Source organism: Bos indicus x Bos taurus, chromosome 28 (assembly GCF_003369695.1).
Source record: "Bos indicus x Bos taurus breed Angus x Brahman F1 hybrid chromosome 28, Bos_hybrid_MaternalHap_v2.0, whole genome shotgun sequence".
NCBI lineage: Eukaryota > Metazoa > Chordata > Mammalia > Artiodactyla > Bovidae > Bos > Bos indicus x Bos taurus.
The window spans coordinates 358,914-419,861 of NC_040103.1; the positions used below are offsets into that span (position 1 = coordinate 358,914).

At 37.6% G+C, this 60,948-nt stretch overlaps 1 protein-coding gene and 2 pseudogenes across 1 annotated transcript; 2 read left to right on the forward strand and 1 right to left on the reverse strand.

Moving 5' to 3' along the window:
• Window positions 1–9,856: 9,856 nt before the first annotated feature.
• Window positions 9,857–10,795, reverse strand: LOC113885371 (olfactory receptor 5AS1). The gene has a single exon (XM_027530679.1). It carries the CDS (start codon window positions 10,793–10,795, stop codon window positions 9,857–9,859), a length of 939 nt encoding a protein of 312 aa, XP_027386480.1.
• Window positions 10,796–39,425: 28,630 nt separating this feature from the next.
• On the forward strand, window positions 39,426–40,337 carry LOC113885303 (annotated as a pseudogene).
• A 10,310-nt stretch (window positions 40,338–50,647) lies between these two features.
• Window positions 50,648–51,593, forward strand: LOC113885159 (annotated as a pseudogene).
• The last annotated feature ends 9,355 nt before the right edge of the window (window positions 51,594–60,948 follow it).

Genomic DNA, 60,948 nt, shown 5'->3' on the forward strand with positions numbered 1-60,948 from the left:
AAAACCAAAATTTTCATTCTATTAGTACAGAGGTTCATCACTCACAAACTGAGATTATAAACTTGATCCTGTTTATATTTTAGATCAATTAATTTGGGAATCAAAGTCTACTATATCCAGGAAAAAGAAAAAAATAATTTGTTGGAAAATATAAATAACTTTTTATTTATATTTTATATTTTATTTTTATATTTATATTTATTTATATATTATTTTCCTGTTAAAATATCTAGATTGTAAAATACAGAATTGGTGTATTATAATTTGGTACTAGGTGATCAGTCTTGTCCAACTGTTTGTGACCTCATGGACCATAACCACTAAGCTCCTCTGTCTATGGAATTATCCCAATAAAGAATACTGGAAAGGATTGCATTTCCTCCTCCAGGGGATCTTCCAGACCCAGGGATCAAACCCCTGTGTCTTGTATCTCCTGCATTTGCAGGAGAATTCTTTCACTAGTGTGCCACATGGGAAACCCAAAAGCATGTTTATGTCTTTTTTAATGGGAATCCCCCCTCTCCCCCACCCTGAGGCTTTTTAGTGTAATGGGGACATCATGTCACCGGTGTGTTAGGATGAAGATTGAAACAGACTGGAACCTGAGATCTGGGACTCTTTGTTACAGTGCTTGCACCTGGACAAATGTCTCCTTGAGCTGCAAAATACAAAGAAACTGTGAAGGACTCAGAGATAACTGTGCACATGCACAGTTGGGGCCGATTATGGACAACAAGATACAAAAAGACCAACCCTATCCCTCTCCACCCAAAAAATTAAATAAGACCAAAAACCCAAATGCCACTTCTAAAGAGCTGGGAGCAAAATTATGTTGTTGAGAGCAAAACCAGGGTACTTTGCATGCCCCCTGCATTTAATACCACCGAAAGGGTGGGGGAAACCATATAAATCACCCCTCCAGCCTGACTTTTGGGAGCCCCCTCTACTCTCATCCCATAAAAGGAACAGCTTGCCCCCCTTTGAGGAGCAAGCAAGGGAACCTATAATGGTTTTCACTCCACGCCACCCCGCTGCATCAGGGTCACAATAAAGCCATGCCAGAATTTCTTGCCTAGCCTCATCAATTTCTATTGATTAAGAAGGGTCAAAATTCTGACCAGTAAGAAGATGGTTTGAGTTCCAATATAACTCTTCCTTTGACCTGTTGCATATTCCTTGTAATAATATAAAGAAACAAATCAAACATGTGTGTATAAATTTCCCTTCATTATTTGGAGAAAGGGAGGGAAAAACGAAGTTCTGTGCCAGTTTAATTAGCATATGTCACTTGGAGGATGTAGTAGTGACCTGAAGCATGATACTGATAGACAAGCCTCAATGCCAGGACACAGGAAAACCAGGCGAGAATCCAACAGGTTAAACAGCAAGAGTTCTAACAACAGCTTTATCAATGGAACCCATAATAGAAAACACTAGATAGGGAAAAGTGTTACATAGCACTAAAGTATGATTTTCTCTCATGCTGTTAGAATTACAACTAGAACACAGGGTCATTCTGTCACTAAATTTGAGATTTCTGATACCAACCAGTATCATTTATCTGATAAAATTAGAGTCTGCTTTTGAACAATAATAATGGTAAGTATTCCCTTAGGAAAAAGAACTACTGGAAACAACATTTTTGTGACTGAAAGACATACTTAAATGCAATTCTTCCAAATCTCAGAAAGGTATCCTGAAAAGTCAAGATTCCCCAGAGAAAAGTATTTGTTTAAAAAGTATGAAATTCCTTCACTGTAGTTTACTTTTTACTTGTAACTCCAAACGGACATTAGAAAAAACACAATCAACAATGATCAAGGTCACAATAAAAAATATAATGGTGAGAGAAATCACTAAGTTAAAAGCATTTATCAGGATAATAGAAAAGTGATCCCAGCCAAGTATCTATCAAAACAGTCAAAACAATTTCAAAATGATGGTATAACCATGCTGTAAACCAAAACTGAACTATCTTACTATGTTCTCTCATGAAACTTTGCTTCCCAAATACAATTATGTTTTTATAATATTTACAACTGAAATTGTACAGTATTATGTGTAAACATTGCATTTCACTTTTATTTTGTTCATGTTGCTACAGTATATTGTATACAGGTACATACAGAATTCATTGCATGCTATATGAACTATTTGTTATTTATACATTCACAGCTATGCAAATTTATAAGTATAAAAATATGTATTTCCATGTTTAGCCACTCAGTTGAATCTGACTCTTTGGTGACCCCATGGACTGTAGTCCACCAGGGTCCTCTGTCCTTGGGATTTTTCAGGCAAGGACACTGGTGAGGGTTGCAGTATTTCCTTCTCCAGGGAGTCTTCCCGATTCAGAGGTTGAACCTTCATCTCATGTGTCTCCTGCACTGCAGGCAAACTCTTTACCTATTGAGCCATGGAGAAGCCAGTATAGAAATATACTTATAGCTTAAAATAATATAAACTATAATTTTATGATTAAAGTTGTTTATAAAACATCACTCCCCACACACACACATAGAAACTTAAATAGCAGTCATTAATAAAAATTTAAAAATAAATACTATCAACAACCACCACCTTGACATAATGAAAGACTCAAAACTACATAGATCATACTGTCTAATTTTAATAAGACATATTGGGAATTTCCATGGTCCAGTGGCAGTCTTACTGCCAGGACTCCAGGTTGGATCCCTAGTCAGGGAACTAAGATCCTGTAAGCAGCACAATGTGGTCAAATAAAATAAAATAATAAAAAACAATACATATTTATTTGTAGACAACTTTATCCAGGCACAGTGGATTTGGAGTGGGAAGAAGCAGCAGCTTATGGCAAAAGCATTCCTGTGTTCTGGAGATCAAGTGTCTGTGTGCATCACCAGCTTTTGTTACAGACAGGATGCAATGATAAACTCAATAAAAGTAGAAAATAATTCTTTAAATATTATTATTAGAACCATAAAACAAATGTAGAATAAAAGTTCTTATTAATAAAACTATTGCTAATAAGACTAGGAAGAAATGCTTTTTCTAGTACTATAGCCAAGTAAATTAAAATTCTGAGATATAATATTCCACTTTCCATAGAATATCTCAAATTTACTGCAACTGTGAAAATGGCTTTCAGTTACCATGTGTGAAAATGAAAATGTTAAAATGTTAATCTTCAGTTGTGTCTGACTCTGCGAGTCGATGAACTGTAGCCTGCCAGGCTCCTCTGTCCATGAAATTCTCCAGGCAAGTACTGGAGTGGGTTATCATGCCCTCTCCATGAGATCTTCCCAATCCAGGAATTGAACCCAGGACTCCTACATTGTGGGCAGATTCTTTACCATTTGAACTACCTGGGAAGCCCCATATCAAATACCATAACCATACACAGACACATGAAAATATTGAACATACGTATTAAATAAATAGTTCCCATTCTCCAAAAAATGAGAAGAAATCATTTAAAAGATAAATAAAACACAGACTAGGATATTGTTATCTGGCTGTTTGAGAAAAATACTGAAATCATACAGCTGGTAACAGATTTTTACTGTGAAGTAACAGGAAATGTCAAAATTTTAAATAAAATTATTGCCACTTCCTAAAAATACTCACAGTTAAGCCCAGAGTAAGCAGAAGATCTAGAAAAGACCAAGTTTTCATGATCTTAAAGGACTTATTATTGAAAGTAAAGCTTTATTATATTTGCTTATTTTTATTTGGGGGCCACAGTTAGTATTAATAGCTCCTTGTGTAGAAGTGAATCTCAGATGTCCACAGGCTGAATCATTAGCATCTTTTCTATTCTCTTGAGACTGAAACTAATCAAAACTGCAAGTCGTCTAAATGGCTCTTCAGTAGGTGCCTCTGCTCTCACTTTTTATGTAAAATGTATTTATTTTTTAGATAAAGCAATTTAAAAAATGTGTTCTCTAAATCTTAAACATCTTGGGATAAAGTGTAACACAGAGGTGCAATTGCATCTAAATGCCATTGCAGAAACTAAAGATGTGTATTTCAATGACATAGACACTACTCAGATAAGTGTTCAAATATTCTAATGGTGAAACAGCTGCAGTTGTCCTCTTTCCTGTAAAATGGAACCATTCAAGCATACTTAACTTACCTCATTGTTTCATTATGAAATTGACCCAGTGACTCAATGGTAAATAATCCACCTGCAATCCAAGAGACACGGATTTGAGCCCTGGGTCAAGAAGATCCCCTGGAGTAGGAAATGGCAACCCACTCCAGTATTCCTGCCTGGGAAATCCCGAGGACAGAGGAGCCTGATGGGCTGTAGTCTATGAGGTTGCAAAGAGTCAGACATGACTGAGTGACTAAACAACAGTGCACAATATCATACTCCAAAATTTTAACAATAATTCACATTAAAGTTTTTTGAGAGATTACACATACACACACATGAAATTAATTCAATTGTATGCTCTCTTTTTGACTTATTAATATAATCAGTTCAGTTCAGTCGCTCAGTCATGTCTGATTCTTTGCAACCCCATGGACTGCAGCATGCCAGGTCTCCTTATCCATCACCTACTCTTGCAGTTTACTCAAACTCATGTCCATCGAGTCGGAGATGCCATCCAACCATCTCATCCTCTGTCGTCATCTTCTCCTCCTGCCTCCAATTTTTCCCAGCATCAGGGTCTTTTCAAGTCAGTCAGTTCTTCGCATCAGGTAGCCAACATATTGGAGTTTCAGCTTCAGCATCAGTCCTTCCAATGAATATCCAGGACTGATTTCCATTATGATGGACTGGTTGTATCTCCTAACTGTCCAAAGGACTCTCAAGAGTCTTCTCCAACACCACATTTCAAAAGCATCAATTCTTTGGTGCTCAGCTTTCTTTATAGTCCTACTCTCACATCCATACATGACTACTGGAAAAACCATATCTTTGACTAGATGGACTTTTGTTAGCAAAGTAATGTCTCTGCTTTTTAATATGCTGTCTAGGTTGATCATAGCTTTTCTTCCAAGAAGTAAATGTCTTTTAACTTCATGGCTGCCATCATCATCTGCAGTGCCCCCAAAAATAGTCTCAAACTGTTTCCATTGTTTCCCCACCTATTTGCCGTGAAGTGATGGGACCGGATCCCATGATCTTAGTTTTCTGAATGTTGAGTTTGTTTTAAGCCCTTCCAATATAGGTAGATGTAAGGGTTCAGCCCCTGGGTTGGAGAGATCCCCTGGACAAGGGCAGGGCAACACACTCTAGTATTCTTGCCTGGAGAATCCCATGAATAGAAGAGCTTGGTAGGCTGCAGTCCATAGGGTCTCAGAGAATAAGATATGACTGAAGTAACTTAGCATGCATGTATGTAAGATATGATAAAACCATGTTGGTTTGTTTGTTTGCTTTTTACCACACTAGTGACTAATTTTCTATAAAAATACAATGAAGCATAAGCATATATAGTTAGGACTAATAGTGATCTTTCAGTTAAAAGGACTACATGTACTCTCTATCATGCTTAACAATGTTTGCAGTCACTAAAACAAAATATGGATTCTCAGTGTTATTTATGAATCTCCATTCTTATCAAGGTGGCAAATGTTACCTCATGTTTTTAAATATATATATATATATTACTTACTTCTGAGAAAAAAAAAATTAGTTACAGATAAATTGTTTGAATGACAAACTACCCAACAATTGCACTCACTTCACATTCTAACAACGTAATGTTCAAAATTCTTCAAGCTAGGCTTTAGCAGGATGTGAATCAAGAACATTCAGATGTACATGCTGGGTTTAGAAAAGGCAGAAGTTCAGAGATCAAATTGCCAACACTAATTGGATCATAGAAAAAGCAAGATAATTCCAGAAAAACATCTACTTCCACTTCTTTGAATACACTAACGCCTTTGACTGTGTGGATCACAACAAACTGTGGAAAATTCTTCAAGAGATGCAAATACCAGTCCATCTTACCTGTCTCCTGAGAAACCTATGTGCAGGTCAAGAAGCAACAGGACCTTATATGGAACAATATTCTGGTTCAAAATTGGGAAAAGAGTATGTCAAGGCTGTATATTGTTGCCCTATTTATTTAACTTATATTCAGAGTACATCATGTGAAATACTATACTGGATAAATCACAAGCTAGAGTTAAGATTGCTGAGAAAAATACCAACAACCTATGAGATATGCCGGTGATATGACTCTAAAGGCAGAAAACAAAGAGGAACTGAAAAACCTCTTGATGAGGGTAAAAGAGGAGACTGAAAAAAGCTGGTTTAAAACTCAAAATGCAAAAAATTAAGATCATGGTATCCAGTCCCATCATTTCATGGCAATTAGAAGGAGAAAAAGTGGATACAGTGACACGTCATTTTATTTTCTTGGTCTCCAAAATCACTGCAGATGATGACTGTAGCCATGAAGTTAAAAGATGCTTGCTGCTTTGAAGGAAAACTATGACAAATCTAGACAGTGTATTAAAAAGCAGAGACATCACTTTGTCTACAAAAATCTATATAATCAAAACTATGTTTTTTTCAGTAGTCATGTACGGATGTAACAGTAGTCCATAAAGAAGACTGAGCACCAAATAACTGATACTTTGGAATCATGGTGCTAGAGAAGGCTCTTGAGAGTCCCCTGGACTGCAAGGAGATCAAACTGGTCAATCCTAAAGGAAATCAGCCCTGAATATTCATTGGAAGGACTGATGTTGAAGATGAAACTCCAATACTTTGGCCACCTGATGTGAAAAGCCAACTCATGGGAAAGACCCTGATGCTTGGAAAGATTGAACAAAATAAGGAAAGGGGGTGACAAATGAGTTGGTTGGTTAGCATCACCAACTTGATGGACATGAGTTTGAGCAAACTCTGGGAGACAGTGACGGATAGGGAAGTCTGGTGTGCCTCAGTCTTAAAGAGCTGGACTTGACTTATTGACTGAAAGCCAACAAATTCCTTTGAAGATATCTACTTTGTCCTTTAAATATAATTTTTTGCCTTATGTCACTAGAAAAATTGGTATTTTTCAACTCATGCCATAAAACAAATTAGCACCCAATCTCCAAGACTCAGTATAAGGGCAATCAAGATTAGAATTAGAACATAGATTTTAATTCTGACCTGAACTGAAGATAGTCATCAAAATGCAGATATTTTCTATAGGGGGAACCTGAATTTATTATTTTAAATTTACCTTCTTATGACTGAAATGAAATATATAAGTATTCTCATTCTCTGACCATAGATAGGCAAAAAAGTAAATCTAATTGAATATAATCATTGCAAATATTCTACTTTATTCTGAAATGTGGCTTTTCATTATGTGTGTGTGTGTGTATATATATATATATATATATATATATATATAATTTTATATGTTCATTAAAATTATATCATGATTTTCTGTGTGTGTATTATCAACCCAAATACTATGAGCTAGGGAAATACTTCAGACCAAAATAAAATAATATCTGAGTTTTTCTTACCAAATTATTATTCTGACTTAAGTTCAGGTAGTGACCTTGTTATTATGGGTTTCTCTTGTGTTATGGACAGATAAATACAGCTGAGAAAGATTTTTAGTTCTCATCTAGGTATAATTTGCCTCCAGTGGGACATTGGCAAGGTTTGGATACATTTTTGGTTAACCTAAATAGGGGGGATGCTACTAGTATCAAGTGAGTAGAGACCAGGTAGGCTGCTAAAACCCTAAACTGTAGAGGGTAAACCTCTCCTCCTCCTCTTCTTCTACCAACAAAGGAGTATTGGCCCAAACTGTCAATAATGCTGCTTTTAGAAACTGTGCTAATTAAACTTATACAATTTTATAGTTTACATAGAGATTGTAGTTTACTTATTTTAGTCTAATTTATTTTTGTAAATGAAAAATGTCTTAAATTTAACAGGTCCCTATTAAGGAAGCTGACATGCTTCTTTATGCAACCTTATGTTCATGAACACAACAGATAGATGATTAGAAGAAATCAGCTCATTCCATGAAAATCTCATTAACTTTTTGCAGCAGGAGGAAACACAAACGGTAAAGGAATGATGAACAATAACCCCTACTTTTCAGAAACAATTTAAGAATAAGATCGAATGAAAGACATTGTACTCTGTACTCCAATAAAGTTTTCATTGAGGGCAAATATTTCAACAGGATGAAGAGACACTGAGTTGAATCTTAGGTTCCAATTTTGTTTTTTTAACCTCTCCCAGCATCTCAGAATCTCCAGAATGCTTCATGGATATTGTTAAAATTCATAGTTTCTTCTAGGAAATCAAACCCAGCCACTATCTTAAAATCATATAATAATGGTAAAATAATGAACAAGTGTATGCTGTTACATTGTAACAGGCAACAAGAGCTTTCCATATATTCTAGGAGATTTTTACATATTCGATCATTTAACTCTCAAATTATCCATATACTGGGAAGATTACATATATTAGTTCATTTATACTTCAAAACAACCCATTTCATTGGTAATATTGTATTGTCTTTATTTTCAGGGTTGTAATCCTGTAACAAACACAGCCATTTATAGCTCTACAATTACTACCAAATGCACAGTATGATGTATTCTTATCTACACAGTGTATTCCTTCAACTCTGCTGAGATAAAATAAAAAGGAAATTAGGACTCAAGGATTAAAAGCAACCACAGAAAATGTCTGATAATTTAATCATCAAACCTGATCCCAGAGAAAGAAGGATTCATACGTCAATTGATTTACATGGCCAATTTACAGAATACAGTGATCAAAGCAATTGTTGACCTCTTCCTGAAGATAGAGTCAGTAACTTATGTGTTAATAATTAGTAATATATATAGTTAATAGTCTTTATGATCTTCACAAACTTGTTTGGTTTTCCCAGATATCCACAGTGAATGAAAGAGCCTATTATGGTAATCAATCTAGCCCAACCAGTCCATCTTAAAGGAGATCAGTCCTGGGTGTTCATTGGAAGGATTGATGCTGAAGCTGAAACTCCAATGCTTTGGCCACCTCATGAGAAGAGTTGACTCATTGGAAAAGACCCTGATGTTGGGAGGGATTGTGGGTGGGAGGAGAAGGGGATGACAGAGGATGAGATGGCTGGATGGCACGGGTTTGTGTGGACTCTAGGAGTTGGTGATGGACAGGGAGGCCTGGTGTGCTGCAGTTCATGGGGTCACAGAGTCAGACACTACTGACCAACTGAATTGAACTGAAAGAGAAAATACATGCTATAATTTCACTCTCTCCTAATATAAATGTGACTATCACTATATGTGCTTCTATCTGATTTTCTGAGAGCCACTGTAATCCCCATTATCCATCATGAGTAATGTAAAGTTTCTCTGATGGTAAATGTTCTTTAAGTGCAGAATCTAGGCTTATTTTCCCAAACACAGAAAACTGGATTTACTCACTCATCTATCCATTCATTCATCCTATCCATTCATCCATTTATTCACTGAATATATATAGTGAGGACGTGCCCTACACCAAGCTGCATAGGTGTTGGAAAAATCAACCAAGATACATATCCCCAGCTGCCAAGGACTTTCTCATATGGATAGGTTGACAAACAAGTCAACAAATACCTTCAATATTAGATGACAAAGAATATAAAAATCAATGTACAAAGAGAAACTATTATTTATTTTAATTCAGAAACATTTCACAGAGCAGAATTTTGACAAATCTGTTTTTGTAAGAGATGATAAAAACATTTCACAGAATAGAGGATGAAAAGTTATTTTTTTATTTCTGAAAGGTGGGGAAATGTTTAAAATATTTGACATATAGGATGATGTACAGCTGATTATCAGATTGGAGGGATAGGCTATGCCTTAAATATTCTTAAATGACTTCAATTCCTATTCACTTGAAAGTCCCGTTTCTGTCCAATAGCTTTCTGAGGGCATATTTTACATCTTTGTTTCTGAAGCTGTAGATTATTGGATTAAACATGGGAAAGACAACCGTATAAAACACTGCAACTACTTTGTCAGTGTCTGGGGAGTAGCTGGTAGTGGGACGCAAGTACATAAACAGGAGTGTTCCATAGAATAAGGTGATTGCCAAGAGATGAGAGGCACAGGTAGAGAACGTTTTGCTTCTTCCACCTGAGGACTTGATGCTCAAAACAGTGAGGAGGATACAGAAGTATGAGATAAATATGACCACAAAAGTGCTGGTCTGGATGAAGCCACACAAAGCAAAGAGCAGAAGCTCATTAATGTAGGTGTCTGTACAAGACAAAGCCAGGAGAGGCGGGATGTCACAGAAAAAATGGTTGACGATATTGGAGCCACAAAATGGCAGCCTGAATGTGAGGCAGACATGGACCATTGAAGTCACACCCCCACTGAAGTATGCCAACACAATGCAGCAGACACAGACTCTCCGAGACACAAGAGCAGAATAGAGCAGTGGATTGCAGATGGCTGCATAGCGATCATAGGCCATTGCTGCCAAGATAAGGCATTCAGCATCAGCAAAACAACCAAAGAAAAACATCTGTAGTACACAACCAGAGAGGGAAATACTTTTCTTGGATGCTAAGAAATTTACCAGCATTTTAGGAATGATTGCTGTTGAGTAGCTAATGTCTAAGAAAGACAAGTTGCTGAGAAAATAATACATGGGGGTTTGAAGGCTTGAATTGATATTAATTAGGATTATTAAACCTACATTTCCCACCATAGTTAGTGTATAGACTATGAGAAATACCAAGAATAGTGTAACTCTGAGAGGTAGATAATCTGTGAATCCAACAAGTAGGAACTCAATTGGCATGGTACAATTATTCTCCAACATCTTCTTGGTTTTCTTGTCTTTCTCATCTGAAATAAATGGTATCAGGATACATGAATTGATTTGAATAATTGATGCTGCTGCTGCTGCTAAGTTGCTTCAGTCGTTTCCGACTCTGGGTGACCCCATAGATGGCAGCCCACCAGGCTCCCCCGTCCCTGGGATTCTCCAGCCAAGAACACTGGAGTGGGTTGCCATTTCCTTCTCCAATGCATGAAAGTGAGAAGTGAAAGGGAAGTCGCTCAGTCGTGTCCGACTCTTTGCGACCCCGTGGACTGCAGCCTACCAGGCTCCTCCGTCCATGGGATTTTCCAGGCAAGAGTGCTGGAGTGGGGTGCCATTGTCTTCTCCAAATGATTGATGAATCAAGTATATATTTATTCTTCCTTCTAATGAGGCAAAGATAAGGATAGAATAACCATTAAGGCATTTTCTGTGATGTATTTGGTTTGTTTTCATTTGCGACTTTATTTAAAAAGCAATTAAAATCTTCATTGAGAGAATAGCATTGAAACATGTATAATATCATGTATGAAACGAGCCGCCAGTCCAGGTTCGATGCACGGTACTGGATGCTTGGGGCTGGTGCACTGGGACGACCCAGAGGGAGGGTAGGGGAGGGAGGAGGGAGGAGGGTTCAGAATGGGAAACGCGGGTGTACCTGTGGTGGATTCATTTTGATATTTGGAAAAACTAATACAATATTGTAAAGTTTTAAAAATAAAATAAAATTTAAAAAAAAATCTTCATTGATACTAGAGACTGTTATTCAGCTATGATGCTCCAAGAGGCAGCGATTCTTTAAAGACTGTTCACATTAAGAGATAGTACTAAATCCTTTAAAGATGAAAAAGAATGAATTTGGCTGAGTTGATAAATCCTGGTAGAACTAGAAGAGCTGGCAAAGTCCTTATAGGCAAACCCCTATTTTTCAAATCCTAAAATCATATTCTTCCATGTATAGGAAAGTATAGTTGAGAAAAAGTCTAGGGAGAATGCTACCACAGATAAACTGGATGAGTCTACAGAATATCTATGATCTTGGGAGGTAGTTTAAAATAACAGATAAGAGCATAACAGCTATGCAAGAGATGACTGGGTTCAAATCTTAGCTTTGCTACATATAGAATATATACTAATTGGTTATGTGAGCTTAATAAAGTTATTTAACCACTCTGTGATGATTAGAGGAAAAACAAGTAGATATTTGTGTGTGTGTGTGCATGCGCGTGTTTTTGGAGAAGGCAATGGCAACCCACTCCAGTACTCTTGCCTGGAAAATCCCATGGACGGAGGAGCCTGGTAGGCTGCAGTCCATGGGGTCGCTAAGAGTCGGACACGACTGAGCGACTTCCCTTTCAGTCTTCACTTTCATGCATTGGAGAAGGAAATGGCAACCCACTCCAGTGTTCTTGGCTGGAGAATCCCAGGGACGGGGGAGCCTGGTGGGCTGCCATCTATGGGGTCGCCCAGAGTCGGACACGACTGAAGTGACTTAGCAGCAAACTGAGACTGTATTGGGAAAATGTATTATATAGTCAGAAGGAGAGAGTGCCCAAGTGAAGAAAACTTAGGATGAATGTCAATGAAAAAATACAGTGAGATGGAGTATCCTGCAGGCAATTAAAGATATGTAATGTTGGAAGTGGCTTAAGTCAGTAACTCTGCAGTAAGTAATAAGAGAAACAAATAATGAGGATCTATTCTCTGTGCTGTGTGGGAATCCTGTAATTCTCCCTGGTCCAACAATATGGCCTGAAATCTTCTAGAGAATCCGGTCTTCACTGGGAATTAAATCTTTAAAAGGAAAAAATTGATTGGAAAAAGATGAATCCAAACTCTTAAATGAGAAAGCAATTAATGTGTCTATGTTGCACAAGTGTAATTTCTATGCTTACATAATATTCAGATTCTTATTCTTAACTCTGTCTTCCTTTCTGTAAAGAATCAATTCAATAACCATGAAAAGGACTTTCTTTAATTTTCTTGTGTGTGTGTGTGTGTGTGTGTGTGTATGTGTATGTGTGTGTGTCTATCTGTGAGACACTCCAACAGCCTGGGTCCTGTTTTATTTGATATCACTGGAACAAAAGAGGCCCCAAAAATGAAGAAAGTGAGAAAGTAAGTGTCTGGAGACCTGGAATGTAATCCTGGTTCTACTACCTTAAATTATTTCATCTTTATTTATGTCATCATATCCTCATTTATAAAATCAGACCTACTGTATTTATTTTTATGCTTGTCATATAAGGGAAAATATATATATTCAAGAACTTCATAATAGCTTACTAAACTTTTATATTTGTTTGCATGTTATTAGTAGGAATTGTTGAATCAGGAAAGTTTATTAAAACTGGAAACAAAAAATGAACAGACATGCAGCATGAAAAATGTTATAAACTCTCACCAAACATAAATGGAGTATAACTTCCACTACCAATAAGACAACCAAGGCAAATTATAGCTTGTTTTCTTGAACAGTTTTAACTTGGGTGTTCTATGAACTGGAGCCCTGATATATTCACTGTGATACCTAGTTACGTGTGTTAAAGATGATACTGATGGTGGTTAAAGCAACAAACAAAGCTAAAATTACCAATACATTTTTCAATCACTTGACATGCATCATTTTGTTGAAACCTCCTATTATTCTATAGATAGATATTTTTCTAACTTTATAAGTGATAAAACTGAAGCATAGAAATGTAATTAAATTTTCAGAGTATACATTGATAGAATCCTGTTCTCATTTCTTAACTGAAGTACTATGATGGGTCTGATGTTGAAATATTTTGTACTGCTGTAGGAATTTTATGATATATCATTTGAATATAGAATGTCAGTGTGGGAAAGAACCTCAGCCATCATCTCAGGTTCTTGTTCTTCAGATGCCATGACTACAAGATCATTCAACATGGGGCATGTCCACTAGTGACTTGAATGATTATATCATATCCAAAAACAGGTTATGAGATCAAAGTCTGATTTTTCTTCCTTGAGTTTCCATTAAAATTGAAAAACTATCTAGAGGGTTTCTGTAGTCAGTTGTCGAATGGGAGGTGAAGCATCCCACAACAATTCCACTTCTTTTGAAGAGTTCATCTCATACTACTTTGAACTTAGATCTTGATTAACCTAACATAAGCTGAGCCCCACTGATCCCAAAGGAAATCTTATGTGACAAAGCTACTTCTAAAAACTACCCATGGATGGATTTTCAATTTGTTCTTCTGCTTAAAGTATTAAGTATAAAGTTTGCCCTCTCTCCTTTTCAAATTATGCTGTACTGTACTAATTAAACATACACAGGATATGGCATCAGGCAAAATTTAGTTTAACCTCAGATGTGACATTGAGTGTTCTATAAGTCATTGAACTTCTCTATGCCTAAACTTCTTAATTTCATTTAAATAGCATGATATATACATGCGTGCTAAGTTACTTCAGTTGTGTTGGACTCTGTGCAACCCTATGGACTATATAGCCCACCAGGCTCCTCGTGCATGGGATTCTCCAGGCAAGACTACTGGAATGCATTGCCATTTCCTCCTCCAGGGGATCTTCCTGACTCAGGGATTGAGCTCAAGTATCTTATACCATAAAATTGAAATCAGGATTAAATTGGATAATTTATGACACTTTACAGGGCTTATTATATTATAGATGCATGAAACAATAAATACATTATCTTTCATTAATAATAATACTATTGTGATTATTTAATCATTCAATATCTGACTTCAAAATCATAAGTTCCTTCAGTTGATAATTATAAGGACAAGCATAAAATAGTTATATTGTATGTTAATATGTGTATATTCTCATAGAAACTGAGGTTTGGCTTACTGATAAAATTTAGCTTACTAAATTTAGCTATGGAGTAAGGAATGGAAACCCACTCCAATATTCTTGTCTGGAAAATTCCATGGACAGCAAAGCCTGGCAGGTTACAGCCCATGGGGTCAGAGTATTGGACATGACTGAGCTACACACCTAATTTAGCACAGTTAATTAGATTATTGGATTTCACAAGATTTCCAAAATAGCCACACTCAGATTCCTCATCAATGAAATAAGGACCACAGTGAATCAGTCAATGGCTTTCAGAAAATGCCACGGGGAAGGTCAGGTCAGATTTATACTCCACCATCCCCCCATTCACTCCTTTAGCCCACATACCTACACAAACTGAGAAAACCCTGCAGAGTCAGAGAAGATACATTTTATCTAAGGCAACAGTATCTTTGCTACATCCACACCACACACTTTGTTAATGCTTTAGGGAATCTGTCACCTACCTTGGCACCTTCTGGAAGTTTGAATTGTAGTATTTATTTTGTGCAAAAGGCTGATACCAGACTTTGCACATAGATGTTACAAGGGATAAATATATTCTTGATGAGACAAGTAGGATATCCCAAGATGGTTCCCAACCCCAAGTGGATTTTAGATTGGCAATGACATTTTTTCTAGTGGTGTGGCTGGAATGATTCCCAAAGAGAAAAATGGAGAGTGATAATATAATTGACTATTATGTAGCCAATTACAATGTAATCCTTAACTGACAAATCTAAGATTAAACAACAACAAAAACCCTTTCAGTTCTGCCAGGTGATAAAGAACAAACAGACAAAAAAATCCTATAAATCCTATGATTTCTACCAGATATTAAAAGGTACTTTACAGCCTTTAGTTATATGAGACGATCTAAAAGTACAAGTTCAATGCTATTGAGAGCAGTCCCAGGTACCCCCATTTTAGTTTGCTTCTTCCAATTTTCCTAGTGACTAGAAGGAAATATGTCTTGTATGATAAGTTGTAAGAGCTTACAACTCAGGCAACCTGGATTTGAAAGTGAGATTTGCCATTTCACAGCTGTGAGACTTTGAGTCACTTCTTAAATGTTATTGTTATTAATTATAAAATAATAAATACTAATTGTCCACCTCATCAAATTCTTATGAAAATTGGGATAATGCATGTAAAGAGTTAGTCCTTGCTTCATCAGACTGCACACTATCTTTTGTAATTGTAGCAGTATTTATAACAGTATTTCTCCATAATTTAAAAAGCAGTTCTAGATTTTAACTTTCTTTAAAGTACTAACAGGGCTCCCCCCATGGCTCAGTGGTAAACAATCCACCAGCCAATGCAGGAGAGGCAGGTTCTATCCCTGGGTTTGGCAGATCCCCTGGAGAAGGAAACGGCAACCTACTCTGGTATTCTCGCCTGGAGAATCCCATGGACAGAAGATCCTGGGAAGCTACAGTCCATGGGTTTGCAGAGTCAGACATGACCAAGCACGCATGCACAAGAGAAACAGGAAAAATATAAACACCTGAGCTTTAGCTTCTAGGGAGCTGGAAGAGAAATGTTTCCTCATCTTCTGTGCTCAGTCAAGGCTCCTAAAAAGGTTCTGTGACACCACTCAATCCTGTGGAGTGACCATTGCTACCTTAAAAGAAATGGTCTCCCGCATACAGCAGTCTCTAAAGTGAGTAAGCCAAGAGTCACAGAGTGAGGTAGCAACATTTTTATGAGTATGTCATATAGTAAACACTGAGCTATACCAGAGAGACCATCTACACACAATGTAAGTGAACTTCCCCTTGTTTACCTGTCAAATCAAATAGATCTCTTACCAGTAATGCAGTCAAAAGTGTTTATTTATGGAAGCTCTATTTATTAATTACATTCTCTTATCATGTTTTATATATATAGGGAATCCCTCTTCTGGGGTGAAGTGAAAGTCACTCAGTTGTGTCCAACTCTTTGCAACCCTGTGGACTACATACAGTTCATGGAATTCTCCAGGCCAGAATACTGGAGTGGGTAGCTTTCCCTTCTCCAGGGAATCTTTCCAACCTAGGGATCAAACCCAGGTCTCCTTCGTTGCAGGCAGATTCTTTACCAACTGAGCTATCAGGAAAGCTTGTGGCTCAGCTGGTAAATAATTTGCCCACAATGCGGGGAACTGGATTTGATACGTGGGTTGGGAATATCCCCTGGAAAGGGAAAGGCTACCCACTTCAGTATTCTGGCCTGGAGAATTCCACAGACTGTATAGTCCATGGGGTCGCAAAGAGTCAGACACGACTGAGCAACCTTCACTTTCATTCTGGGATAATAATACCGCAGCAATACATTCTTTGCTGTAACCACTATAGCGTAAGAAACCGACTATCAGGAGGCTAAGTATTTTGTGGATTTTGATCTTTTATTATTATTATTATTTAGCTTTCTTGTTTTTATATTTGAATTAATTAATGTTTAATTTAAGGTAATTGCTTTACAGAATTGTGTTGTTTTCTGTCAAACATCAACAATAATCAGTCATAGCGACACTCATGTCCCCTCCTTCTTTAACCTTTATCCATCTCCCTCCCCTTCCCACCCCTCTAGATGGTTATAGAGCCCCCTCTCTGAGCTCCCTGAGTCATACATCAAATTCCCATTGGCTATCTATTTTACATATGGTATTGTAAGTTTTCATGTTACTTACCCCTTAGTTAGTCACAGAGAGATCCTCACACTGTCCTGGGAAAGTAAGAGAAATTCTCCTGAAAATTATTTGAACTTTTAGAATTTGCTCAGGTCCAGCTGCTCTTATGTAAATTCCATGAAATAGTTAAAAGTTTTTGATGGATTGCCTGATTTATCATGAAAGAGACTTTATACCTCTATGTTCATAATAGAGACTTTGAAGTCGCTCAGTCATGTCTGACTATTTGTGACCCCACGGACTGTAGTCTATCAGGCTCCTCCGACCACGGGATTTTCCAGGCAATAGTACTGGAGTGGGTTGCCATTTCCTTCTCCAGGGTATCTTCCCAACCCAGGGATCGAATCCAGATCTCCCTCATTGTAGACAGACGCTTTGCCATCTAAGCCATCAGGGAAGTCCTTAATAGAGACTTTAGGACCCATGATAACCTGATGTCTGATGTTGCATCAGACAACATCTGGTGAGGTCCTCTATCTCAGCTAGAACCAAGTAACAGGAAAATGCTTATCTCACAAAGTTAGAAAGGTAAGTTTCTGAAACAAACAAAAAAACCTCTCTATTTAAAGTATCTACATTCTTCTGCTATTACCTGCTGGGGACCAGCCTTGGCTGATCCAGGGTATTCGAAGGAGAGATGGCATAGGCGACCTATTTATTTAAATATTTATCAAAGATATAAAGAGTAATTCAACTTCAGCTTCTTCAGCATTACTGGTTGGGCCATAGACTTGGATTACTGTGATATTTAATGGTTTGCCTTGGAAATGAACAGAGATCATTTTGTCATTTCTGTGATTGCATCCAATTACTGCATTTCAGACTCCTTTGACCATGATGGCCACTCCATTTCTTCTAAGGGATTCCTGCCTACAGTAGTAGATATAATGGTCATTTAAGTTAAATTCACCCATTCCAGTCCATTTTAGTTCACTGATTCCTAGAATGTTGATGCTCACTCTTGCCATCTCCTGTTTGACTACTTCTAATTTGCCTTGATTCATGGACCTAATATTCCTTGTTCCTATGCAGTATTTCTCTTTACAGCATCGGACCTTGCTTCTATCACCAGTCACATCCACAACTGGTATTGTTTTTGCTTTGGCTCCATCCCTTCATTCTTTCTGGAGTTATTAACAAAATGGCCCTCTAAAGAAAATACTTGGGAAAACTAATTTAATTACCCATAAGAAGGTAGTAACAATTATAATTTACAAAAGCCCATTTCGATAAAAATTTATGACATATAGAAACATGTGTCCTTAGAAGATACATAAAAGTTTTAAACATCTTATCTTTAAGCTGCTACTGCATGTGGCCTTTATTGTGTGTGCTTAGTCTCTCAGTCGTGTCCAACTCTTTGCAACTCTTTGGACTGTAGCCTGCCAGGCTCCTCTGTATTTTTCAGGCAAGAATACTAGAGTAGGTTGCCATTTGGCTCCACAAGGAGATCTTCCTGACCTAGGGACCAAACCTGTGTCTCCTGCATTACAGATGGATTCTTTAGCTGCTGAGTCATGAACTACAATTCCTAAAACCTTCTATTTGCCCGTGGTCTTGATATATTACTCTCTTCAATGGGTATAGTGAATTTAAGTAATAAGAACTAAAATTGTAATAAATGTATTCAAATTTCTCTTTAGACACCTTAGTCTCTCTTTGGAAGAGGATCATGCTAAATACGATTGTCAAGGAAAACTCACTCTTAAATAATGAAAAAAAAGTACTTTTCAGACTAAAATGGGGAATAAGTCACTGCATAATTACCATTCTTAATAAGTTTTTATATATGTGTGTATATATATACACATATATATAACAATTCTATAAATACTACAGATCACCATGCATAATAATGTCATAATACTTATTATTATATAAAATGTATATTATATATAAATTTGCCTATTTTGACATTATGGTGAGTTTGTATCTAGCTATAAGACCCATTATAAGAGCGTACCACTCAAATGGTAAGTCTGCTGAAACCACTTTCCTGTTCATGTCGGATGGCTTTCTCTTTTTTTCACTAGTGTGAAAAAGGAGTTGAATATTTGACAGATTGCCTTGACTGTCATAAATTATTGCTTCATTTTTATGCACTAAGCTTAGTGAATCCCACTTAATGATTTTTTTCTGAAACCTAGTATGTCTTCAACAGTAAAAATAGAAATAATACAATTAATAAATATGAAAGTATGAAAAGGTGTTAGTCACTCAGACATGTCCAACTCTATGACCACAGGGACTATAGCCCAAGAGGCTCCTCTGTCCATAGAATTCTCCAGGCAGGAGTAATGGGGTGGGTAGAGTTCCCTTCTCCAGGAGATCTTCCCGACCCAGGGATTGGACCTGGGTCTCCTGCATTACAGGCAGATTCTTTACTTTCTGAACCACCAGGGAAGCTAAGCAACAACCAACAAATGTACAAAATTCTTAAATAGATATTTTATTAAAGCAAATAAACAGAAATCAAATAATCATATAAGAGATGCTCATCACCATTAGCCATTATTAAATGCAAATTAAAACCAAGATAAGATTATGCTAAACATAATTTATGTTTTTATGTATTTTAATGCCTAGAAATAAAATAAAATAAATCACAAAGTAATAACTAAACATTGTTATGTTATATAAATATATAACCATTGAAGAGTGATAGCTTTCCATGCATCAGCATGATTTTCTAAAATATGCTTTTTTCAAATTTCCTTTAATCTTTATACAGGTGTAAATGTATTCCTGCTTCCTATAGTTAAGTCTAATATTCTCTTCCATTGTATTTTATGAGTTTGTGTGTGTGTGTATGAGTGTGTGTGTGTGTGTGTGTGTGTGTGTGTGTGAGGGGTAATAGAGAAAAATTGTTCTGATACATTGTAACCACTGCTGATAATCCTCACAATTAATCTGAGGACACCCTTGATTGGGAAGTCTATACAGTAACTACTTAGAATTTCAGGTTGTTCCAAGTGATGGCAGTTAATGATAGAAATAAGGAGTCTCATCCAGTCACATGGCAGGACATCTAGAAATATTTCCATCCTCTCTTCCTGCTTGGAGTGATCTTGCAACTAAAGTTGAGATGAGGGCCTATTCCCGGAAACTCTGCATGCTGTTTCCAGCTTGTACATCAAAAAAAGGAATTAGTGATTGATTTCCCTGATGACCAGCTCCCTTTCTGTCATCTGGGAAGGTAAGAGGCCGACCTGGCTACTGTTTGATTGTGTAGAAAAGATTCATGCTGAAGATGGCATAATTGCCCCCAACATCCCTGGATTTCCTACTTCTGAATTTTTTCCTACTTCAGAAAAATTAAGTTAACTTCAATTTGAAACATTGTATAATTGCATCCTTTTTAAGAAAATCTTTATTTCATATCACAAGTAATATATAATCATAAACTTCTGATTTTACATTGTGTATATTTCTTAATGATCAAAAATACCATGAGAGGCAGAGAATTTTGAGGAGTGGTATGAGCAGATATGATTTTTATTATTGTAATAAGGTCTTTGAGTGGCAGGGAGAATTGTTTAGTTCAATTAGGAGGTAACCTGAGGAAGGAGTGGATCCCAAGGGCAAATATTCCCTATTTAATTAACTCTACATGTTAAAACAATAGAACATTTATTAGATGCCAATTAACCTGTTTTAAATAAATCTGAATTATCTAACTATGAGGGGAAAACTCTCATTTTCTCTGTCTTTTCACTCTATAAAGGTAAGCATTATATTTGATATCAATTTAAACAGGTAAGCATGAACCATTTTTGTCCAATTGCAAATTATTTATATATATATATATCTGTATATAATTAGCATCAGAAAGACAACACTTATTTTGGAAAATTTAAGAAAGAAATTGTTGCATGTAATTGTTGTTTGACTTCAAGCCCTGATTCACACAGCTTTTTACTTTTCTGATTCTCCTCATTATATTATCAAATGAGAAATTACAAAGTATTTTGTAACACAATGGTCCAATATACCAGATTACTAACATCTTCGTCATCATCATTATCATCTTAACTGTGAGTATTTATAAATGGATTACTATGTGTTATACCTCTTTCAAACAGTTTGTATGTATTCAAGCTCTTAAATTTCTAATTGTATATTACTAAGGAGTAAGATAAGATAATGGACTTTATTACAATGAGTCTGCATCCTACTAACCCCAAGGGAATCATTTGCTTGTTAAAATTAAGTTCTATGGTTAATTAATCTGAAAGTATTAAAAATATATTGGCATGTTTTCTTTTTGTCTTTGGAGAATTCTCCTTAAAATAAAAAGGTTTCTGTACTTATTTCATCGGTTTTAGATTTTATTTCCTGTCTTCAATTTGATTTTATAAACTTGATGTCAATAGTAATAAATTAATTATGACATACCACCTACACTTAATATCATAACCCCCACAGCAAAGGAAATCATTATTTTAGTGGAAATATATTTAAAAAACTGAATAATTTGAGTAAAAGAAAGTTGCTACATATGGCTGAATTAGCTAATTTTTTTTCTTTCTGATTAGTATAATAGAAGGACCCATTAGTTTCTAGAAGTCACAGAAACCAGAACATGCGTGGCATAATTTGAGGGAAATTTTTGGTGAGATAGAGTTCATAAGTGTGGTCCCTAGTGACCCAGATGGCACAGAGTCTGCCTGCAGTGCAGGAGAGCCGGGTTCAATCCCTGGGTCAGGAAGATCCCTGTGAATGCAAATGGCAACCCACTCCAGTATTCTTGCCTACAAAACCCCTTGGACAGAGGAGCCTGGCAGGTTTTGGTCCATGGGATGGCAAAATATTCAGACACGACTGAACAACTAACACTTAGAGTTTTGAAGATACATCCAGTTTGATAGAATTTGAAAAATTATAATATTTCTTACTTTGTAAATAATGGCTTTACACTGATAATTCCGCTTAACAGTCATAAAATGTGGTTCCATTTGGCAAGTAAAAATTGAGGCAAAGCAAGATTTCACTACAGTCTTGCTATCAAGTTCTGTTGTTCTTTCTTTTTCTGGCAATATTTTTAGTATGCATTTCAAATGCATTACTCTGCTTGAACAGTAGGAATAATTGAGAGAGCAGAACAATAAAAATTGTGAGAATACCTTACATAAAGAGCAGATACGATAAAAAGAATAAAGCAGATGACAGTTTCTGAAGGCAATGGTTAGCTCATCAAATGTAGGTGGATGATACAAGTTAGTTGAAATAGAAAGCGTGATTCATTCCACAAGACAGTTTTAATCATTGTCCCAGTGCTATTATCTACATTGAATTAAACAGGTGAATAAAACATGGTTAAAGTGTAAGGATGAGGTAGTAAAAAAAAAAAAATATTCATGGTTGTCTAGACTTATACCGATGAAACCATTTCTTAGTAACATCTCCTATCAGCCACTTGTTTCTGACCATTTTTAACCACACAGTTATAGCATTTTTATCGGAGAAGGCAATGGCACCCCACTCCAGTACTCTTGCCTGGAAAATCCCATGGGTGGAGGAGCCTGGTAGGCTGTAGTCCATGGGGTCGCTAAGAGTCGAAAACAACTGAGCGACTTCCCTTTCACTTTTCACTTTCATGCATTGGAGAAGGAAATGGCAACCCACTTCGGTGTTCTTGCCTGGAGAATCCCAGGAATGGGGGAGCCTGATGGGCTTCCATCAATGGAGTCTCACAGAGTCGGACACGACTGAAGCGACTTAGCAGCAGCAGCAGCAGCATAACATTTTTATATTTCTTAAAATAGCATTTTCTTTGGGAGAATTGTATAATAATGAGGGAAGGTTCAAATACCTTCAGTTCCTTAGTATGTATATAGTCTGGAATAGTGTAGATGGTAAAAGAAATTTCTACTTAACTTTCCTTTTCTAAGTTACAGTATTCCTCAGGATTCTCAAGTCTTATATGGACTATTGCTTTTGCCTCATGTATCTCTATATTTTTGTAGCTGAAACTTGACCACTGTCCTCACATATTATCCTTTTAGAATATGGATATAAGTGTGTTTCCTTTGCAGGGATTTACAGGCTTTCAAATTAATTAACACATAGTATGAAAGTTACACACAACATACTGAAAATGATGAAGTATTTTGCTACTGTGAAAAAGTGAGTAGAAAGTATAATTTCGAGCATAGACTCTTGAGAGTCCCTGGGACAGCAAGGATGTCAAACTAGTCAATTCTAGAGGAATTAACTCTGAATATTCATTGGAAGGACTGATGTTGAAGCTGAAGCTCCAATACTTTGACCATCTGATGCAAAGATACAACTCATTGGAAAAGACCCTGATGCTGGAAAAGACTGAGAGCAAGATGAGAAGGGGGCAACAGAGGATGAGATGCGTGGATGGCATCACTGATTCAATGGATATGAGTTTGAGCAAACTCAGGGAGATAATGAAGAACAGGGAAGCCTGGTTTGCTGCAGTTTATGGGTTGCAAAGAGATGGACTTAGCCATTGAATAACAGCAACTCTCCTCCACACACACCACTGAAGGCATGGTTGAACTCTAGCAGGAGAGAGGGGGAGAGAAGGTCTGAATCTGGGTTAGGAACAGTTGCTTACACCTTGGGGACTATTCTAAAAAAAATAACAGTCAAATTGATTCACTTTTAATTTATTCAAGCAGTTAGTGTATCAAGTTTTGTGGAAGAGATATGCTAAGTCTTGTACAAAAAAAGTCTGCAATATCCAAATAAATTTATAATCTAATTATAGCAATAAGAAAAGTATAACATAAAGATGGGAAATCTCAGCTCAATACATTCTCATGCCTGAACTAACAGACATACACATAACGGGAAAAAAAAAAAAAAGAATGAATGTATTAAATGGTTAGCAGAACAATAGCAATTATAGGGGAAGGGGGTAATTTAGAAAGGTTTCAGAGGTGAGTTGGGCTGATGTCTCTTAAAATTAGTGTGTGAGGGGTGAATATTCTTGTTAGAATTGCTTACTTGAACACAAGTTATAGATGAACATGCCTCTTACCTCTAGAGTTCCTGAAAAGGAAGATAGTTTAGTTCCTTTTCTTCTGACTGAAAATTCTGAATATAAATTATGACTGCTGTTTTTATAGACCCTACATTGAAATGCATCATTTTAAATATTATTACATAATATTTATCATTCCATAATACTGATTGGTCAACATATCAATTTTGTTTTCAGATAAAATGGCCTAAATATTCAAGTGTCCAAAGAACAAACAGCAGGTAAACCATCACTTTCAAAATTAACTACATGTCAATGTTTGGCAGAAATCAACAAAATTCTGTAAAGCTATTATAGTTCAATTAAAAAATAAACAACTTTTAAAAATTAACTGTAGTTACCCTTAAAAATATCTTAGATGGCTTACAAATAGTTTAATTGTGCAACCAAATTACTTTCACATTAATAATGATTAAAAACAGAATTGAGAGGTGAGGAGCAAAACAGATCAGCCAGAATAAGCAAATGACTGATAGAACTGAATACAAATTCATATTTTACATTTTGTATTGTTTGATTGAAGACACATACTTACATTATAAACACATGAGCTTTGATATAAAAAATGATAACTCATGATAGATAAAAGATACTGAAGAGATTTATTTTCTTAAAAATATATTTAATATTAATGAAAAATATATTTCACTACACTTTCACAGGTCTATCAGTAATAGGTTTTGTTTTTATAGGGAACTGGGAAAATAAGAGGACATAGCATCCTATTTATACATAAGGAAACACAAGTCAAAAGGTGAAATAATGGTATTTCTGATTTAATCATTCCCACAGATGAAATATGAAGAGATGGAAGCAGAAGACAACATATCTACAGTTATACAACTTGTACTCCTGGGGTTTTCTGACCTTCCAAACCTTCAAGGGCTTGTTCTCCATCATTTACATCATTATCTTGGATAATGGATAATGGATAAACATCATTTTGGATAACTGGAAGTAGTCTCATAATAATACTAACCAGGCTTGACCCAACTCTGCAGAAACCCATTTATTTCTTCCTGGCAAATTTTTCCTCCTTGGAAATCTGTTATGTGTCTGTCACTCTCCCTAGGATTCTGGTGAACCTTTGGACTCAGGACAAAAGAATATCTATCCTGGACTGTGCCACCCAAATGTGCTTCTTCCTTTTCCTTGGAACCACTGAGTGTCTCCTCCTGGTGGTGATGGCCTATGACCACTGTGTGGCCATCTGTGACCCTCTGCACTATCCCCTGGTAAGGACCCCAAAGTCGTGCCTCCAGCTGGCATGTGCCAGATCTTCTCTCTGCATTTCTGTCATTCGAATGAGAGTAACCACTTCTGTGACATTCCCCCCATTCTGAAGCTGGCCTGAGGAGACACTTTTGCACATGAGCTGTCAGTAGTTCTGCTGGTTGCTGCAGTGCCTTTTATATTAATACTTGCCTCTTACAGTAAAATCGTCTGCACTATTTTGAGGTTGCCAACAGCCAGAAGAGCCAAAGCCTTCCCCACGTGCTCTTCTCACCTGTTGATTGTGCTTTTATTTATTGTATCTGCTACCATTACCTACTTAAGGCCCAAATCCAGTTATTCTGCAGGAACTGACAGACTCTTCTCTCTGTTATACACCATAGTGACTCCAATGTTCAATCCCATGATATACAACCTTCAGAACAAGGATGTGATTGCAGCACTGATAAAATTATTACTGAAAAAAGTAGTGTGATGAGTTTATTTTAAAGTGCTTTAAATACTGGCCACAGGGTTATCAGAGAAATTTTTAAAGATCTCTACATTTCCCAGTTTAGAAGTTAACCACTTCTTTTTATACTATATTTTTCAGTTCAGTTCAGTTGCTCAGTTATGTCTGACTCTGAGACCCCATGGACTGCAGCATTCCAGGTCTCCCTGTCCATCACCAACTCCTGGATTTTGCTCAAACTCATGCCCATAGAGTCAATGATGCCATCCAATCATCTCATCCTCTGTTGTCCCGTTCTCCTCCCATATTCAACCTTTCCCAGCACCAGGGTCTTTTCAAATGAGTCCATTCTTCCCATCAGGTGGCCAAAGTATTGGAGTTTAAGCTTTGGCATCAGTCCTTCCAATGAATACTCAGGACTGATCTCCTTTAGGATGGACTGGTTGGATCTCCTTGCAGTCCAAGGGACTCTCAGGAGCATTCTCCAGCACCACACAGATCAGCCTTAATTATTCCTGTATCCCCTCCCTCCCCACCCTCTCCAGTTCCTCCAGGCCATCACCTGAGGCTGGGCTCCCTGTGCTGCACAGCAACTTCCCACTAGCTATCCTTCTCACACCTGATTGTGTATGTATGTTGATGCTACTTTCTCCATTCATCTCACTCTCTCCCTCCCCCACTGTGTAAATCCATTCCCTACATCTGTCTCCACTCCCTTCCTGAAAATAGATTATTAATCAGTATCATTTTTCTGGATTCCATATATATGTATTACTTAGTAAAAAGGTTTTACAAAATCCTGGAACACTGCTGTCCCAGGAGTTAGATAATTGATTTTTAATCAAATTTACCAAATTTTACCAAATTTAGAGCAAGTCATTCACCTACTATTTTCTCCCTTCATTTTTAAAGAACACAATTAAAATGAGTATGAAACTTACTTGAAAGCTAGCCATACCATCCCACCAGAAGTGTTGCTGTGTGAAATAAATAAATGTACTTTATTACACAGGCTTGGATATTATTTTAAAGAAGAAAATAAGCATTCATGTTTCACAGTGTTTGGTGGTGGTAGATAGTACCTTTTTCGTGGCTTTTCGGCTGGTGCTCTTTTGTGGTAGGAAATGTTTCTCAGAAATGCAAGTTTTGATATTTTAATGTGTGTGTTATGACTGAGCACTTTGATGTTTAAACAATGCTTTCTTCTGCTGTGTATGTATTCAACACAACTTCATCTGCTGTAAGAACTTCTGTGAATATAATCAGCTGTAATTACAGATACATCTCATTGGTACTTTGCAAGAATTTAATATCCTCATGGTGTCAATGTGAGAGCAGTTAAAGAGGTCTTATTTTAAAGAAAATAATTGCATGCTTCTGTAGGTGCAGATTTCATAATTCAATATCCTATAGCTAGATATTTGACAGCAGTTTTGCACAAATATCTACTATGTAAAAAAGGTATTTCATATTGTCATCCAGTTTGTTGCTATTCCTATATGATTTTAACATTAAAAAGCATTGTTGAACATGCAGGCTTTGCATATTTTATTTACAATTTGGCTTACAAAGAATATGACCCCATCATCATTATTTGAAATAATGGTGAAAACAAAGGGGAAAACTATTTCCACAGCTTATGATTCAGTTCAATTCGTTCAGTCACTCAGTCTTATCTGACTCTTTATGATCTTATGGACTGCAGCACGCCAGACTTCTCTGTCCATCACCAACTCCCAGAGCTTACTCAAACTCATGTCCATCAAGTCAGTGATGCCATCCAGCCTTCTCATTCTCTGTCGTCCCCTTCTCCTCTTGCCTTAAGTCTTTCCCAGCATGAGGGTCTTTTCAAATGAATCAGCTGGGGACACATACAGATTGAAAGTGAAGGGCTGGAAAAAAAAGATATTCAAATGAATCAGCTATTAGCATGAGGTGGCCAAAGTATTGGAGTTTCAGCTTCAGCATCAGTCCTTCCAATGAATATTCAGGACTGATTTCCTTTAGAATTCACTGGTTTCCTCTCCTTGCAGTCCAAGGAACTTTCAAGAGTCTTCTCCAACACCACAGTTCAAAAGCATCAATTCTTTGAGGCTCAGCTTTCTTTATAGTCCAACTCTCAAATCCATACATGACCACTGGGAAAACCATAGCTTTTACTAGACGGACTTTTGTCAGAAAAGTCATGTCTCTGTTTTTTAATATACTGTCTAGGTTGGTCATAGCTTTTCTTCCAAGGAGCAAGCATCTTTTAATTTCATGGCTGCAGTCACCATCTGAAGTGATTTTGGAGCCCCTCAAAATAAAGTCTGTCACTGTTTCCATTGTTTCCACATCTATCTGCCATGAAGTGATGGGATAGGATGCCATGATCTGTTTTCTGAATGTTAAGCTTTAAGCCAACTTTTTCACTCTCCTCTTTTATTTTCATCAAGAGGCCCTTCAGTTCTTCTTTGCTTTCTGCCATAAGAGTGGTGTCATCTGCGTATCTGTGGTTATTGATATTTCTCCTGGCAATCTTGATTCCAGCTTGTGTTTCATCCAGCCCAGCATTTCTCATGATGTACTCTGCATATAAGTTAAATAATCAGGGTAACAGTATAGCCTTGACATACTCCTTTCCCAATTTGGAACCAGTCTGTTGTTTCATGCCCAGTTCTAACTGTTGCTTTTTGTCCTGCATACAGATTTCTCAGGAGGCAGGTAAGGTGGTCTGGTATTCCCATCTCTTTAAGAATGTTCCACAATGTTTGTTGATCTACACAGTCAAAGGCTTTGGTGTAGTCAGTAAAGCACAAGTTGATTTTTTCTGGAACCCTCTTGCTTTTTCAATGATCCAATGGATGTTGCCAATTTGATCTCTGGTTCCTCTTCCTTTTCTAAATCCAGTTTGAACATCTGGAAGCTTATGGCTCATGTACTGCTGAAGCCTGGCTTGGAGACTTTTGAAGATTACTTTGCTAGCATGTGAGATGAGTGCAATTGTGCTGTAGTTTGAACAATCTTTGGCATTGTCTTTCTTTGGGACTGGAATGAAAACTGACCTTTTTCAGTCCTGTGGCCACTGCTGAGTTTTCCAAATTTGCTGGCATATTGAGTGCAGCACTTGCACAGCATCATCTTTTAGGATTTGAAATAGCTTAAATGGAATTCCATCACCTCCATTAGTTTTGTTCATGGTGATGCTTCCTAAGGCCCACTTGACTTCACATTCCAGGATGTCTGGCTCTAGGTGAGTGATCACACCATCAAGGTTAACTAGGTCATGAAGATCTTTTTTGTTTAGTTCATCAGTGTATTCTTGCCACGTTTTCTTGATATGTTCTGCTTCTGAATAATGATACCTATATTGGTAGTGACCTATAGTTATGTTTCAATCTATCTTTCCTTTGAATGTTCAGCCAACCATGATAATAAGTTCATATGACTAAAATTTTATCATTAGAGTTAAATTAGTTAAGTATTTCTAAATAGCCTTTAAGGAATAATGGGTTGTTCTCTAGTCTGGAAACAATCATCTATTGTATTTGAAATATAGCATAATTTTAACAGTATTGTGCATGTATCATTTAAACAACTGTGATGTAACAAACATGTTTTGTCTTAACATTAAATTTTACTGTCATCATCTGTGTGTCCCTGTCTGCAAACTGTATCAGTTAGGTGTATGAGAGTGTCTGACAAACAAGTGACTCAGGACTGAGAAAGACCTCCTGCCAGCATCTAACTGAGATTATTTATCAACCTACAGGCTGACCATAGCAGTCTAGTTGTCAAAGGTAATTGATTGTTAAATGAGGATAAAAGGTCCTCTTTAGACTGGTTCAGGGGAATGGCCATGTATAATACCATAGAGATGTTTTCATTAATTGATAGCATTTTAAAATATATTTATAATATTTTAAATTTGGTGCAAATTAAAATGCACTTTTTTGTTGTAAACTTTTTGAGAAGTCTGACAAATTCACAGAGTTATGTTACCAAAAACATGATAAAAATACAGAACAGCTTGATAACTCCCCAACATTCTCATTTTTTTGTCTCTCTAGTTAATACCCTACCAATTTACTACCAGCTGACAAGTACTCTGTCCATAGGCCTTTTTAAAACTGTCATATAAATGGAATCATAAAGCTTTTTAAGTCTGAATTTTCACTTTGCATAAAGCATTTAGCATATTGCTGCCTGCATCAATATCATTTCACTTCAGTCGCTCCATTGTGTCCGACTCACTGTCCATCACCATCTCCCGGAGTTCACTCAAACTCACATCCATCGAGTCGGTGATGCCATCCAGCCATCTCATCCTCTGTCGTCCCCTTCTCCTCCTGCCCCCAATCCCTCCCAGCATCAGAGTCTTTTCCAATGAGTCAACTCTTTGCATGAGGTGGTCAAAGAATTGGAGTTTCAGCTTTAGCATCATTCCTTCCAAAGAACACCCAGGGCTGATCTCCTTCAGAATGGACTGGCTGGGTCTCCTTGCAGTCCAAGGGACTCTCAAGAATCTTCTCCAACACCACAGTTCAAAAGCATCAATTCTTCGGCGCTCAGCTTTCTTCACAGTCCAACTCTCGCATCCATACATAACCACTGTAAAAACCATAGCCTTGATGAAATGGACCTTTGTTGGCAAAATAATGTCTCTGCTTTTGAATATGCTATCTAAGTTGGTCATAATTTTCCTTCCACGGAGTAAGCGTCTTTTAATTTCATGGCTGCAGTCACCATGTGCAGTCATTTTAGAGCCCAAAAAATAAAGTCTGACACTGTTTCCACTGTTTCCCCATCTATTTCCCATGGAGTGATGGGACCAGATGTCATGATCTTCATTGTCTGAACGTTGAGCTTTAAGCCAACTTTTTCACTCTCCACTTTCTTCCATAAGGGTGGTGTCATCTGCGTATCTGAGGTTATTGATATTTCTCCCAGCAATCTTGATTCCACTTGTGCTTCTTCCAGCCCAGCGTTTCTCATGATGTACTCTGCATATAGGTTAAATAAGCAGGGTGACAATATACAGCCTTGATGTACTCCTTTTCCTATTTGGAGTCAATCTGTTGTTCCATGTCCAGTTCTAACTGTTGCTTCCTGACCTGCATACAGGTTTCTCAAGAGGCAGGTCAGGTGGCCTGGTATTCCCATCTCTTTCAGAATTTCCCACAGTTTATTGTGATTTACACAGTAAAATGCTTTGACATAGTCAACAAAGCAGAAATAGATGTTTTTCTGGAACTCTCTTGCTTTTTCCATGATCCAGCAGATGTTGGCAATTTGATCTCTGGTTCCTCTGCCTTTTCTAAAACCAGCTTGAACATCTGGAAGTTCACGGTTCATGTATTGCTGAAGCCTGGCTTGGAGAATTTTGAGCATTACTTTACTAGCGTGTGAGATGAGTGCAATTGTGCGGTAGTTTGAACATTCTTTGGCATTGCCTTTCTTTGGGATTGGAATGAAAACTGACCTTTCCCCCTCCTGTGGCCACTGCCGAGTTTTCCAAATTTTCTGGCATATTGAGTGCAGCACTTTCACAGCATCATCTTTCAGGGTTTGAAATAGCTCATCTGGAATTCCATCACCTCCACCTGCTTTGTTCATAGTGATGCTTTCTAAGGCCCACTGGACTTCACATTCCAGGATGCCTGGCTCTTGGTGAGTGATCATACCATAGTTATTATCTTGGTTGTGAAGATTTTTTGTACAGTTCTTCTGTGTATTCTTGCTACCTCTTCTTAATATCTTCTGCTTCTATTTGGTCCATACCATTTCTGTCCTTTATTGAGCCCATCTTTGCATGAAATGTTCCCTTTGTATCTCTAATTTTCTTGAAGAGACCTCTAGTCTTTAACATTCTGTTGTTTTCCTCTATTTCTTTCATTGATCACTGAGGAAGGCTTTCTTATCTCTTCTTGCTATTCTTTGTAACTCTGCATTCAGATGTGTATATCTTTCCTTTTCTCCTTTGCTTTTCACTTCTCTTCTTTTCACAGCTATTTGTAAGGCCTGCCCAGACAGCCATTTCACATCATATAGTTTGTTTATTTATATTTCTTAGTAGTGTCTCACACTATGTAATATACCAGTGTTTGTTTACTCATTCCCTGGGTAAAGAACACGTGGCTGTTTCCAGAATTTCACTGTTATAGCTGCCCTGAATGTTTGGTTATTGTTTTTTGTGTAAATACAAGTTTTCATTTCTCTATTATGTGGGACTTCTGGATAAATGTGTTTTGTAAGTGTGCAATTAACTTTATAATGAACCACCAACCTTCAGAGAAGCAGTCTCAGTTTTCCATTCCTACAAGAAATTCATAGAAGTTCACTTGTTCTGAATCACCACCAGCGTTAAGTATTATCTTGCATTGTTTTTTGTTGTTTCATTTTCATTAAATTTTTTTCAACTTTAATGTGTCTAGTGATATTTCATTTTTTAATTTTGAATTTCCTAATCAAACTCAGTAATTTCACACTGAGTTTTTCGTGGTGTAATTTGTCATCTGTATATCTTCTTTGATGAATTATCTGTTCAAATTGTTTTCTAACATTTTACTTGTGCTGTTGATTTCTTTATTACAGAATTTTAGGGGTTTTATATATTTTTATGTAAACACAAAAAGTATATATGCAATGCATATGTATTCATATATATTTATATTCACTTGCAGGCTTCCATGGAAGTTCAGTAGTAAAGAATCCACCTGACAAGCAGCATATAAGGGTTCAATCCTTGAGCGGGGAAGATCCCCTCGAGAAGGAAATGGCCATCCACTTCAGTATTCTTGCCTTGGAAATCCCATGGACAGGGGACTCTGAGGGGCTATAGTCCAGGAGGTTGCAAAAGAGTTGGACGTGACTTAGGGACTAAACAACAGCAATATTCATTGACAGATTACAAAATGAAAGAAAGCCATTATCCAAAAATTTTACTGGCAGGAATTAAGCTGATAGAGCTGCTCAGCTGCACATGTACGCTACATTTCATGAAAAGAGACTTGTAACAAGGAGTCTGACTCCATATTTGATGTTTGTCTGTGGACAGCTTTTAAAGCACACAGTTAAAACAGTTGAAATGGCCCAGTGTAAAATAAAAGGGGAGCCTCTAAGACTTAAACTTATTATATAAGAACCATTTAAAAGAGAAGGGGATTTTTTTTTTTTTTTTGTAATTGCTTTTGAACTGTGGTGTTGGAGAAGACTCTTGAGAGTCCCTTGGACTGCAAGGAGATCCAACCAGTCCATTCTAAAGGGGATCAGTCCTGGGTGTTCTTTGGAAGGACTGATGCTAAAGCTGAAACTCCAGTACTTTGGCCACCGCATGCAAAGAGTGGACTCATTGGAAAAAAAACCGTGATGCTGGGAGAGATTGGGGGCAGGAGGAGAAGGAGACAACAGAGGATGAGATGGCTGGATGGCATCATCAACTTGATGGACGTGACTCTGAGTGAACTCTGGGAGTTGGTGATGGGCAGGGAGGCCTGGCATGCTGCAATCCATGGGGTCGCAAAGAATCAGACATGACTGAGTGACTGAATTGAACTGAACTGAAGGCCAGAAAGCGCCTTCCTCTTCTCGTCTTCCCCATTCTTCTGTACCCTCACAGGCTGCTGCAGCCCATCCTTGGGGAGCAGACTCTCTGGGCTGACACTGGCAGCTTGTGGCCGGTGGGGCTGTGTAAAGAGCGAGGCCTGGTGAGCCTGTGCAGACCTGTCCGTCCGAAGGCTCCCTGAATGCCCCCTCCTGGGGGCTGGCCTTGCACAGCCCCAGGTTCAGGCTTGGGTTCACCTGGGAGAGAGTGGCCATTAGCTGGACCCTCCTGTAGTCAGAGGTGATGGGGGCCCCAACAGCCCTGGCCCCCCAGGAAGGCAGGAGGACCTTTGTTTTGCCTCTGGTCAGGCCATCTGGGCTCAGAGAGTACAGAGTGGTCCAGAGACAGCATATTCCCAGTCCCGGGGTACAAGCTGCAGGGAACAGGAATAAAGGATTCCATCCCCCCACCCACCCATCCTCCTGCCCGTCACCAAGGAGCTGCACAATGCCCTGGGACCCTTGGCTTGTGTCCTTGCTTTGTCTTCCACCTTCATCCATCCCTTTCCTACAGATCAACTTGATTCAGGAAGCAGGGTGGGGGTAAGGGGGACCATATAACATACAGCTGAAGACTAGCAGGGGGGTACTCTTTCTGCCCCCTTCTGATGCCTATGTCAGAAGCTTTCTCTATCTCCTTTTATACTTTAATAAAATTTTATTATACAAAAGCTCTGTACAATCAAGCCTCGTCTCTGGCCCCAGATTGAATTCTTCTCCTCTGGAGGCCACAAATCCCAGCATCCTTTCATTCAGCAACAACCTTTCACAAGCAAATTATTTTAAGAAAAAAAGTGGAACTCTGCTGATGTAGAAAACTCATTGCCATGCATAATTATTTTAAATTAGTCATTTTTGCACATATGAGCTAGTGTGGTTTAGTCACCATGTCGTCCGACTCTTGCAATCCCATGGACTGTAGCCTGCCAGGCTCCTCTATCCATGGTATTCTCCAGGCAAGAATTCTGGAGTGAGTTGCCATTTCCTTCTCCAGGGGATCTTCCTGACTGAGGAATCTAACCCAGGTCTCCTGCACTGCAGACAAATTCTTTACCAACTGAACGGCAAGGGAAGCCTATGTATATCACAAGAAAAATCCCCAAAGCAGGTGTATTTCTATTCTTTGTATATCATTCTCCACTTTAATAGACAGAAGTACTGAGTGATCAATATTTTAAAAGCACTACCTACCCAAATCTTTTTATCAAGGGGTTTACAAAATAGAAAATAAGCACTGCTCTTATTCTTGTGGCCTTAAATGTAGTAAAGAGATTCTTACATGATTAAAATAAGCATAATTCAGAGAAGGGTGCAGTACTTACAGAATATGAGGAAGTTGCAAATTAATTAAATATTCTTGGGCATGTGATTGGAGGATGTGAATAAAGGGTTCTCTGGTGATGAAGTCTGCTTGAAAGGTAGCACTGACAGAATGAAATGGCATCGTTATTCTTAATAGCTAAAGAGTAGAAATAACCAGATGCTCATCCAGCTGAAAACTGGATCAATAAACTGTGCTATATCTATAAAAAGAAATATTATGCTAACTAATAAAACAGATTTCTGACACAAGCACAACATGGCTGATATTATATTTACCTAAATATTTTACTGAAGCAAATATAGTATTTTACTAAAGAAAAGAAGCCTGACATGAAAATAAATAATATATTGCATGCTTCTGTTTGTATTCAAGACCAAGAATAGGAAACCACACAGACTCATAGATGAGATGAGATGTAGATGAGAGGTTTCAGGGGTGGGGGAGGTTTCAGAGATGAACAAGCACTAATAGATATAGTTTTCTTATGAGACTGATGAACATTTTCTGAATGCAGATGCTGGTGATAACTGAACAACCTTGAAAATATAATAAAAACAATACAAATAAAAAAGTGTATACATTAGAAGTGTGAATTTTATGGTATATGTATTACATTTCAATATTATTAAGTTTTGTGTATAAATACAGTTGAAATACAGTTTAATTCCTAAATGAGGTATGAAGGATAAAATTTCAAAAACACAATGAACAATCCAAAGGCATTGGAAATGATTGAGAGAGATCTTTTTGAGTATCATTAGGTTTCCTTTTGAATTAGAGAAGGAGGAGATTCAGTGTAACTGTAAAACAATCCTACAAACAATTCACAGTATCCTTCTTACCATAGAGCAATTTGGTGACAATACTGAAGCACAAAAACTCAGCTTTTGCCAAGCTGTTTCTGAGTTCATAACAGAATATACAGAAGCAGGAAAACAATTAATAAAAGTGTATGAGCATTAACTTCAGGGATTTAAGTCCCAGTGTACCTGGTACATTAAAAGGCTATCTGCCTATTGTTCAGCTACCCAAGACCTCATCTCAGGTAGGTTTCCATATCCTAACTTAAAGAATGTAGGAGAAATACTTAACTTTTAGAGAAAAAAAATTATAAGTAAAATATTTTATGCTAGCTTACCTATTAAAACCTGCATTTAATGACTAGAAAGACACAGAGAGTGGGACACGACTGAGCGACTGAACTGAAATGAGTCATATATTAATGACTAGAAATAATATTGGGCAAGTGTGTACAGAAATTTAAGGTATGTTTTGTTTTATTGAAAAGCTTTTGTAGGTACCACAATAAAAATAAAAACGGACAAATTCATCTCCATGTGAACCATGAGCATGTATACTTAGGTAGGTCTAAGGAAAAAGTTCATTACTTACATTCTACTCTCATATATTTATTAAAATATATACACATGATCACACATAAATATACACATACAATAACAAGGTATATGTTTTTTAGAAGTATTTATTGTTCCTCTAGGAGAAGGCAATGGCACCCCACTCCAGCACTCTTGCCTGGAAAATCCCATGGACAGAGGAGCCTGGTAGGCTGCAGTCCACGGGGTCACTAAGAGTCGGACACGACTGAGCAACTTCACTTTCACTTTTCACTTTCATGCAGTGGAGGAGGAAATGGCAACCCACTCCAGTGTTCTTGCCTGGAGAATCCAAGGAATGGCGGGACCTGGTGGGCTGCCTTCTATGGGGTCACACAGAGTTGGACACGACTGAAGTGACTTAGCAGCAGCAGCATTGCTCCTCTACTCATTTCCATTTTATAATTTAGAAAAGCCATTAAAAAGATAAATAGATGCAAATGTATGTGACAAATTCTGTTATTTTCTCCTATTTTTCTCTCTTTTTTTCTGTTCATCAAGATATTCATCCTTTAACAACAACTGCTGGGGCCACCACGGGAGATCCCACCTATGACAAGGGTCATGCAAAGAAGACCTGACAGGCAAAGGAGGATCAGGACTTGAGGGATTCCCTGGATCTACTCGAGCATCCACTCCGAAACCAAAATCTTTCTGTCTACTGTTTATTATATCATGCCTTTCACCAACTCTTCTGACATTAACAGGGGCTATCCCCGACTACCTTTCTTTGAATAAAATCAACCTAAGGCTCTAGTTAATAAGTCTCCTGGGCATAATAGGAGTGTTTCAATTCAAACCCCTCAGATGGCTTTCTAACTTGCCTGACAGGTTTATCCAGACTCTTACAACTACACATGTGATTGTTTACAGCCTCCCAACCACGAGAGACACGGAAAGCTTAATACATTCTAAAAATATAGAGCCTTTCGAGGAGTTAAAAAATATTAGAATAGAACTGGTGAAGGATTTCATTGATGAGCCAATGCTTGCTGCCAAGTTTCCATATCCCCTACCCATTGTGTCCTTAGGAGTATATTAGTTTATATAGTTGGTATATATATATATATATATATATATATATATATATATATATATAGTAGCCTTGGTGTTAACAACTTTAGACCCTTGAGTTAATAAATTATTTCCTTTTTATACCCCACTGCACCTTTGCTCTATAGGAATGCAACTTTATCTAGTGCTTTGGGAGAGTGGCGCCAAACTTTAGAGAAATCACTTTTAGAGAAAATAAGTTTTCTGGTTGACTAACATTTATCAGAAGAAAAATGTTAACAGGCCACATGGCCAGAAGATGATGTAAATCACCTAAAGCCTTTGTATATGATAGGTTTGCAGAAAGAAAGCCTGGTCTCGATAACGGTCAAGGACTGCTGACCCTGCATGACTCTGCACCCTCTATTATTCTCTATGTAGAACTGAGGGTTTAAAAGCTCCTTTTAAAAATAAAGTTATGGGCCTTGCTCACCGAAGCTTGATCTCCCCGTGTCCTTCTTTCTTTCTTTCTTTTTCTTTCTCTCTCTCTCTTTCTTTCAGGCTGACTCCGTGGAGCACAGAGGCCCTCTGAGTTCACTTTTTTGCCTGGGCTTCTAAGACCAGATCAGGAAGGCACCCTGCATCTTCACCGGGGAGAGGACACCCTGTGTCTTCACCCCACTGAGAGGGCGCCTGTGGCCTCCGTGAACAGAGCAAGTTCCATGTCAGGAGCTTTATTGGCTTTCTGTGTAAACCAAGGAAGATCAAGCCTCTTTCTCTCCTCTTTACTTTTAACTCTCTCTCTGACACAGATGCCGTTCATCCTGAGGGAATCCCTGGATCCTGCCGGGGCTGGACCCTGGTAAACAACCATTCTACAAATAGGTAATGAGCATTGTGGGAAAGCAGTAAAAAATCTCTAGAAAACTAGATCAACAATACTTATTTCACGTTTCAGAAAATACTAAATACAACATAGACTAAAAGCAGTAGCAATTTTTAAAAAAATATTTCTAGTCCTTGATACACTCACTATTTCTGGAACTAGAGCAAAGACTCTTAAACCAATCATGCTTTCTTGAAGAACAGAAAAATTGCAATCATTTTTTAAATCATATTTTGTATCCAGGTAAATATTTTCCAGCAGGGAAACACTTAGTCCTTAGATCTTGCAGCCTGGTCTAACACTGGTGTTTCTTCCATATTATTTTGAAGAGGTAATGTGAGTTAAATTTATCAAAAGCTCCTCCCTGAGACAAGAAAAGCAATGCTCAGAGATGAGCTTGTATAAAATAACCTACTCATGAATGACATCTACATTTAAGGGGAAACAGTGGAAACAGTGGCTGACTTTATTTTGGGGGGCTCCAAAATCGCTGAAGATGGTGACTGCAGCCATGAAATTAAAAGATGCTTACTCCTTGGAAGGAAAGTTATGACCAACCTAGACATCATATTAAAAAGCAGAGACATTGCTTTGCCAACAAAGGTCTGTCTAGTCAAGGTTATGATTTTTCCAGTAGTCATGTACAGATGTCACAGTTGGACTATAAAGAAAGCTGAGCACCAAAGAATTGATGCTTTTGAACTGTGGTGTTGAAGAAGACTCTCGAGAGTCCCTTAGACTGCAAGGAGATCCAACCAGTCCATCCCAAAGGATATCAGTCCTGGGTGTTCATTGGAAGGACTGATGTTGAAGCTGAAACTCCAATACTTTAGCCACCTTATGCTAAGAGCTGACTCATTTGAAAAGACCCTGATGCTGGGAAAGATTGAAGGCAGGAGGAGAAGGGGAAGACAGAGGATGAGATGGTTGGATGGAATCACTGATTCAATGGACATGAGTTTTTGTAAACTCTGGGAGTTGGTGATGGACAGGGAGGCCTGGCGTGCTGCATTCCATGAGTTTGCAAAGAGTCGGACATGACTGAGTGACTGAACTGAACAGAACAGAACAGATAGCGATCTACCTTTAAACAGTGGATATCCATGATCTAGATTATGTTGTAATTATTAAAACACAAATACAAACAAAAATCACCTTCCTCCTTATGATGTTTTGCAGTTGTGTAGAAGTGTTCCACATCCATGTATCATTTTCTTGATCATTTTCTAAAAGTTTACATCAGAACAAAGAAGGATGGATAGAGGGAATTGCTCCTCTCTGACTGAACTCATTTTCTTGGGAATTACTGATAACACTGAGAATAAGATAGCTCTTTTTACCATGGTTCTATTTGCTTATCTTACTAACCTTCTGGAAAACCTTGGAATGATTAGGATGGATTCCCAGCTGCACACATCCATGTATTTTGCCTCAGCCACCTCTCCTTCTGTGACCTCTGCTATTCCACAGCAATTGTGCCCAAGATGCTGGTGGACCAATTTGCCAAGAACAAATCCATCTCCTTCAGTGGCTGTGCTCTGAAGTTCTTTGTCTTCTACATCTCTACAAATTCTGAATCTCTTCTGCTGGCAGTGATGGCCTATGACTGGTACAAGGCCGTCAGCAGCCCCTCAGCCCCTTGCTCTATGTGGTCAGCATGTCCAGAGGTCAACATGTGCTCCCTGCTCGTGGCTGGGGTTTACCTGGTGGGAATGGCAGGTACTCGATACACATGACATTAGTATTCCGCTTATGTTTCTGTGGGTCAAATGAGATTAGCCATTTCTTCTGTGATTTACCTCCAATTTTCCTCCTTTCCTGCTCTGATATACAGGTCAGTGAGTTGGTGTTATTCATTATTTTTACCTTCATTGAACTGAGTACCATTTCAGGAGTCCTTGTCTCTTATTGTTATACTACCCTTTCAGTCTTGAAGATCCACTCTTTTGAGGGGAGGTTCAAAGCTTTTTCCACCAGCACCTCCCACCTAACTGCAGTGGCAATTTTCCAGGAAACTATGCTCTTTATATATTTCAGGCCGAGTTCATCCTAATTCTCTAGATCAAGACAAGATGACCTCATTGTTTGACACTCTTGTGACTCCAATGTTAAACCCTATGATTTAGTCTAAGGAACAAAGATGTGAAACAGGCTCTGGAAAAGTGAAACTTAAAAGCTGGGGTTAAATGTTTATATTTTACACACATAAACACATTTTGGGTTTTGTATTTCTAGAGTTATATTTCATCATACAAGAGAACCAAAATTTTCCCAATGCTTACAATGTTATAAATGAGCATTTGTTGTATAGCCCAAATTTTAGAAATGCTACAGTCTCCAAATACAGCATGTTCATATGTATCAACAATTTATATATGGCACCTCCACTTTGTTGAAAACTTTCTGGAATTTTCTAACTTGATCAAATATCATTGGTTTATTCTTTCATTTAACCTACATTTCAACTTGCCTGAAGATTTGTTATGTGCTTCCTGAAAGATTTTTGAGCATTCTTTATATTTAATGGGACATACTGTAGTTTCTATACTAATGAATATAAGCTAGTGTTACCAACAAGCATTAACTAACTAAGCAGGTAAGTAACTCAATAGAAGCCTAACAATCATGAAATAAAATATTGAGTGTTATGAATCCAAAGCAAAATCTAAAACTAGTATGTCTTTGGATAGATATATTCAGTCACAAATCTAAAAATTATTCGTAGTAAATGAAACAATATTAGGGAATCTGATAATTAAATGAGCTATGAGGTGGACAAGCTCACGTATTTTATAGGTAAAGAAGCCTCGATCGCCACAACATGGGAGAACCATGAAGTCATTACTCTAAGTGAAGTCAGACAGTGAAAGATAACTACTGTATTATCTCACATGCATGTTGAATACAAAAAGGATTAATTTATAGAAATACAGAGTAGATTGATTGTTTCCAAGGTCTGGTAGGTGAAAGAAGTTTGAAATATTTGTCAAAGTGTACAACTTTTCTGTTGTATGAGGAAAAACTTCTGGGACTCTAATATATACTTGACTTCAGTTAACAATTCTGTATTTTAAACTTTAAATTTTGTAGAAAAGTAGATCTTAATTGACTTCATTATACAAACACTCCAAATGGTAACTATGTGAATTAATGAATGTGTTGACTAATCTTATGTGGTGATCATGTCACAATGTGTTCTCATTCATTTCAGTCATGCCCAACTCTTTGAGACTCCATGGACTGTGGTCTGTCAGGCTTCTCTGTCCATGGGGACTCTCCAGGCAAAATACTGGAGTGGGTTGCAATGCCCTCCTCCAGGGGGTCTTTTGGACCCAGGAATTAAAACCATGTTTCTTATGTCTCCTGTATTGGCAGGCAAGATCTTTGCCACTTGCGCCACCTGGGAAGCCCAGTCATAATGCACACATGTGTCTAATCTTCACCTTGTACACCTTATACATGCTAATTGTCATTTTGTATGAATAAAAATTTAAAAAAATGAAAAAGAAAATTTAGGGAAAGTGGAAAGGACCTTGATAAAGTACATCAATGGGCTATCATTATCAATATTTTTATCACTATCTCCATGACAATTTCTTTCTCTTCTTTCCTCTTCTTGACCCTTGTTTAATGTCCTCTTTATCTCTTTGTCATTCACAAAGAACCGTCTACTTAAAGCATTATTTTATTTCACCTTGTTTGTGAGAAATTGGCTCCATTATCCAAAGAAAATTCCATGTTGTCCAGATCACAATGGAGGAATAAATAAATGCATAATAAACTGAAAACACTAGATAACATTTTTGAGTATTAATTTTATCTCAGTGGCAAAATCAACAGAGGGATAACATCTACTATATATATATGTAGATGTTACACACACACACACATTATAACATAAATTATTTGCATAAACTCAACAGATTTTTTGGAAGATATATAAAGTGGCGTGTATACTAATATAATGGATTGATAAAGACATTCATATTAATTACACTAAGAGTAAAGAGCTATAAGTTCTTGATATTTGACTATTTTATTTGCTTTTTTCCCTTATTTATTGAAGGCTAGAGCATTAATTTTGTTCATTATGAAAGTGTGAATTTGACCATATATTTGAAAAATCTCTTAAGACAGAAAAGAATTCTTAATTATTCATTAAAATTGTAAAAGATAAAAGCCACTGAAGTTCTTAGATTTTCTCACTATCATTGTAAAATACCCTTATGAGAAAATATCTTAGAATGGCAGTAAAGCCTAAAAAATGCCTCTGTTACGCAGAGTGGTATTTGTGAGACATTATGACATGTTATGAAAAGGTCTCATGGTGAATAAAAATACACAGAGAATTCTTATTTTAGATAAAAGTTTTAAAAGTCTAACTCTAGCGTATTTCATTAATTCATCTAAATTCTTTTGGAATTATTGCTTATAGGCAACACTATGGCAGAAAACCCATGAAATATAATAAATCCAATCAAAATAATATGTCATCATGTTGCCATGAATAACACATTTCCATCTTTATAACAGAAATTTATTACTGCATCTAAAGAATTATTTTATCTAAGTATTAACCCATTTTATATGATCTACTTGTGTCATATAAAAAAGAAAAAAAATTCATCCCATTAAATGGAAGACCAAAAATAGAATTGACTGATTCTACTTCTACCAGAAATTGTACGCTAAAGTAACAAATTATGGAATTGTATTTTAAGTAATTTATAACTCAAAAGTTTGAGCAAGAACGTATAATACTAGTCTCTCAACATTCTGCAAAATAAGGAAACTGCACTAAATATTTGGGTGTATTCAAGTCTGTCTGCCAAAGAATCCTCAAACTACTGCACAATTGCCCTCATCTCACACTCTAGTGAAGAAATGCTCAAAATTCTGCAATCCAGGCTTCATCAGTACATGAACTGTGAACTTCCAGATGTTCAAGCTGGTTTTAGAAAAGGCAGAGGAACCAGAGCTCAAATTGCCAACATCCACTGCATCATGGAAAAAGCAAGAGAGTTCCAGAAAAACATATATTTCTGCTTTATTGACTGTGCCAAAGCCTTTGACTGTGTGGATCACAGTCAACTGTGGAAAATTCTGAAAGAGATGGGAAAACCAGACCACCTGATCTGCCTTTTGAGAAATCTATATGCAGGTCAGGAAGCAACAGTTAGAACTGGACATGGAACAAAAGACTGGTTCCAAATTGGAAAAGGAGAATGTCAAGGCTGTATATTGTCACCTGCTTATTTAACTTACATGCAGAGTACATCATGAGAAATGCTGGACTGGAAAAAACACAAGCTGGAATTAAGATTGCTGGGAGAAATATCAATAACCTCAGATATGCAGATGACACCACCCTTATGGCAGAAAGTGAAGAGGAACTCAAAAGCCTCTTGATGAAAGTGAAAGTGGAGAATGAAAAAGTTGGCTTAAAGCTCAGAAAACTAAGATCATGGCATCTGGTCCCATCACTTCATGACAAATAGATGGGGAAAGAGTGGAAACAGTGGCTAACTTTATTTTTGGGGGCTCCAAACTCACTGCAGATGGTGCCTGCAGCCATGAAATTAAAAGATGCATACTCCTTGGAAGGAAAGTTATGACCAACCTAGATAGCATATTCAAAAGCAGAGATATTACTTTGCCAACAAAAGTCCATCTAGTCAAGGTTATGGTTTTTCCAATGGTCATGTATAGTTGTGAGAGTTAGACTGTAAAGAAAGTTGAATGCCAAAGAATTGATGCTTTTGAACTCTGGTGTTGGAGAAGACTCTTGAGAGTCTCTTGGACTGCAAGGAGATCAAACCAGTCCATCCTAAAGGAGATCAGTCCTGGGTGTTCATTGGAAGGACTGATGCTGAGGCTGAAACTCCAATTCTTTGGCCACCTCATGCGAAGAGTTGACTCATTGGAAAAGACCCTGATGCTGGGAGGGATTGGGGGCAGGAGGAGAAGGGGCCAACAGAGCATGAGATGGCTGGGTAGCATCTCCAACTCGATGGGTATGAGTTTCGGTGAACTCCAGGAGTTGGTGATGGACAGGGAGGTCTGGCGTGCTGTGATTCATGGGGTCGCAAAGAGTCGGACATGACTGAGCAACTGAACTGAACTGAGTCTGTCTACATCAGCTCCCACCTCCATATTTCCCTTCTTTGTGCCTCTATCTCACATTTTTTTTATCATACACATAACAATGTCAGGTAGCAAATATTGTGTAAATGCAACATTATCAATGACAGTGCACTAGGATAATACTGCAGGCAAGTTCCCATATCCTGACCCCTTCATCCTTGCCACTTGAATACTTAAGTAGAAATATAGTGTAACAATAGTAGATAATGGATTTCCCTGTAGCTCAGATGGTAAAGAATCTGCCTGCAATTCAGGAGACCCAAGTTTGGCCCCTGGGTCAGGAAGATACCCTGGAGAAGGAAATGGAAACCCATTCCTGTACTCTTGCCTGGAGAATCCCATGGGCAGAGGAGCCTTATGGGTTACAGTCCATGGGATTGCCAAGAGTTGGATACGACTGAGTGACTTTCTCTCTCTTTCTCTAATCATAGGTATCAATGTATGTCTAAGGCAGAGATCATATGGGTCGTAGGTTGTATAGCTACATTTATAAAAAATAATGTTCAGTAATCCAATAAGTACAAAATTCTATGATAAACACAGAAGCAGCAACTTTCAACCTTCTTGGAGATCTCTGGCTTTAGACATGTGCTATGAACCAGGTAGCAATTCCACTCTGAACTTAGCACATCACTATTCCTTTCTGACCCTCAGATTCCCTTATGTAAGACAAAGACTTCAACTAGAATACCTCCAAGTTCCTTTCCAGATGATACAATCTGTCTCTATAAAATATGACCCTCCTGCTGTGTAAATCCATCCCAGTATTGGAAAATATTTGAAAACCATCTTAAAAAATAGAGTTACTTCATGTTCAAATTAGTAATTGGACTGTATGTGTAGGCTGTTTTAACCTTAAATAGTGGTGGCATGAAACCATCTGGATAGTATGAGATTAAGAAGACCAAACACTTTCAAACATGACTTTTGTGTGGCCTGTTATTCCATTTTGGGAATCTAATACACTGCTCACAGGAGTGGTTATTTACATTTATTAGCCCTCCAGGAAGCAAAACAGATATTAAAAGTTGTCATTTCTGTTCTGTTGCTAAGTCGTGCTGACTCTTTGTCACCCCAGGGACTGCAGCAGGAACTTTTCTTCCTCCCTGTCCCCATGGAGGGACACCAGGGCTCCCTATCCCTCACTCTCCAAGAATTTGCCCAAGTTCATGTCCATTGAACCAGTGATGCTATCCAACCATCTCATCCTCTGCCACCCTCTTCTCCTTTTGGCTTCAATCTTTCCCAGCACCAGGGTCTTTTTCAATAAATCGATATTCTCATCAGGTGGCCAAACTATTGGAGCTTCAGCTTCAGTACCAGCCCTTCCAATGAATATTCAGGGTTGATTTCCTTTAGGATGTACTGGTTGTATCTCCTTGTCGTTCAAGGGACTCTCAGGAGTCTTCTCCAGCACCACAATTTGAAAGCATCAATAACCTCACATATGTAGAGGATGTGACTCTAATGGCAGGAAGTGAAGAGGAACTAAAGAGTTTCTTAATGGGTGAAAGAAGAGAGTGAAAAGCTGGCTTAAAACTCAATATTAAAAAAACTAAGACCATGGTATCTGGTCCCATTACCAAATGGCAAATGTTTGTCACTGCTCTCAAGCTTCCCCTGTATCATAAAAGCAATCATGAAAATACATAAATAAATAGTTTGTCCAGCTCCAGTGAAACTTCATAGATCAAGTATACTGACTGCTCCTGTAGATTAGATAGATAACTGTATGTTAGTTTGTACCTAGGAAAATTAAACAACTATTAGGATGAATAAACTATCTTGGCATACATAAGTATAGAGAAATTTCATATACCAAAAAAAATGAATGACAGAAGTTGTACATAAAGATGTAAAAGCTATATGATTTTACTACTATATAACTCAAAATATCCAAATTAAAGCATTATCAGTTCAGTCAGTTCAGTTCAGTTGCTCAGTCATGTCCAACTCTTTGTGACCCCATGAAGCACAGCATGCCAGGCCTCCCTGTCCATCACCAACCCCCAGAGTCCACCCAAACCCATGTTCATTGAATTGGTGATGCCATCCAGCCATCTCATCCTCTGCTGTCCCCTTCTCCACCTGCTCCCAATCTTTCCCAGCATCAGGGTCTTTTCCAATGAGTCAGCTCTTCGCATCAGGTGGCCAAAGGATTGGAATTTCAACTTCAACATCAGTCCTTCCAATGAACACCCAGGACTGATCTCCTTTAGGACGGACTGGTTGGATCTCCCTGAAGTCCATACTGGACATCAATTTTTGATGGATATGGAGATGATTTATGAGATCTTAATAATGTTTTTGTCTTTTGTCTTTTTCTGGGAAAAGTGATCTTTTCATTCCTGACAATTTATTTTCAGTATACTTTTGTAGATGAAAGTTTTCTTGATACAGCATACTCTAAAAATGAGTTTCCACAAAGTATGTTCGCTGTCAGATTGTTACTTTTTTTTTTTTAATCTAACAGTCTCTTGTGCAAAAGAAGTATGCATTATATATATTTTGATATTGATGTGGTGCATAAGTTCTTGGAGTATCTCAATGTATAATGAATCTTTACATTACCTGAAGTGATGCCCTGCTTGTAGAACTACCCTGTCTTTATGCCCCTACTAACTCCTATAGTCATTCTCCCTGCGGCAGGGAGACATAATGAACTTTGGTACCCTACAGTGCAGTGAACTCTGTATCACAATACTCCATGTTTGAGGAACAGACAACTATGTTCTGTAAAAGTAATGTCTTGGTAGACATTTGCCTACAGAATTTTACTGTCACCAGGGGCACCAGAAAAAAACAAATATAGATTTTTTTCTTTTAATTGTATCTAAGGAAGACATTTTCTTCTTAAGGCATGCTTTCAATTATTTTAAGATATCTATTTTTAATGAAACATAAATCTCATTGGGTGATATTTTATATTATCCAAATTAAAATAATAAATGTAGGTACTCAAACATACTGCATGATTCTGTTTATGGGCAAGGCAAAGAACAGGAAACCACATGGAATCAAAAATAGATGAATGGTTTCCAGGGCTCAGGGAGGGAGGAAGGGGGAGTGATAGCTAATATGTATGAGCTTTTTATTGAACTGATGAAAAAGTCCTGGAAGTAGATAGTGGTGATGACTGAACTACCTGGAAAATATATTAAAAACCAAAAAGCTCTACTTATTAAAATGATGAATATTATGATTCAGGCATTATATTTCAATATGAAAGAAAATACAACCGAAATGCAGTATTATTCCTAAATGAGGTATAGAGGGAGAATGTTTCAAAAACACAGAGGAACTGGAAATGATGAAGAGGGTGATCTTTTTGAGTGTCCTTAAGTTTCCTCTTTGACTAGAGAAGGAGGAGATAGTTTCAGGGTAACTGTGAAGCACACAATATAAACAACCTGCAGTGCTCTTTCTACCAGAGATCAATTTGGTAACAAGAGTGGAGCATGAAAGCTCAGCATTTGACAAGTTGTGAATTCACAGGGGAATATACAGAAGTAGGAAAGTAATTAATGGAGTGTTTTTAATAACACCAGCTGCTGCTGCTGCTACTACTGCTAAGTTGCTTCAGTCGTATCCGACTTTGTGCCACCCCATAGACTGCAGCCCACCAGGCTCCACCATCCTTGGGATTCTCCAGGCAAGAATACTGTAGTGGGTTGCCATTTCCTTCTCCAATGCATGCTAAGTTGCTTCAGTCGTGTTCGACTCTGTGCAACCCTATGGACAGCAGCCCACCAGGCTCCTCTGTACACAGGATTCTCTAGGCAAGAATTCTGGAGTGGGTTGACATTTCATTCTCCAAGTAACACCAACACCTAAGGGTAATAGCTTTAGTGATTTAAGTCATATTGTTCCTAGTAAAATAAAAGGCCCTCTACCTATTGTTCAGCTACCTAAGACCTGTTCATCTCAGGTAGGTTTCCAAATTCTAACTTGCAACTCCTGCAGCTCAATTCCAGAAAAATAAATGACCCAATCAAAAAATGGGACAAAGAACTAAATAGACATTTCTCCAAAGAAGACATACAGATGGCTAACAAACACGTGAAAAGATGCTCAACATCACTCATTATCAGAGAAATGCAAATCAAAACCACTATGAGGTACCATTTCACGCTAGTCAGAATGGCTGCGATTCAAAAGTCTACAAGCAATAAATGCTGGAGAGGATATGGGGGAAAGGGAACCATCTTACACCGTTGGTGGGAATGCAAACTAGTACAGCCACTATGGAGAACAGTGTGGAGATTCCTTTAAAAACTGGAAATAGAACTGCCTTATGATCCAGCAATCCCACTGCTGGGCATACACACTGAGGAAATCAGAAGGGAAAGAGACACGTGTACCCCAATGTTCATTGCAGCACTGTTTATAATAGCCAGGACATGGAAGCAACCTAGATGTCCATCAGCAGATGAATGGCTAAGAAATCTGTGGTACATATACACAATGGAGTATTACTCAGCCATTAAAAAGAATACATTTGAATCAGTTCTAATGAGGTGGATGAAACTGGAGCCTATTACACAGAGTGAAGTAAGCCAGAAAGAATGTTCCTTGGAAAAAAAGCTATGACCAACCTAGACAGCACATTAAAAAGCAAAGACATTGAAAAAAAAAAAAGAAGAAGAAGAAAAGAAAAACACCAATACAGTATACTAACGCATATATATGGAATTTAGAAAGATAGTAATGACAATCCTGTATGCGAGACTGCAAAAGAGACACAGATGTATAGAACAGTCTTTTGGGCTCTGTGGGAGAGGGAGGGGGGTATGATTTGGGAGAATGGCATTAAAATATGTATAATATCATATAAGAAATGAATCGCCAGTCCAGGTTCAATGCAGGATACAGGAAGCTTGGGGCTGGTACACTGGGATGACCCAGAGGGATGGTATGGGGAGGGAGGTGGGAAGGGAGTTCAGGATGGGGAACAGGCGGATTCATGTTGATGTATAGCAAAACCAATACAATATTATAAAGTAAAAATAATAATTAATAAATAAATAAAAGAATATAGGAGAAAATACTTAAGTTTTTGAGGAAAAAATGTAAATGAATAATTCTATGCTAGCTTACTTATTAAACCAGTATTTAATGACTAGAAATAATCTTTTCTTCTCAGAATCTCAGATTCCCAGAAGAATCTGTCTGAATAGGTTAATATCCACAATATAGCATTTTATTTGTTGTATTTGCTATTGGGTCACAAAAAAGCCTTTACTTCTTTTATTATTGGGAAAGTGTACACAAGAATTTAAGGTAAGTTTTGTTTTATTTTATTGAAAGAATACTGCAGATACCACAACAAAAATAAAAACATGTACAAATTCATCTCCTTGTGAACCATATGTCATGTTTACTTGGGCTTGAAGGGAAAAAATATCCATTAAATACATTCTATTCTTGTATACATTAAAATATAAACACAGGCTTGAAAATAAATACACACATATAGTATAGACAGCAGTCTATGTATTTTAAAAGCATGTACTGTCCTTCATCTCATTTCTGTTTCATAATAAAAAAAAACTTAAAATATGAATTAATTCAAACGTATATGGTACATTCTGTTGTCTTCACTCCCTTTTAGTTTTTTTTCTTTCACTGGTTAAGACAGTTTTCTTTGACAACAACCATGCTACAAAGAAATAATGAACAATGTGAAAGAGAAATAATAATTTCTAGAATAGAAGAAGTAATAATTTTCTTACTTCATATCTCACCAAATACTACACACAAGATAAACTAAAACAGGTAAAAAAATTATTTTTCATTAATACTAGTCAGTGATATACTAGTTACTTCTGGAACTAAATGAAGATTCTTCAACTAATCATATTTTTTTGAGAAACATGGATTGTAATCACTTTTGTACCCAATTGAATATATTCAAGCATAGGAAATGGCTTCCTTATGTCTTAGAATATGCTCTCTCCAACAGTAGTGTCTCTTCCGTATGGTTTTGAACCAGTGAAGAAATGTAAATTCATTCAGATCTACGCCCTGACATTAAAAAAAAAAAAAAAAGATAAGGCTCAGTGAAGAGCTGATAGGAAGTAATGTACTTCATAAACGACATCAAGATTTACATCAAATTTTCTCAAAGGTCTTTTTCAGATAATTTTAATTACTGCAGAATAGACAGCTATGCCTCTCTAAAGAGGGAGGGCATGGCTAGAAAATTTCCTGACTATAAAAAGATTATTACAGAAAACAACGTTCTGCTTTATTTTAAAGATGTGCACAAGTGTTACAACATGCAAGTGTCATTGTCTTGATCATATTCTCAGAAGTTTATGCAAGAACAAAGAAGAATGAATAGAAGGAATTGTTCTTCCTCGACCAAACTTATTTTCTTGGGAATTACTGATAACACTGAGAACAAAGTGATCCCATTTACAATGTTTCTCCTTGTTTATATCCTCAATCTTCTGGCAAATCTTGGAATGATAACCCTGATTAGGATGGATCCCCAGCTGCACACACCCATGTACTTTTTTCTCAGCCACCTCTCCTTCTGTGACCTCTACAGTTCTACAGCCATTGGCCCCGAGATGCTGATGGACCTATTTGCCAAGAACAAGTCAATCTCTTTCCATGGCTGTGCTCTGCAATTCTTGGTCTTCTGTATCTTTGCAGATCGTGAGTGTCTCCTGCGGGCAGTTATGGCCTATGACTGGTCCAAGACCATCAGCAGCCCCTTGCTGTATGCAGTCAGCATGTCCACACACACACAGAGGTGTGTGCTCCCTGCTCATGGCTTGGGTTTACTTGGTGGGAATGGCAGATGCTCTGATACACATGACATTAGCATTCCGCTTATGTTTCTGTGGGTCAAATGAGAGTAAGCACTTTTTTTGTGATGTTCCTTCTCTCCTATTGCTATCTTGTTCAGATACACAGGTCAATGAGTTAGTGATATTCACCATTTTTGGCTTCATTGAACTGAGTACCATTTCAGGAGTTCATGCCTCTTATTGTTATATTATCCTTTCAGTCTTGAAGGTCCACTCTGCTGAGGGGAGGCTCAAAGCTTTTTCCACCTGTACCTTCTACCTAACTGCTGTGGTAATCTTCCAGGAAACTATGCTCTTCATATATTTCAGGCCAAGTTCTTCCTACTCTTTAGATCAAGAAAAAATGTCCTCTTAGTTTTACACCCTTATGATTCCCATGTTAAACCCTCTGATTTACAGCCTAAGGAATGAAGATGTGAAACAGGCCCTAGTAAAACTGAAAACTAAATTGAATTTTTAAATATTTATATCATATGTATGTGTACACATCCACACACATATATAGTACTGTTTAATTAAAAAATTATATGACATAACACATTAGAAATATAAAATTTTCAGATTCCTAAATAAAGAAGTATTTGGATCCTAAAATATATTACAGTTCCCCTCACAAGTCTGCTAAGTGTGTGCCCAGAATTTAAATGTGGTACTAACTGTTTTTTAAAAACTTTTGAGTTTTCTAATTATGCCAACTTTTGTTTCACTTTTTCATTCAAATGTTATTTCAATTTCCCTAGAACCTATTGTGCATTTACTGAGCATTTTCGGCACTTATTTCCTTTATATGTTATAGTACATCTTGTAGTCTTGTAGATTCTATACTAAAAGTTGTTAGTGTTAATATTGAACATTAAGGAACTAAACATTGAAGTAATTCATAATAAGACTTAAAGTCTTTAGGGTTTTCTATGTAGAGGATCATGTCATCTGCAAATAGTGAGAGTTTTACTGCTTCTTTTCCAATTTGGATTTCTTTTATTTCTTTTTCTGCTCTGATTGCTGTGGCCAAAACTTCCAAAACTATGTTGAATAGTAATGGTGAAAGTGGGCACCCTTGTCTTGTTCCTGACTTTAGAGGAAATGCTTTCAATTTTTCACCATTGAGGATAATGTTTGCTGTGGGTTTGTCATATATAGCTTTTATTATGTTGAGGTATGTTCCTTCTATTCCTGCTTTCTGGAGAGTTTTCATCATAAATGGATGTTGAATTTTGTCAAAGGCTTTCTCTGCATCTATTGAGATAATCATATGGTTTTTATTTTTCAATTTGTTAATGTGGTGTATTACATTGATTGATTTGCGGATATTGAAGAATCCTTGCATCCCTGGGATAAAGCCCACTTGATCATGGTGTATGATCTTTTTAATGTGTTGTTGGATTCTGATTGCTAGAATTTTGTTAAGGATTTTTGCATCTATGTTCATCAGTGATATTGGCCTGTAGTTTTCTTTTTTTGTGGGATCTTTGTCAAGTTTTGGTATTAGTAAAGTTGCAGGATATAAAATCAACACACAGAAATACCTTGCATTCCTATACACTAATAATGAGAAAACAGAAAGAGAAATTAAGGAAACAATTCCATTCACCATTGCAATGGAAAGAATAAAATACTTAGGAATATATCTACCTAAAGAAACTAAAGACCTATATATAGAAAACTATAAAATGCTGGTGAAAGAAATCAAAGAGGACACTAATAGATGGAGAAATATACCATATTCATGGATTGGAAGAATCAATATAGTGAAAATGAGTATACTACCCAAAGCAATTTATAGATTCAACGCAATCCCTATCAAGCTACCAACAGTATTCTTCACAGAGCTAGAACAAATAATTTCACAATTTGTATGGAAATACAAAAAACCTTGAATAGCCAAAGCTATCTTGAGAAAGAAGAATGGAACTGGAGGAATCAACCTACCTGACTTCAGGCTCTACTACAAAGCCACAGTTATCAAGACAGTATGGTACTGGCACAAAGACAGAAATACTGATCAATGGAATAAAATAGAAAGCCCAGAGATAAATCCACGCACATATGGACACCTTATCTTTGACAAAGGAGGCAAGAATATACAATGGATTAAAGACAATCTCTTTAACAAGTGGTGCTGGGAAATCTGGTCAACCACTTGTAAAAGAATGAAACTAGAACACTTTCTAACACCATACACAAAAATAAACTCAAAATGGATTAAAGATCTCAACATAAGACCAAAAACTATAAAACGCCTAGAGGAGAACATAGGCAAAACACTCTCTGACATACATCACAGCAGGATCCTCTATGACCCACCTCCCAGAATATTGGAAATAAAAGCAAAAATAAACAAATGGGACCTAATTAACCTTAAAAGCTTCTGCACATCAAAGGAAACTATTAGCAAGGTGAAAAGACAGCCTTCAGAATGGGAGAAAATAATAGTAAATGAAGCAACTGACAAACAACTAATCTCAAAAATATACAAGCAACTCCTACAGCTCAACTCCAGAAAAATAAACGACCCAATCAAAAAATGGGACAAAGAACTAAATAGACATTTCTCCAAAGAAGACATACAGATGGCTAACAAACACATGAAAAGATGCTCAACATCACTCATTATCAGAGAAATGCAAATCAAAACCACTATGAGGTACCATTTCACACCAGTCAGAATGGCTGTGATCCAAAAATCTACAAATAATAAATGCTGGGGAGGGTGTGGAGAAAAGGGAACCCTCTTACACTGTTGGTGGGAATGCAAACTAGTACAGCCACTATGGAGAACAGTGTGGAGATTCCTTAAAATACTGGAAATAGAACTGCCTTATGATCCAGCAATCCCACTGCTGGGCATACACACTGAGGAAACCAGCAGGGAAAGAGACACGTGTACCCCAATGTTCATCACAGCACTGTTTATAATAGCCAGGACATGGAAGCAACCTAGATGTCCATCAGCAGATGAATGGCTAAGAAATCTGTGGTACATATACACAATGGAGTATTACTCAGCCATTAAAAAGAATACATTTGAACCAGTTCTAATGAGGTGGATGAAACTGGAGCCTATTATACAGAGTGAAGTAAGCCAGAAGGAAAAACACCAATACAGTATACTAACGCATATATATGGAATTTAGAAAGATGGTAACAATAACCCGGTGTACGAGACAGCAAAAGAGACACTGATGTATAGAACAGTCTTATGGACTCTGTGGGAGAGGGAGAGGGTGGGAAGATTTGGGAGAATGACATTGAAACATGTAAAATATCATGTAAGAAACGAGTTGCCAGTCCAGGTTCGATGCACGATACTGGATGCTTGGGGCTAGTGCACTGGGACGACCCAGAGGGATGGTATGGGGAGGGAGGAGGGTTCAGGATGGGGAACACATGTATACCTGTGGCGGATTCATTTTGATATTTGGCAAAACTAATACAATTATGTAAAGTTTAAAAGTAAAATAAAATTTAAAAAAAAAGACTTAAAGTCATCATGAAATAAAAATTGAGGGCTGTAAGTCCAAAAACAAAATGTCTAAAACTATTTAAATGAAATACACACACACACACACACACACACATATATATATGTATATGCATACATATATGTGCTGTGCTGTACTTAGTTGCTCAGTCATGTCTGACTCTTTGCTACTCCATGGACTGTAGCCCACCAGGCTCCTCAGCCCATGGGGATTCTCCAGGCAAGAATACTGGAGTCGGTTGCCATGGCCTCCTCTGCTGGAGTCCAGCTATAGCAGCCAGGGATTCAACCTGAAGAGATGAATGGTGTCGGTGAATGAGACAGCCTCTCAGTTTTCTTGGACAGCCTATTTATTTCAAGTTTAAGATTCTCTTTTATACTTTTACAAAAACATTAGGTCAGAGGTTTGACATTTTCAGTTTTCCCTCTCCCAGATTTATTATCTCCATAAATCATAGTTGCTGTTCAAACAGAGTTCCTGCTTCATTGATTCTCTGGGAATCAGCCTTATCATCTATTATCTATCTCCTCTAATGTGTCCTATAGTTAACTTGTGATTACATTGTAACTCATACTACATTCCTCAGTTTACTACTTATCTTCCTAAATCCTATTTGCCCCTAACATCCTGAGCTCACTATCTCTTAACAAGGGTTCTAGTTATCAAATCAGATCAGATCAGTCACTCAGGCATGTCTGGCTCCTTGCGACCCCATGAATTGCAGCACGCCAGGCCTCCCTGTCCATCACCAACTCCTGGAGTTCACTCAGACTCACATCCATCGAGTCAGTGATGCCATCCAGCCATCTCATCCTCTGTCGTCCCCTTGTCCTCCTGACCCCAATCCCTCCCAGCATCAGAGTCTTTTCCAAGGAGTCAGCTCTTCGCATGAGGTGGCTAAAGTACTGGAGTTTCAACTTTAGCATCATTCCTTCCAAAGAAATCCCAAGGCTTATCTCCTTCACAATGGACTGGTTGGATCTCCTTGCAGTCCAAGAGACTCTCAAGAGTCTTCTCCAACACCACAGTTCAAAATCATCAATTCTTCGGTGCTCAACCTTCTTCACAGTCCAACTCTCACATCCATACATGACCACAGGAAAAACCATAGCCTTGACTAGACGAACCTTTGTTGGCAAAGTAATGTCTCTGCTTTTGAATATGCTATCTAGGTTGGTCATAACTTTCCTTCCAAGGGGTAAGCGTCTTTTAATTTCATGGCTGCAGTCACCATCTGTAGTGATTTTGGAGCCCAGAAAAATAAAGTCTGACACTGTTTCCACTGTTTCCTCATCTATTTCCCATGAAGTGGTGGGACCGGATGCCATGATCTTCTAGCTATAGGGTCTCTAAAAATTCCTAACTTTTATAAGCTATAGTAAAATATGCTAACTTTACAACATTCCTTAAATCTTTAACTTCTAACTATTTTACTTATTTGTAAGCCCTAAATTCAGTAAACTCATTTGCCATAAACATTTTCCTCACAAATAGGCTTCAGATAGCAATCCTTCCCATTCCCCTCCCAGAGGCCTCCCAAGCTGCGGCCTCTGTACTCATCCTGGAACACTCTTTTGTAAAATCCTTAAACAAACGTCAGTGATTAACTTCATGAATTATTCTCTAAGCACAGCTGCAGAAGGCTTTGTGCCTTCTCATGCTCCTCTCATGAACAATAAGCACCTTAATATTCCTTTGCAGTCAACTCAACCGAGGAGAGGAAAAAACAAGTCAGAATTACAAGGCCTAACTCATTCATCCCAGGTCCGTGCCTGAGGAATGAGGAGAGGGTCTGGGGCTGTGCCTCTATTTTGTCAGTAATGACTAACGCAGCTCCCGATACTCCTCTAGGGGATTACCCAACCTAGCATCAAACCCAGGTTTCCCACATTGCAGGCAGATTCTTTACCATCTAAGCCGCCAGGGAAGCACAAGAATACAGGGGTCGGTAGCCTATCCCCTCTTCAGGAGAACTTCCTGACGCGGGAGTCAAATCAGGGTCTCCCGCATTGCAGGCGGATTCTTTACCAGTTGAGCTACCAGGGAAGCCCATATGCATATATATGCACATACATATATATACACAAATATATATGGTACATACTAAACTCTCAGTTAATTTTGTGTAACTGTGATATAATTAGCACTAAAAAACACTAAAAATGTTTGCTATTATCTATTTATTACATATTTGCTTATTTTACAACTTTATGTCACCAGACAATAATCAGTGTTTGAATAACGGAGATGGGATGTTTAATCCTTTATCAAAGAATGCTCATAAATCATATATATGTGTATGTTAATATATCCGTGTTTGTATGTTGTTACTTCAGTTTCAGTTATGTCTGACTCTTTGCAACCCAGTGGACTGTAGAAATCCAGGCTCTTCTGTCCATGAGATTCTCCAAGCAAGAACTGGAGTGGGTTGCCATGCTCTCCTCTAGGGCATCTTCTCAATCCAGGAATCAAACTCCATGTTTCATGTTCCATGACATCTTATTTAAAATGTCATTTGTGAGACTTTATGGCATATTGGGCTTCCCAGATGTCTCAGTTGTAAAGAATCTGCCTGTCAACACAGGAGATGCAGGAAATATGGGTTTGATCCCGGGGTCAGGAATTCCCCCTGGAGGAGGAAATTACAACCCTCACCAGATTTTTGCTCAGAAAAATCCATGAAAAGAGGAGTCTGGCAGGCTATAGTCTATAAAGTTGCCAAGAGTCAAACATGACTGAGCCCACACACATACATGGCATATTAGGAAAAATTCTCATGGTGGAAAAATACTGCAAAGTATTCTTATTTTAGATAAAACACTTATAGGTTTCTAATCCTAGCATATTTTATCATTTCATCAAACTCTTTTGGAACTGTTGCTTATAAAAAGCAGCTTGATCAAAGCACTGTCTGAAAATTAAAGTCTAAGAAAAATAGGGCAACAGTGGATTGTGATGTAACATATTATCTAATTAATCCATCTCCATTCATATGACATATATTTGTTACATTATCTAAAGACTGATATGATTTACATGTTGGCCCATTTTATTGGATCTAATGTAAGTGATATGAAGAAGAAAGAAAATTTGAGCCCATTAATTGATAGCCAAAAATAGAATTGCAGCAAACAACATCCAGATAATATCTGGCTTTCATGTCTGGAATTACAGAGGTTAAAGAAGAAATTATGGGAATATTTTTTTAGGGAATTCATAACTCAAATAGAAGTTTGGACATGATGTGTAAAGATTCTACTATAATGAAAATTTTCAGAAATAGGGAGCAACATATCAAAAGGCTCTGATATATTCTAACCAGTCTACTTCAGTCTTCATCACTAACTTTCCTTTTTTCCACGTTACATCCCTCTGACATATCACTAATCTTGATGGAAAATATATTTGTTCAAGTGCAGTATTATCAGTAACAGTGGATAATCTGTCAATATTATAATAAGCTTTCCATTCTATAATCCTTTTCTTCATCCTTGAATTTAAATTCTTAACAATAAATGTGGCATGATGATAGACTCAGTTACCTATATAACACAGAGAAGACAGAGAGGCATAGGGGTCATAGGCTATATAACTACATTTGATAGAAAGAGAGCAGTAGTAATGTTCAATAAACCAATACATAAGAGGGTTTCTGTTTAAGCTGAAGGGAGTGACATTTAACCCCACCAGAAATCTCTCTCCCTAGTTAGAAGCATGCTCTGGACCAGATAGTGATGCCACTCTATATGGAACTCATCACTCTTCCTTTTTATCCCTCAGATCCCCCAGTGTAAAATGGGAACTTCAGCCAGATTACCTGTAAGGTCCTTTCCAGATGATAAAACCTGCCTCTATAAAATATGACTCTACTTCTGTGTAAAGACATCCCTATTATTGGAACAGATTTGAAAAAATGGAAGAAAAATGAGTCACTTCAGCACTTCATGTTCACACAAACAATTGTGTGTCCTGTCAAATTCAGAATCTCATAGATTCCTCATAGAAGTATATATTCAACCTTATTAGTGCTCAAGCAAATAAAACTGAAACAAAAAGTAAAGTCATACTGTATCATAAGCAATTGAAATATCAACTACTGGTGAAGTTGTGAAGTGCCATGGCCTTCACATATTGATAGTAGATGGAAAATTGCCACTGCACTTGGTAAAACTCCATGGCTGAGTCTTCTATAGCTGGCTGTACAAGTGTCCTAAGGCCAAAAAAACCATATATCCAAGAGGGAAGAATGAATATCTTCAAAAGACATGTACAGAAATATTCACCATAGTAGTATTTGAAATGCTGCTGCTGCTGCTAAGTCTCTTCAGTCGTGTCCGACTCTGTGCGACCCCATAGACAGCAGCCCACCAGGCTTCGCCATCCCCAGGACTCTCCAGGCAAGAACAACGGAGTGGGTTGCCATTTCCTTCTCCAATGTGTGAAAGTGAAGTCGCTCAGTCGTGCCAGACTCGTAGCGACCCCATGGACTGCAGCCCACCAGGCTCCTCCATCCATGGGATTTTCCAAGCAAGAGTACTGAAGTGGGGTGCCATTGCCTTCTCCTTTGAAATGCTATAACACTGAAAATAACTAAATTTTTTCCCAGTACATTAATATAGGACGTGACAAGCTTTTCTTTACTGTATATTTTAGGGTTTGTAGGCCATAAAATCTTAGCCACACCTGAACAGTTTTTTGCTATATCCCAAAAACAATCATCTGTAATACACATATAAATGGTATGTCTCAGCTTAGGTAAAATGTCATGGATCAAGTTTACTGACTCCTGCTCTGGATTAGATAAATGACTTTATGGTAAGTTTGTATGTTGAAAAAGTAGACTGCAGTGTAGATGAAAGAACTACCTCTGCATACAACAACATATGGAGAAATTTCACAAACATAATACTGAGTGAAAGAAGCCAGACATAATAGTGTAAAGGCAATATGATTTCCCCGGTATATACCTTAAAAATAAACAAGCTAAGTGATATATGGTATTGAACATTAATTTGTGATGGATGTGGGTAAAATTGCCAAAAAACAACAAATTGTTTTTTTGGGGGGTCTGGTTATATTTTCATTTCTGAAAATGTTCTTGCAGTATACTTTTTTAGTTGAAAATTTCTGTAAGCATATTAGACTCTGATTTTCATTAAGCAAAGAAGATGCAATGAGAAATGGTAAGACATCTTATTTGTATTTTTTTTAATCTAAAGTCCTATGGTACAAAATGAATGTTCAGTGTACACATGTGATTTTATTTATTTTTCCTCTTCAAAAATATGGTTTGCTTTTATTTTATTCAAATCTAGCCTTATGAACATCAATAAAACTTTGCTTTTTAAATTTAGATTTCATGTCTTTCTGATTAAATTTATCTCTAATTTAGACCAAATTAACTTTAAAATGTTTATACCTGCTGCTAAGTCTCTTCAGTCGTGTCCATCTTTGTGTGACCCCATAGATGGCAGCCCACCAGGCTCCTCTGTCCCTGAGATTCTCCCGGCAAGAACACTGGAATGGGTTGCCATTTCCTTCTCCAATGCATGAAAGTGAAAAGTGAAAGTGAAGTTGCTCAGTTGTGCCCAACTTAGCGACACCATGGACTGCAGCCTACCAGGCTCCTTTGTCCATGGGATTTTCCAGGCAAGAGTACTTAAAATGTTTATACCTACATGTATTCTATTTGAAATTAAAACAATAAAGAAAAATCCCTAAAATAACTCAAGAATAAACAATTATATAAAGCAACAAAATTCATATTTCTTTTCTATAACATGAAATGCAAGAAACAACACGTTACAAAATTTAAGAGGAAATGACTACTGTCGACTACAAGTTGGCACTTGCTGAGATCGTTGCCGACGATTGAACAAGGGCATTTTTCATCTGCCTCTGCAGAGACTGAACCCTGCACTCTTGCAGCTGTTGACCTTCAACACTCCCTGAAGGAGTTCAGAGTAGAGTAAGGCACTCTGTGCTCGAGGCAGCCTGGTGGGACAGGTCTTTATTTAGTTAGTTCAGTCACTCAGTCGTGTCCAACTCTTTGTGAACCCATGAGTTGCAGCACACCAGGCCTCCCTGTCCATCACCAACTTCTGGAGTTCACTCAAACCCATGTCCATTGAGGTGATGATGCCATCCAGCCATGTCATCCTCTGTCGTCTCCTTCTCCTCTTTCCCCCAATCCCTCCCAGCATCAGGGTCTTTTCCAATGAGTCAACTCTTTGCATGAGGTGGCCAAAGTATTGGAGTTTCAGCTTCAGCATCAGTCCTGCCAAAGAACACCCAAGACTGATCCCCTTTAGGATGGACTGGTTGGATCTCCTT

Coding starts and splice junctions, on each gene's coding strand:
- LOC113885371 (XM_027530679.1), bottom strand. CDS start 10,795: ATGTTGGAGAATAATTGTACCATGCCAATTGAGTTCCTACTTGTTGGA.